Genomic DNA, 72,031 nt, shown 5'->3' with positions numbered 1-72,031 from the left:
TGCAGAATCAGGTAAAAGGTACAACATTCACATTGGAGACTGACCATAATGTTGCATTAACAGAAAACCCAGGGCAAAACCAAGCATGCACAGATAAACATTTATATCCTGTCCTTGTAACAAAGCCGAGACGTCTTTCAAACACAGTATATATAGGTCAAGTAATATAGCAAAGGGCAGACAACCCACTGAAAAATTCAAATTTTGACAAATCACCACACTGGTCACCACTTTAGATTACTGGGCACATCTCAAGTTTAAATTCAATGACACAAAGCAATATTTTCTTATTTCATCACTCAAAAACTTTAAAATAGAGTATTTAAAAAGCTATTGCTTCATGCACCCTTAACAGTGGGTGAGATGACAAAACAAGAAGCAAATGGAACAAAGGGATAAAGTACTCGACCCTACCAGGTGTAACAGCTTTGTTAAAACAAGGTGAAACATGTGGAAAACACAGTAATAGTAACATGCCAATCAAGTCAACCAGTACTTTTAGCTGTACTGGAACATCACCTGAGTTTTCAGTCATTTACCATGAAAACCAGAAGTTCTGATCATGAAATCTAATGTCTTAGTTTCATAAGAACCCATTTCATCAAAATATGAACCACTAAAACTGGAATCCATGTCTAAAAGGGCACAAATTCCTTAGTGTTCACATTGTTCAGAAAGGTCCAGAGTCAGATCAGAAATGTGAATGAAACAGCCCCAGTCCAAACAACAACCTACTAATAATCATATATGAACCTTGTATAATAATGTATGAACCTGCATATTGTCAAAACTGGTTGTGCATACAGAAAAACTTCAGCATAATATGGGATAAAAAGTTACCTCATTTGGGATTTTCAAACATCTCCTACAAAAATATCCATTGTTATGTTGAGGTTAAATATAACTTAGATCTTGTAGCACGGCTACCAAAGCGCTCTCCTGTATGAATGCAAAACTTCAGCTCAACACATAATTAATTAAAGTACTGAAGTCATGAATTATGGTAATTTATGGTAATTAATATGCACACAGAGCTTTTCAGCAATGGGACATCCTCCTTGTGTTGTGCTTTATATGCATGTAATACTTCAGGTCAATACACGCTGTACTTTTTTAGACACCTCGCCCAACACTTTGTTTAACACAGCTTTCCCTGTTAAAGGCTGTTGTTGGACACCGATACCTATGCATGGCGTATCATGAGGTAAAAAAAGCTATACAAATGTACAGTACTGCTTTTTTTCACACGGTGAACATAACCTATGACATTCTTACTTCAGTCTGCACCATGTAAACTCTGTAGTTACGCAGTTTCAGGATCAATCCAAAGATATCCACGGTATCATGGTCCTCCATGCGCTGTAACAAGGTATCAACGGCGATGTACGTCCCAGAACGACCCACTCCAGCACTGCAAACACCAGACATTGTTTATTCATGTATATGATAATACACAGTGGTAATTATATGTACATTATGTGTAGTACAAATCAACATCATAAACAAATGCCGCAAGGGCTTAACAATACAGAATACAACTGTAATTCCAAGACAAATTTAACCGTTCAAATTAGTGAAAATCAATATCTGATGGTCTGAATAGGAGTGAAAATTGCAATAATAAGGGCTATAAGGCTGACAAATTACACGATTATGCGGCTGCACAGCTTGGGGGGGGGGGGGGGTTGTTGAGAAGGGGTAACACTGTATTTATGTAAGCACTGATCATACAAATCACTAGTCCCTTAAATACTACAGGATGATATATAGTGAATGAGAGGTGATTGTTAATATGGAACCCAGTTATTGCAGGCATGGCTGTATGGCTGTATAGTTTCACCATTCACCAGGTCTGTATGGAGGTACCTAAGTAGTTTCTCTTTCTCCAGGGATCTCCTAAAGCAATATAATCTGACAAGTGACACATAGATGAATTATTCTCAAATGCACCATAAAATACTGATATATATCTACACTGATCCATGTGTTATGTAATAAACCATGGCTTAACCCTGCTTGTGTAAATAGCAAGTCATTTATTTATTTAAATGGGATTTTAAACCCGATACTATAAAAATATTCACTTTAATATGACAGGGGTCAGGCAAGTAAGAGGAAGTAATCCCCTACTCTATGTTAGTATATGTACACGTTACAGTACCTAACCAACCTACAGGACACAAATTCTAAGCTGAACCAGCCAGAGCTAATTCGGGATAGTGACATGATTACATAATTCTGCTATGCTGAGACCACTGCTTTAGGGGAATGAGACAGGGAGTGCTAATACACTGATTACATAATTCTGCTATGCTGAGACCACTGCTTTAGGGGAATGAGACAGGGAGTGCTAATACACTGATTACATAATTCTGCTATGCTGAGACCACTGCTTTAGGGGAATGAGACAGGGAGTGCTAATACACTGATTACATAATTCTGCTATGCTGAGACCACTGCTTTAGGGGAATGAGACAGGGAGTGCTAATACACTGATTACATAATTCTGCTATGCTGAGACCACTGCTTTAGGGGAATGAGACAGGGAGTGCTAATACACTGATTACATAATTCTGCTATGCTGAGACCACTGCTTTAGGGGAATGAGACAGGGAGTGCTAATACACTGATTACATAATAATGTCTCACTGCATCACGTGACACACGTGTAGTGTGCTGTGGTACAAAGTAGGTAGAAACTGATTGCAACATGCCAGAAGGCCTGGTATTGCACACAGATGAATTCACAGAGGATGCACACAGCCCTAATTAGGAGGGAAACAAGTCGCCAGTTACGTGTACTTGGAGCCTTATACTTAAACATATTGCATGACAACTGTCATAGCCAAACCGCTGTCAGCAGGAGCTAGATTCAAGGATGTGACATTACTGGTTCCAGGCTTGATTGATTTAATACTGCTAGCCCAATGCTATAGAGGAAAGGAGACAGACAGAATGAATAAATAAATGAATGAAAGAAACCTTCATTTAACAAGGGTAAGTCTTAAATGGTACTTTATGGTCTTCCCAGAAGCTGAGTAATAGACGAACAAACAGAAACAATATATAACAGAGCTATGTGTGAGAAGCTATATAAGGAGGATGAGGATGTGGATGTGGATGAGAAGGATGTGGATGAGAAGGATGTGGATGAGAAGGATGTGGAGGATGAGGATGTGGATGATGTGGATGTGAATGTGAATGTGGAGGATGTGGAGGATGTGGATGATGTGAATGTGGATGATGTGGATTTGGAGGATGAGGATGTGGAGGATGATGATGTGGAGGAAGATGATGTGGAGGATGAAAATGTGGATGCGGAGGGTGGTGATGTGGATGCGGAGGATGAGGATGTGGATGCAGAGGATGAGGATGTGGAGGATGAGGATATGGAGGATGTGGATGCAGGGGATGAGGATGTGGAGGATGAGGATGTGGAGGATGAGGATGTGGAGGATGAGGATGTGGATGCAGAGGATGTGGAGGATGTGGATGCGGAGGATGTGGAGGATGTGGATGCAGAGGATGAGGATGTGGAGGATGAGGATGTGGAGGTGGATGTGGAGGATGAGGATGTCGATGTGGAGAATGAAGATGTGGATGATGTGAATGTGGAGGATGAGGATGTAGGCCTACCTGCAGTGAACCACGACAGGACCATCCTCAAACTGCATCATGGTGTCTCGGATGGCCTCCCTGTACTCCAGCAATCCTTCAGGGTCCTCAGGGTTCTGCTTGTCAGGCCAGCGCAGGTACTGGAAGTGGTACACAATACGCGTTTCCACACCCTGAAAACATACACAAAGTAATACACTGATTTACTTCTTTATTTGAGTTGTGCCTCTTGTGTCAAAAGTGCTTGTGTCAACAACTTAAGCCAGGCTTCATAAACCTTAAATATTAGCCTCATTCTAATACAAAGGTCACTCTCCCATTAAAAAGGTGCGTTTTCGGGAGCAAGTTGTGGTTAGGTAGAACTGCAGAGAATGGCAAGTTTCGGTGTCAAAGCAGTATAAGCTAGTTAAAGAGCAAACTCTTAAGCTACATAACATTTACTTCACTTCAGATCTGTTGACATTTCTGCAACTCTCGAAGGCTGATATGTTTTGTCACATTCTGTTGCTTAGAAAATTTTTCTCACTGTCGTCTCATAACTTACATACAGCATGCTTTAATAGATGAGGTCCCACTTCTCGTAGTAAAACGTTACAGTCCTGGTGCATCAAGGGAGGTAATTCAGACCAGGCCTATTAGGCAGAGCCTATGGAATACCATTGTACCTCACCTAATACCTGACAAATCTCCTAATATAAAGCTGTAACTAAGAGAGCACCAGAGATTTGAATATGTGACATCATTGCTCAAGTGTTTGTCTTCTTCCAAAAGAGCACAATAAATAACTTGCCCAGCAAAGGCCAAACAAGGAGAAGTGAAACTTTGATTAGTATCATTACTGCAGTCACCACAATCATAAACAGTGGTAAAGGATATAGACTGCGTGGACAAGGTTGTAAATTTAACTGCTACAACCTCAAACTACTGATGAGCCAGTAAATGGACAGATGAAGAAACCCCCAAAAATTGATGGTTTTGGCCCGCTTGCACAAAGGGTCGTAACTACAATTGACTGTAGACCCTACAATTGAATTTACACTGACTGTAGAAATAAGTTACGCTGCTGGCATAAAGGAATTGTAAGGTGATTGTAAATTTTTAAGTTACAATCATAAAGGTAGCCTGTGTAAATGGACAATGCACCGGTCAATAACTTTTCTTGCCTTTATTTTCAAAAGAGTTCTACATCGATTATAATGATTCAGCAGTTAACAACAACAACAACATATGAAAACATGCTCTTAACCTCCTTTTGAGACAAAAATTACATTGCACATCTTTGCACACTGAGTCGAAAAGTACTAATGAACAGCATACCTAAGGCAAGTATTTGTACTTAACGTTAAATTTGGGGCAATTGTAAACATTTACAACTACGTCGACCCGATCGTAATTTCTGATTGTAAATTATAACTATACCAGCTTAGAATCCTTTCTTGCAGGGGGGAAGACAATTTGTTACCTAGAACTATTTTTGTGATCCTAGTGATTTACAATCAACTTAGGCTTATGATCCCTTTGAGCAAATGGCCACTTGTCATTAGTAACAAAATAGTAATGGATGATTCTCATGGATGATACCAATCATGGAGCATCAGGACAAAGTTGGTGAAGGTCGTCCTATGTATAGTACTGAGATATTGTGAAGGCAAGGTCACCATGGACAATGGACACCATGCAGAAATAACACATATCTCTCAACATAGTTGGGGAGAGGGCATTATTGAATAATACATTTAGTTACATTGTTGTTTTTGAATATGTAGTTACTGAGTGAATGTGTAACAAACTTATTTAACTGAGAATCATACTTAGTTCAAAATTCCTGTAGAACACTCTCTTTATTTTGATATCTGGCCAGCAGTGAAGAAGGTTTTGATGAAAAATAATCTACTACATGCCTTATAAACTCTTGTAATACAGTACACAGTAATATAATCAATACGTGGCTGATTTCAACCAATCTAAACAAAATCATTTTGCTTGAAGTGGGACAAAATAATGTACGTGTTTACATTTACTCTTTCGGGCCTTGAGGGCCAATTTAATTTTTCCATAGCTATGGGAAATCAACAAACATCTCTGATAACTATCATACTTTTAGCAATATGTGTATGTTGCCTGGAATAAAACACATCAACTTTCAGAATGGCTCAAAGACTCACATTTCGGACATCCAGTTTGCGCATCTTGAAGTTATCCCGGCAGTACTTCTCTGATGACAGGAGACCCACAGTAATACTGCCATATTGTACGGGGACAGAGTCCTTGTCTGGCCAGTACTGGTGACACTTCTCCTATAATAGTACAGAGAATGCGTGACCATCAGCTTTTTAGGCTTCTTCGGCACAATAGTGATGACAAGCCAACTTCAGAATGTGAAGTTTATATTTGTGGAAATACCTGTATTGCTTGTGAATACCATGAAACCTAAATACTCACAGATCAAAAGTAAGCATTTTTCGATGACAAAATAAAATATCAGGTACTGCATAGGCCTACATTAAGTCTCCACAGGGAAGTCGTCTTAATGCTCAACACAAAATTAGTGATTTACCATCAGCCTCTGATATAGTTAACATTAAAATCTTTACAGAACATTAGTGCTTATGGTGTTCAAACCAATTTTACTTCAAATGGATAGCCATACATTAAGATTTTAAATTCAGGGAAAATGGACATATTTGTTAACAGTTAAAAATAAAGCAATGAAAAGCACAGACAATACAAAAACTGTGTTAAAATTACAGCTTGTATTGTCAAGGAGATATCATCAGCGCCTGACCTACCCTTTTAATGAACTCTCCCTCTTGGCATTTGGTTACCATGATGATGACTCTGACATTCTGTTCCCAGATCATTCTCCAATGGTCGTTGACAGAATCTTCCGTGGGACCCTGACAGGTAATGTACTCCTTAGCGAAGCGATAACCCTGTTCTCACAGACAGACCTCAAGCATTTAAGCCTTGTTCATCTATAAATCTCCATAAATACATTGATGGTATTCATTCTAAACATGGCATTAAACAACAATTAAATAAATAGACAAATAAATAAACAGACATATAGATAAATAGATGAATAAACAGACAAATAAATAAATTACACTTACAATAATTGCATCATGTAAAGTGTTAACATGGATCTAAATATCAAAAGTTGAATAATTAGACGGTCAGGCTGCACTTAATACGTTGGCAAGGTTACATTATCTTGTAATATCAGGAAACATATTAACACCATACCGGCACATAGCTGGCATTAATGTAGTCCGAGAATTCATCATCCTCTAGCTTGTTCAGATGCACACGGTTATGGTCAACTGAAAGTTAAGTGTTAAAAATGGTAAAACTTTTGATGATTAATACAACTCAGTTTGCAAACCTACAAATCTTGTTTGATTATAATAACAAAGTTTCCTACTTAATACACCTGCATGTATGACCGTTCAGCACGTCATCTGTTGTCGTCTGATGATGAGCCTTTCAGCTCATCCGACAGGTTATTAACAGTGTCTTTACTCTTAATACATCGGTTAAAATCAGTAGGCTTAAAATATGCACACAATGGCATCGACTTGTATCAACAGAACTGGAGGCCGTGTTCCAAAAAACAAACGTACATTAGCAATTAAATGGAATTAAAACATATTACCAGTGCAAGACTTTATGCAAAGCTTAACACAGGCTAAATCTGAGATCAATCCAAAAACGTAAAGGCCAGGGAACAGGCAAAAAATACATGTACCCCACAGATGAACAGTCTAGCAAATTTAGGCCAAACATATACCACCTAAAGCAATGCCATCATACCTTTAATCTCACATCAATCCAAAAAGTTTGAGTCACTATATCATGGAGACGCTGAATTCTTGACAGCTGGACAGCCGAGCAGAAAACAGTGTATCCTCCTTCACTAAGTGTATTTGGATGGGGTGGGATGGGGTTTTATTGGGTGGGATGGGGTGAGATGTGGTGGTATGGGGTTTTATTGGGTGGTATGGAGTGGTATGGGGTGGTATTGGATGGGATAGGGTGAGATGTGTGGTATGGGGTGGTATTGGATGGGATAGGGTGAGATGGGTGGTATGGGGTGGGATGGGTGCTATGGGGTGGTATGGGGTTTTACGGGGTGGTATTGGATGGGATAGGGTGGTATGGGTGGTATGGGGGTATTGGATGGGATAGGGTGAGATGGGTGGTATGGAGTGGGATGGGTGTTATGGGGTGAGATGGGGTGGAATGGGGTGGTATGGGGTTTTACTGGGTGGTATGGAATGGGATGGGGTGGTATTGGATGGGATAGGGTGGGATGGGTGGTATGAGGTGGGATTGGGTTTTATTGGGTGGGATGAGGTTTTATTGGGTGAGATGGGGTGGGATGCGGTGTTGTGGGTCTTATTGGGTGGTATGGAGTGGTATTGGATGGGATAGGGTGGGATGGGTGGTTCGGGTGGTATGGGTGGTATTGGGTGGGATGGGGTGAGTTGGGGTGGAATGGGATGGTATGTGGTTTTATATGGTGGTATGGAGTTGGATGGGGTGACATAGGGTGGCATTGGGGAGCGGTATAATAATTATATTCTTACAGGGTGATATATCTGTGTATCTGTTTTTGAAATGGTTTTTCCGGGTGTTGAGCAGCAGTTTGTGGGTGCCGAGGACTCAGTCTGGTCAGCATCTGCAAACAATGAATGGTTACTGCAGAAATGTCGTAAGATATCTGTGGAGAGAGATGTCGTAAGACTGCACGAGATCAGATAACAGACTGAAGGAAGGTATATCACAGTGAATTTAGATGGATGACAGTGGTCCATGTACTTCTTGATTATTATAGTCACTCTGCTGATTACATACTGATGTATCCCAACATAAAACAGATAACTGAGTACAGACACATAAAGATCAGAGCTGGTCAATAACAGAATAAACTGAAAAGGTCTTCCCACAGTCTGTTTGCTATCCATTGCTCGTGCAGCCCTGTGGCTCTCGAGAGATTTCTGTGGAACAATGAACCATTCCAATGCATTTTCTTGTGACAATGAAGCTCATATATCATAAAGAAAATCTGAGCGCTGTAAAATTCCGTTAACACATAAATCTTATAAAACTTTTTCATTTTTATTGCAGCATGGCATATTACAGTTTACTGAAATGTATTTATTATTCTTTTACTTAATAATGCCATGTTCTGGACAAATATTAGTTTCCATCAGCAACTGTGAAAAAAAGTAATAAAATGTTGCCATAAATTTGAAGTTTACTTATCTCCTAACTCCAATGCACATGACAACTATAGTACATGACTTAAAATTTCGCCCAACAATATGCTGCACATCTAGGAGTTTTATTGATTTTTAATATAGAAACGCATGTTCCTGGAAAACATCAAGGGAAATATTTTATGAAATCTATTTCCTCTCAAAATGTACTCTTTTTGGTAAACTTTTAGGTCATTTTGTATGCTTTCTGTACGCTTCATTCCTATCATTTGTACCATATCTGGTAAATATGCTTACCATGTACTGATGTCTGAATGGCAGACCAGAGTTGGAGGATAATTCAATGTACTTGTCAGGTAGCTCATTCAACTTTATTGGACTGAAAATGGAAACACAGCCTTTGTCAAAATTAACAATTTTTCCCATTAGATTATACCATTAGCACAATTTTGCAAACAATTTTACTGCCATCAAAGAAAACTCCTAATAGCTATTTCAAAGGAGCTTAAACTAGAAATTCAGCACCAAACATAATTTATTTAAATTCACAAAATTTTTTTAAAAATTCTTTGACTACCCGTTTAATTCTTCTAAAATTTGGGACAGACATTAGTAGTCTTGAAAGTAGAATAATACATTTCTTTACCATCCTTTTGAAAAAGTAAAGATATGAGTATGTTGTTCAACAGATGGTCTAATCACGTGAGAACAAAGAAACTCAATATTCCTGCTAGAGTTACATGTACATTGGCTAACACGAGCAGACCAGGTGTCCCAAATTTTAGAAGAAATAGGGTATTAAAATTATTTGTCTGAGCACTGTTGACGTTGATTGAAACGTAATGTTGAGGTTGATGTATTGATACAGACTGCCAGCACAGCTGAGTACTTGCAGAGATACAAGGATAGCTGGCAATATCATCCTGTACAGGACAGACTGCTGAGGTTGATCAGGTTTCTCTTCATGTTATGTACTGACACAGGCTGAGACTACAGCTCAGTACTTGCAGAGAACAAGGATAGCTGGCAATATCATCCTGTACAGGATGGGACTGCTGAGGCTGGTGAGGTTTCTCTTCATGTTATGTGCTGACACAGGCTGAGACTACAGCTCAGTACTTACAGAGAACGAGGATAGCTTGCAATATCATCCTGTACAGGATGGGACTGCTGAGGCTGGTGAGGTTTCTCTTCATGTTATGTACTGACACAGGCTGAGACTACAGCTCAGTACTTACAGAGAACGAGGATAGCTTGCAATATCATCCTGTACAGGATGGGACTGCTGAGGCTGGTGAGGTTTCTCTTCATGTTATGTACTGACACAGGCTGAGACTACAGCTCAGTACTTGCAGAGAACAAGGATAGCTGGCAATATCTTCCTGTACAGGCTGGGACTGCTGAGGTTGATGAGGTTTCTCTTCATGTTATGTGCTGACACAGGCTGACTACAGCTCAGTACTTGCAGAGAACAAGGATAGCTGGCCATATCATCCTGTACAGGATGGGACTGCTGAGGTTGATGAGGTTTCTCTTCATGTTATGTGCTGACACAGGCTGACTACAGCTCAGTACTTGCAGAGATACAAGGATAGCTGGCAATATCATCCTGTACAGGATGGGACTGCTGAGGCTGGTGAGGTTTCTCTTCATGTTATGTGCTGACACACGCTGACAACAGCTAAGTACTTACAGAGAACGAGGATAGCTTGCAATATCATCCTGTACAGGATGGGACTGCTGAGCCTGGTGAGGTTTCTCTTCGTGTTATGTACTGACACAGGCTGAGAATACAGCTAAGTACTTACAAAGAACGAGGATAGTTGGTAATATCTTCCTGTACAGGCTGGGGCTGCTGAGGTTGATGAGGTTTCTTTTGAGGCTGATATTCGGGCCTATCTCCAAAGACACATATCTTTTTGAAAGATCTGGAAGGAAGCACATGCTTTATACAATTGCTCCATATATTACAATAATCTATTCTCAGCATCTGCCTTATATTACATTGCATAACATGAGAGTAATAATAACAAAGACCTGTTAATGTTATTTTCATTTAAATTTGATCTTAAATTTGAATATTTTACTTACATGACAGGGTACAGTTTTATTGGTGGAAAAAACCAGACAGGTTATAAAATTAACTATCAGCCTTTTGTACAAAACTGACAAACTTCTCCACAACAAGTTTTCACCCACAGTGTGACCTCAATATCAACGTCATTTTGGCCGATTGTAAACGATTTTCAACAAACATCATTTAGGACCATCCCAAGAGCAATATAGATGCTGAGGGCCACATGGTCGGAGATCATCATAAATTTAGCCGTCTCATTTCCAGTTTTTCTCCTATTTTCTGTATCCCTACCATGTTAATTGCATCAGAAATGGGTGTCTTAAAGACACAGAGACACACCCTGGCTAAATCTATCAGTGAGATCGTGCCTGAGGCTGGGGTTGAACCACCACCTCATGTGTTCTTGAGGCTGAAAGACAAACATCTCAACCAATTGGCCTCTGACATTATTCGAAAATATGTGGTATCTAAATTTTTCCCACACTTTTCTGCTTCTGCTTAACTAGACTAAGTGGTATAAAAGATATCAGAGAGATAAGCTATGTTAACACTTAGTAATGTTGCTACTAGTACTCAAATGTAATCATCATCACACAAAAGCTTCTTAGCGTTTAATGCCCATCTCTTCTACTCTCGATAAATATATAAACTTTTCTTATCAATGTTAACCCTGTCATTTTTCACTAACGGGAATGAAATTAACAGATTTATACATGTATGTCACAAATGCCATAATGTGTTCACTTGAAGAAACATATTACCAAAATGTTCTCCTAGAGGAGATTAAGTTGTCCTAGCTCACATTTTGTGACCATACTTAATGATTTAAGTACTGTGTTAATTGTTATTTATTGGATTGGGTTTTTACTCCCAATCATACTCAAGAATATGTCATTTATTCAGCAGCGGCCAGCATTCCGGCAAGCAGAAACCAAGCTGAGCCCGGGGGAAATCCATGACCACCCTGTGTTAATTACAACCCAAGTCTATAGATATACAATGTAGTATGTGTACAAAACTATAAACCTCAATTATCCTTACTCTGTCATACACAATTAACACATCACAATTAAATGCTGTGTTTCTCTGTGATATAAAGCCATTTTTCTTTTCACATTTTGACCAGCAAGACAGTTTGCACATTGCCTGGGATTAGGCTTACCCAGTTATCCAGTAACGCACCGAGACAAAGCAAAGGAATGCAATAATCAGGGTGGCAGCTATGAGAAGTCCAACAATAAGGCCAATTTCTTTATCAGTTGGACCGCCAGTAGTTGTACTGGGTCCTGAAGTAGTTGAACTGGATCCTGAAGTAGTTGTACTGGATTCTGAAGTAGTTGCACTGGATCCTGAAGTAGTTGCTGAACAAGACAAAACCATCTGATGATAATCCAAGTCAAATATTTATTTTTTTCAAATTCACTTGATTGGTGTTTAAGGCCATGCTCATTAATTTGTCATTAAATTGACGGCTCTCACCTGTCATGTAAACCCAGAATGCCCAAAGTATGCCACTAATGTTTACTAGATACATGTACTTCTAGCTGACAATTCTATAACCCTCCACCATTTCTGTATTACATATAAGAAAGGCGATCAAAGACTATAAATGTCATGTTTTATTCGGAAGAGAAGAGAACTGACAAGTCAATTATAAAATAAGATTTTGTTTCTCTGACAAAAATGAACGGAGAGAAATACCACATGCCAGGTGTAACAGAACAACTTCTCGAGGCCTTGTTAATTTCATTCTATCCTCAACGAAAGATATCGCAAAAGGGTTAAATATATGCAATCAGTTTATAAGGGATGATTTGCGACTTTGTATTTCATTCCTGGTGATTTGATTTTATCTATTGGTGTTTTATGCCTTACTCAAGAATACTCCACTTATACAACTGCGGCCAGCATTATGGTTGGAGGAAACTGGGCAGAGCCTGAGGGAAACCCACAACAATCCACAGGTTGCTGGCAGGCCTTCCCATGTATGGCCAGAGAGGAAGCCAGCACAAGCTGCACTTGAACTTAAAGCGATCATATTCGTGGGAGGTTCCTGGGTCATTGCGCTGTACTGGCATGCTATCCGCCTATTCCCGGTGACAACAATTATGTCATAGAAAGATAAATCACCGTTCACAACACTTGACCGCATTTCCCATCAGTTTGATACTCATTCGAGCAGAAATCAGTAGCTATGTAGACTAGTACCCCTTTTGTCTAGAATCAATGGTTTTGCCTGGTGTTCATGACGTTGCAGGTTGCGCACTATTTAGAATAAATTTGCTGGAATCTTCCAACACCACCTCGTATGGGTGTGAAAGTGTTTATATGACTGAAGTTTTTCATATTTCATTAAAAGATTACCCGCATTAAATGTTTTGCGGAGGGTTACAGAACTGACATAATGTTCCTGCTATGGATGTCTAGTGGCAGTTTTATAGTCAATAATGTGGGCGAAGTTAAAACCTTTTAAAAATAATAACCTCGTCCACCTTACTGATTATAAAACTGCTCCGGAACACACATAGCAGGAACATTATTTCTTAAATCTTGGCTTAGAGCTGCAGTCAAAACAGCCAGGGCTCAGTTCAAGCATCCTCAATGTTCAACAGCCTGATAGTTGCACTCAGGCAGCACTTCAACCATCAGTCAGCAAGGCTCCTCAAAGTCAAATTAAGATAAACACATATATATACATGAATATTTATGTACATAAGTTAGAAAGAATTCTGACTGATGAAAAATACAGGGAAGTTAAAGTTAAATTCAAACTGAGAGAGAAATTAAAACTGAGAAAAAAATAAGAAAAAGAGAAATTCTATCAAACACCTGAAAGATGTTAGACTGGGACCCTCTTTTGCAGAGTCAGATGGGTTACCCGCAACAAAGATACTTTTAATGATAGTCTAAAAATAATGCTCATGAAATTCCTTTTGCAGATCTCACTACTTGGATTTTTTTCCTTGTTTGCAAACGTATTTATTGACCTACATACAGTCAGAACAAAAATGTTCTGACACCCCAATAAGAAAACTTTATATTATGACAACTATTTCTTGCTAGGTGGATAATGGGCTGTAGTCATGAACGTTCTTAAAATGCGATCAGCAACAACTTATTTATAACTATTATTATAATACACTCAACTTTCTTATTTATTTGTTTATTTATTTGATTGGTGTTTTACGCCGTGCTCAAGAATATTTCACCTATACCACGGCGGTCAGCATTATGGTGGGTGGGAACCAGGCACAGCCCGGGGGAAACCCACGACCATCCACAGGTTGCTGACAGACCTTCCCACATACAGCCAGAGAGGAAGCCAGCATGAGCTGGACTTGAACTCACAGCGACCGCATTGCTGAGACTCCTGGGTCAATACACTGCGCTAGTGCACTGAACAACTGAGCCACAGAGGCCCCCCATTTAACTTATATAAAAACCTTTAGGTCATCCATAAAAATTCTGTACCGACCCTATCGGTAAAAATAGTGTAAGTCGCGGTTTGGGAAAGTTAGTCTTTTTTTATTCTGGCCTTGCAATGAAAAAGATAGAGATAAAGAATAAAAAGAAACTAATACTGGAAGAGAGAGAGAAAAAAATTCTTGTAAAAACTACAGAGTAGTGCCCTTTTTCAGACTGTTGTTCGAGTTACATCCAAAAGACAAAATTTGAACAATTAGATTTAACGATTATATGGAGCTAGAGGTGAAGGCCTGCTACAAGATCAGAAATGACAGCATTACCTGTTGTGGTCACTTCTGTTGTAAGGTTTGTCACGGTAGTGTTTGTGGGAGTGGTGGTGGTGGTTGTGGTGGTGGTTGTGGGAGTGGTGATGGTGGTTGTGGTGGTGGTTGTGGGAGTGGTGATGGTGGTGGTGGTTGTGGAAGTGGTGTTGGTGGTTGTGGGAGAGGTGGATGTGGAAGTCATATTGGTGGGAGTGGTGTCGTTGGTGGTGTCGGTTGTGGGAGTCATGGTGTTGGTGTCGTCGGTTGTTGGAGCGGTGCTGTTGGTGGTGTTGGTTGTGGGAGTCGTGGTGTTCACTGTGGAATTTTCTTCGGTGGTGACAGTACTGGTGCTGGTTAGACGCTGAAATCAAAGAAAAAATATATTTACATACAGCCTACATGTGTATGCTGACATGTCTCCTTATGAAACTAGGCCAAATATATATAAACTAGGGAAATGGTTCTGGAATTAGAACATATGTCTTCTAGATCTTTAATTTCCAAGAGTTGGCCAATCATAGGCTTCAAACAAAGAATGATTACAGTCTGTCCAACATGTATGGGGATATTAAATGAATAAGGTTATTGTCTACTTAATGTTCAAATACCATTACTGACAAATGGACCGACAATTTGTTAGTTTATTTATTTCATTCTTGTTTAATGCTATACTCAGGGATTTTTCACTTACATATCTATGATGGCAGTCAGTTTTATACGTGGAGGCAACCAGAGTGCCTGAGGTAGAGCACACACCATTGGCTAGTTACTGACAAATGTTTCTACGTGTGACATAGATATATGCACACTGTATTAGCGGATTAGACAAGTGGTCTTCACTGATGTTAGACTTCACAATCAGCCACTTAAGTGACGTCAACCAATTATTGTTACCCGGAGAATCTACAAATTCTGTCCTGTCCAAGGCTGGATCTGAACCCATACCTCATCTGTTCTAATGACTGATTGGCCAGCACCTAGATCACTAGATCACTGCCAGCATCCCATGCAAACCAAGCATACAGGCAATTACACCAAAAGTTAACCAGTTCTTAAAGAAGAAGTACAGGCCCTGTGTGTAGGCCAGGGTTTTAACGTCCTACTTCACAATTTTTAGGTCAAATGACAATGAGGAGTCATTTGGTGCCCGTAGAAATACTGTGTCTTCTTGTGGCAGAGCGAATTCATGCAGCCATAGTGCTGCCATCACTGAAATATCATGCCTAAGACACCAGACATGATACCCCACCCAGTCACATTACACTGACACCTGGCTTGAACCAGTCATGTTTCCTTGCTGCAGCGTCTCAGAGCTGAATGCCAAGTGAGGCAGCAACAAGTACCATTTTTTTAAAGTGTCATATAAAGTAAGAAGTGGTCTAACTACTATATTTCATACAGCTACATGTACATACAAGTGTATGGGAGTGACACATTTCAGACCAATACAGGACTACATATATAACTTATAGAAGGGAACACACACACACTGGTTCGCAACAGATAAATATACATACAATATGTAGGCTACAGTTAGCTGAATGCTCCCATTTATTTAGAGCATACATATAATATATCTTCTGCTGCTCCTTTTATGTACAGGTAGTACAAGGAAGTACATTTAGGTTGTTTAACACTGGATTACATACATTTCACTTCTAGAGGATAAATGTACCTCTACATACATCACCATATAATTACAATATGTAAGTAAAGTATATTTGATATCCACTGAGAACAGGAAGTATATATCTATTGTAGTAACAAAGTTGCCTCCTTACAAAGTTGCTTAAAGCTCAGCTACATACATAGGCTTGCATCTGTATTCTGTAACAGGTTCTGCATATTCCTCTACTGGTATAGAGATACATTGCAGATATTCATGTACCAGTATTGTACATAATCTGTAGCTTATAGGTCTCAAAAACCGTTTAATGCAAGTAGTCAAAAAGCTAAAGGAATTTAAGTCTAGCTCATGCTGGCTTCCTCTCTGACTGAACGTGGGAAGGTCTGCCTGCAACTTGTGGATGGTCGTTGGTTCCCCTCCGACTCTGCCCGGTTTCCACCCACCATAATGCTGGGCGCTGTTGTATAAGTGAAATATTCTTGAGTATGGTGTAAAACACCAATCAAGTAAATAAATAAATAAATAAATCTAAAGGCCAAAGAGCCATGTCAAAGCCTTACATTTTATTTTTAACCTAAAGCAACATGACAAATCGAATATGTGTAAACAGGGTACTGGAGTATCATGTAGCCATTACTGAATTCAAGAAAAACAAAATACTGAAAATTTCCTTATAGATATGATACTTTAATAGGCAATTCAATATTCAATGATTCTGTATAACTGTGTGCCAGTAACAAGCATAATGTAATGATGTATGTCATGGCAAATGAAGAAGACCGATGACCTAACAACAAGGCGGATAAGTCTGGCAAATGTTATACTAGTATACCCACATGCTTCTGTACATGGTGATCCATCAACCAATTACACTTCCACTCTAATAATTACCTGATAATTGACTATGTTACATGCTATGAACATCCTACCCATTTAGCGTTTATGACAGCCGGGCCTGAACTTTGGTATGATATGATTAAATCCATGCATCTAATACTCGTGTTATCCGACAGGGATACATACACATGTGCAGGTGTACAGTCAAGTACTTATAATCTAGACAATAGGTCAAACATTATCAACATATTGGATAATTCCACATGAACAGTGGTTCACGTTCACAGATCTACAGCCCAACACATGCAGACATACACATTGTACGTAATGCGTGTGTATGTAAAGACAAAATAATTGTGCATAGAAATATTTTCCTATTTAAGGACACAACTCATGTTTTTAAGAATCAAAAAGAAATGTCTGTGCTGTTCAATTAATTAGTAAGTAAAAGAAAGTATAAGTTGACTCCATGTTGAAACAGTGTACAATGCATAAGGCACAAGTATCTGTAGATGTACAACATGTCAACTAGTTACTTGAGGATATTCACAATAGCAACTTAATTGCTGTTTTTTTTTTATTATTCTTACAAAAATATGAAGGCTTCCCAACATATACTTGTATATGGACACATAACCCACATCAGTGTTATTTTGCCATACCAACTTAACTTAATAAACAATGACAATTGATTTAGTCAGTGTTTTGTCTTAGAGCATGGTGTTATGATAATATGCATCAGTGTGTAGCCAAACAGCTGTAGTACATCACTCATGACTGCTGACATAGCAGTGCTGTCATTTGCATAAGGAGGAGAAGTGGCTACGGAATTCACAGCACGCACAAATCCAACTTGGAATGAGTGAGTGAGTGAGTGCTTGAGATTTAACATCGTACTCAACAATTTTTCAGTCATGTGACAATGAAGGAATCCTTGGGGTGCAAATCCTTGTCGCAGGACGGATTTCCACTGCTCTTTTATCTAGCGCTGCTTCACTGAAACGACATACTGAACGCAAGTAAGCCGCCCCGCCGCCTGCCAGTTGTTGCACTATCCCCTTCATGCTAAACGCCAAGCGAGGAAGTTACAACTTCAACTCAACCCAGAATTGATCCTGGATCTATCGCTCCCGAAGCAGACGCTATGCCAACTGTGCCATCCGGCCGGTCAACTTGGAATGAAAACAATCACATGTACCTGTACATTTTATCTTCAGACTTATCTTCAGTACTTATTTTAACTGTTTATCCATTCTTCACCTTCAATCCCAGTATTAAAATGATCCATTTTAAAGCTGGTAATAGGCATATGGTGCTCATGTACTGGAAGTTTTAGCCACTCTACATCCTCAATTGGACATGCTGTGTACAAAGGAAATTGTCTGACCACACCACCATAACATGCAATTCCCTTGTGTTATAGGCCCCCAATAAGAATTAAAACCAACAAGTAAAACAGGGTAATGCTTGGACACAAAAAAACATTTTCACTTAAAAAAAGAAGGTAACAGACATGACACCTCAGGATTCGTGAGACATGTTTTAACTTACAACATACACGTAATGTTAAATGTTAAATGATAATACTGTATTTCACCTAAAATTTAGAATTTTTCAAGTTGCTTGATTAAGATGTGAAGTCTGAGGGATCACTTATATCACAAAAACTTAAGTGTTGGCATCAAAAGCCGAAGTTTACGGCCTATTTGAAACCTTATTTTCTCACAAACTTCTTACTTCCCTCTTTCAGAAGTGCTTAAAAGTAGGAACAATTTGGGCAAAGAGGCTTATTTTATATTTTTTTTTCATGAAAGCCAACTTAATAATCATTTATATCTTTTATCTCTCTGCATTTTACAAGAATTTCTGTAAAAATTGTGCACGTGTAGTTCATGACATATTTGAGAATGAAGTTAAACTCAAGTAATTAACACTTGTAATGGCTAGATGTGTCAGCGACAAACGCAGGGATAAGGCAGCTATTATGTCTGCTGCTCGAAGCTCAATTCAATGGAGTGGCAAGGTCATAGGGGTCATGTTTTACAGATGCAGGACTATACAGCAGCATTTGTTCCACAAGTATTCTACACCCTTCTACAGGACATCCTGGTCTGCTAGTATTAGATATATCATTATTACAGGTTTAATGCCCACTCTACAGCTGTATGTCAAGTCGCTACACTGAACACGAACTTAGATTTAGTACACTTATCTTCATGATTCATCCCGGTGCATGAAATCTGAAGAACACCCAGTACTGAAGGAATTTTGTGGGAAGACAACATACAACATCATGTCTCTTTCAAACAGACAGATGTAATTCCCCAACAATCTTTAAAACACCAACACAAAAATCTGTACTCGAGGCAAAAGCTAGCCATCTTTAACTTGTGACTTATCTGATATACTGTTTGGATACTAGTTCATTGAACTGTTGCTTTCCCGCATCACTGAAAAGTGTTGACGGCTTATTTGACAAGATTCTTTCTTAACTTTTTACTTTATACATATCATCTTAGTTCTTTGCTGGTTTGTGTTAAACTTTGTTTTGAATTTGATCTTAATTATTGACTTGGAATTGCCCTTATGGTTGACAACTGGTATACAGAAGTAGGTTATGAGGGGATTGACAGTACTGTAATCAAACCAAGTTAATGGCGAGACTGCGACTGTTATGAGGTACATGTACTTTGACCCCGACAGCCAGACCTGCTTGACACAACCGAATCAACCGGAGCTGGATTTGAAACTGCAGCCTCTTAATTTAGTCAAGGGCTAGTGGACTTCCGACAGAAGCCATTAGTCTGTTTAGCCCGCTAGTGGCCTTGTACAAGCACTCATTAAAATGCTCGTACAATACGCTGTCTACACTTGCCCTTCACTACACCAGACTCTCTACATATACTGCATGCATTTGGATCACTTGTAGTGCACTTAAATCATGTATACACAATGAATCATATAGGCTATATTAGGAAGTCTAATATGGTTTTCTTCTCATCTGCAGTTATCCCTGCCAATGTGTAAATTTCTCAGAAAAAAGCTTAACACCCAACACATGAAAACACCCTGTATGAACATGAACTGCGAGAGCCTAAAGTGCAAAAATTGACTATTTATAGGCCATACCAATTTAGGTTTTTGATTTACGAGAAAAATGAACCATTTTTTTAATGTTAGACGAGGGTAAAAAAAATGAAAATAGAGCTGAAAAATCATCTAATTTGTGGTAAAAGTAGACTGTTGTAGCATTTGTTTGCATTAAAGACATTTAAATGTTTTCTGAAAGTAGCTATGAAAAACAGATACAGCTAAATCGTAAAAAAAATTCCATTAAGATCAGACAAAAGAAAATGTCGGATTTCAATTTTAAATTTATTCTATTTCTTGAATTTTTTAGTAAAGGCTGGCTTGTAAAAAAAAAAATTGGTGTCGCCTAAGTACGAGGTTTTTATCTCCATGAAATAAAACAAATTTTAAAATGATTAAAATTTTGGTGCTCATAGCAAGATATTTGGTGCTCATAGCAAGACATGTGGTGCTATTAGCAAGACATTTGATGCTAATAGCAAGACATTTGGTGCTCATATCAAGACATTTGATGCACATAGCAAGACATTTGATGCACATAGCAAGACATCTGAGACTTATAGCAAGGCATTTGTTGCTCATAGCAAGACAGTCGGTGATCATAGCAAGACATTTGGTATACTGGTATGAGAATATTAAAGTAATAGCTAACTTTTGGTTTAACTTGCCATCCATAAACCTGGCCGCCAACACAGATGACATACTGGAATGTTGTTTAATTTATTTATTTAACTGGTGTTTTATGCTGTACTTAAGAATATTTCACTTATACAACGGCAGCCAGCATCATGGAGGGAGGAAAACGGGCATAGTTGGGGGGGGGGGGAACCAATGACCAACCCAGACCTTCGCACCTATGGCCGGACTGTTGTTTAACATTTTTTGTCAAAATTGATGGCAGCTCAACCACTACCACATGATAACCTCACACAATCAGTATATGTTTAAATTTATTTATTTATTTGATTGGTGAACAGCTATACAAGGGCATTATCTGGAATGTGATATTTCACCAACCAAACTGAATTCACCTCTAAGACTTGAAACACACTTAAGAAGATACCAGCCACCGTCTTCTTCCATTAGATTATTAATACAGTGTTATTTATTTATTTATTTGATTTGTGTTTTACGCCATACTCAAGAATATTTCACTTATACGATGGCGGCCAGCATTATGATGGGTGGAAACCGGGCAGCGCCTGGAGGGGAAACCCACGACCATCCACAGGTTGCTGACAAACCTTCCCACATCCGGAGTGGAAGCCAGCATGAGCTGGACTTGAACTCACCGCAAGCGCATTGGTGACGGGGCTCCTGGATCATTACGCTGCGCTAGCGCACTATAAATGATTAAACATTATTATATCACAGCTGACAGACGCAATAATTACATTGCTGACTAATCTGAGAATTTAGAAACAGTCCACTGTGTGCAAACAAATACTGGCTTTATTTCACCCCTGGACAAAACAGCCTATCCTTAACTTTGTACTTGCGTCTACAAGCTAATATTTACAACAAACACTAATTGAGCCTGCAGTCAGCAAACAGCAGACTGATCAAATCTAATAGAAGATATACCTTATTTCGCAGGTATTAAACTATTCCAATGACATTCTCCATGACACTTAATTCTGTATGACAATTAATAAATCATATTTTGAATAATCAACCATAATTCCCATTACAAGAATAGGTTTTAAGCGAAAATGAGTATACATTTGTATGTAACTGCATGGGAATAAATTCTATTCTGGAGGCAGAAAGTATTGATCAACAGCATTCAACACCACAGTTTATTACTTTTATATTAATGTTTAATGAGTGTATCAGTAAATTCACAGTAGTCATGAGGACTACAGGATGACAAAGCTCAGGACAGAGAAAGGGTACAGGAATCAACTTATCTCAATATCGCTTGCATGGCTAGTATTTATTAAGCCACTTAAAACCTAAGTCATACATTGCAAGTGCTTGAAAAGCCAAATTGAGAGAAGTTGTGCTTTGTTTATTCTTGAGTTTGAGTAAAGAACTAGTGTAGTGTTTAACTCAGACCCTAAAGACCCTAATTGATACGGTGTTTGAATTTTTGACTTAAATGAAAAGATATTTGATACATATAGGTTGTGTGCCTTATCCAACAAGTGCTTCTTCACTTGAACAAATGACATCACTGATACAGGAACAGTCTCTAATGTAGTAGTGCAGGCCACTTGAAGTGTAAAGTGGCACTAAAATACTGGATTCTGACCACAATGCCCATGCTAAATAAAGACACGTTTCTACTAGAGTTGTAGTGGCACTGTAAGTTAATTTACTTCTTCATTAAATAATACTGACTGAAATAAAAATAGAAATTGGTATATAACACAAGTAAATGCATTATATATATATATATATATATATATATATATATATATATATATATACACCAGACATAGATGTTATGTATATATGTATAACAGCAAATTCATTTTGACTGAAGACAATGATGAATACGTTCAGTATAGTTTAAATGGATCCTAGTAACTACTTTGTTTTTAATTTTATTCTTCAAAAATGTTGTCTAATAATGACACTCCACATAGCACAATTCCTCAAAAAACCATCTAAATTCTGACTTTGTCAAAATTTGAAACATGATTTTAGAAGTTATCTTTATGCTCTAGAAAGTAAAAATTTGCCAAGGTTCCTCACAATTGTTAATCTACCTTTAAAAGGCAATTCAAACCTTTATAAAAAGTTTATAAAAACAGATAAGCAAGGTAATGCATTTTGATTTTAGAATAACAAGATCAACATTGAAGTATTCTACAACCAAGTGATTTTCATAATCATTGACAAATGGATACAACATGGGTTAATCAATCTGTAATATGATCAGCAATATTACATACAAGTGACAGGAATGAAGTGACACATCAATGGATATACGGTTTTAACTAGATAAGTCTTACATTCTGTTAAATAGCCAATGACTTTTATGGGGCAACTGCACTACCCTCTGCTATGGAGTGGTTAATGCTAAATCACTATAGTTGTTAAGAGTTCAAACCAGGCTGAGACAGGATGGCTGTGACCTTAGACAGTGCAAGAACATGTATTTATTTATTAATTTGATTGTGGTACCATAATCAAGATCTTTTCACTTACTGCAAATCTTCAACCTTTTCAACCACTAAAACACTTTGTGGAATTTATACATACAATTATTATGAAAATGATTTGATAGTGTCATTAAAGATGCAAGCTTAAGAAAACTCGCCAGATTATTTCTCTGCACCCCATGGTTCTGTCAGAATGTTTCAAATTATTGATTGCAGAGGTGGTTGAAAAAGTTGAAGAATTTGAGTACATCAATGCAGCCAGTCTCATGGGTGGATGGAACTGGCATGTCTGGAGTATTAACCAGTGACCTTTGGCAAATTCAGTTACTGCAAACTCTCCCAGATCTCATACATGCCATATCATATCAAACTGGTGGAAGGAAAATGTTTTTCAGTGACCTTCATGGAACACCACACCAAAAACCTATATGGTTGACCACACATCGCCACCAATGCCTCCAGACAAATGGAAGGAAGGTATGCTTGAGAATTTCCAGTATGACAATAAGTTCGAATCCATGTCTTGTGTGAAGTAGAGATTGAAAGGCAAGAAACTTGATTGGTTGGCTGTGGCCTACTCCTCTCAAACACTTGTTATGTATGTTAAAGTGTTGTTTGACCAAGGTATACCCATCAATACATTGGATACACATGTTTAAGCCATGTGTGTTTATTTATTTATTTGATTGATGTTTTACGCCATAACTCAAGAATACTTTATTTACATCCTGCCGGCAAGCATTATGGTGGGCGGGAACTGGGCAAACCCACGACCATCCGCAGGTTGCACAGAGTAGTTGGACAGAGTGAAGGAATGAATATGTAACAATGGCCTAAATGGTCAACGTATGACATGGAGTGTCCAGTTTTCTTCATCCGGAAAGTAGCTCTCACTGACAATTGTTGGTTCAAAAGTGAACTCATTTTTATAAGGGTATTTAGTTTAAAATATCAACAATTAATCAACTGCTCCATGCAGCCACCACACTTTCCACCAAAGAGTTTGCAATAATTATGCAAAACCTGATCAGTTAAGGTGAAGAAAGAAGCTTCAAGTGCAGATAATATTGTGAACTAACCCACCCTACACAATCTATCATGATCAGGCTTCCCTCTTAGTATTGGTAATCTGTAAGACATTCATCAGATTGGCTATAGAATAAATTATAAAAATTTTAGTCACACTGATGATTCAGTAGCTATCCTGGAGGTAAATTATACAACAGAACTACATGTATTCATGGATGGGGAAACTAAACCTTGTGGGCAGCCATACTTCAAATTTGTCATGGTAAAGCCATGTACCAAGTTTCATTACATAATGAACAAATGACCTGAAAGTCAACTTGACTAGTAAGCTGCCATGGTTAGCCATGCATCTGCATGTACAACATTCCAATTTAGTATGATGAATCTTTCTGGAAAAAAAAGGTCTTGAAAAATCTTTCGTAACAGACTGATTGATGGACGGATTACTGGACTGTCTGACAGACATATGTACAGTTAACAAGTATCAGTGAGGAGTTGAGGTGGGAGGGGCTAATAATAAGATTGACACTTTCACGGGAACTGTAACATTTCATTTCTTTTCTCCTTTTCACAAAGAAGACAAGCTGATGTCATGTCTAACACACACTCCCTAATTTCATATCTGCATCGCGTGACGCTGCACATGATTCCTCAGGTCCAGCCATAGAATTTATACAGATTTTTATTATGGATTAAAATTCATCCCATACTTCCTTCTCCCCTCCACACCGTAACTGTTTACACTTATTCTACAGCATGCTTGGAATGCTAACCTAGCTTACTGACAGGTGATCCACATAGTTTTACATCTTGATTTAGAATAAAACATTAGTGTTCATCATAAACAGGCATTTTTAAAAATACCAAGTAAGTACAATATGTTTATTTTCTTTTGCTAATCTGAACAAAAAAATCGAATCAAGCACAGAACAAGGATTCACTTCTGAGTTATCTCACCTAATTCATCTTAATACAGTTCTCAAGAGCTGAACCTACACTAAATTTCTGGACGTAAATCAATGCACTGTAACATAAAATGCTTTCTTATTATGCATACAGACCATGTCCCTTTCTTCATAAATAATACCATTGTATCCAAGTCTCAAGTTTTAACTTTTGCTGTCATTCAAAAATAGCTTTGTTGAATAAGATCCAGGTATTATCCAGTATTTTGTTTTTCACAAAACATTCAAAAATATATCTTTACTTGCAGTCAATATGGTCGTCACAGTATGCAGCAGAAATTAGACAGTCGCTTATCTACATGCAGTTTATGTAATGAGATAAATCTTTCTGTATTGTCTGTGTTATCACATCCAACAAAAAAGTACTGAACAATAATAATGAACAAAAGCTACAATACTTAAATATCAGTAATAATAATAATAATAATAATAATAATAATAATGCAGAAGGTATGTTTGAAAAAAATATTTATATCTGTGACAACAAGCAGAAATGATACACTGCATATCAATGATGTACATGTATAAGGCTTCTTTTATGTTGACCGGCCCGGATAGCACAGTTGGTAGAGCGTCCGCTTCGGGACCGGTAGATCCAGGATCAATCCTTGGTCGAGTCACACCTAAGACTTTAAAAGAGGAAGTTGTAACTTCCTCGCTTGGCGTTCAGCATGAAGGGGATAGTGCAATGACTGGTTGACCCGTATCAGTATAATGGCTCGGGCGGGGCGGCTTACTTGCCTTCGGTAAGTTGTCTCAGTGATGCAGCACTAAATAAAAGAGCGGTGGAAATCCGTCCTGCAACAAGGAGGCACATTACACGTGCATGCACCCTAATGATTCCTTCGTCGTCATATGACTGAAAAATTGTTGAGTACGATGTTAAACCCCAAGCACTCACTCTTTTATGTTGAACAGCATTTACTTTGAATGACAAAGTATGTTATAGTATGTTTACTTTGTATAACAAAGTACAAGTATGTTTAATTTCTATAAAAAAAAGCAACTTCAATAGTTCTTCAAATGTAGCCTACCAGTATTGTATGTGTAAGAAATGGAAGCTATGTGTACAAATATCAGTCTCCAAAAAATAATAATAAATAAATACTTTACCAGCACTAGAAGTGGCAAGAAAATCCAGAAAATCACCGCTTGCTGTGATCTCCCCATGTTTGCTATCGGGTGACAACAAACTCAAGATTGGACCAGTCCAGTACTCTTACACTAAATGGAATGTCAACTTTCAGGACTACTATCTGCCTGCTGTGTCGGCCTACAAAGTCAGTCTACATCCCAACATGCTCATGCCGAATGTTCAGCTCACAACCGCGAATATTAGTCGTTAAATGGACGCTAAAAATTTACTCAGTTCAGGTATCTCTCACTTCCTCGTTCCCGGCTAACGCAGGCTCTTCTGTAGTACAAATTTAACTATAAATGTCGGTGCAATACAAACCGAAACATTCAAGATGTCAATGACACATTCAATAGGCCCCACTACAACCTTCACTCTCCTTCCTCGCACACGGTAACAACAAAATGTACTGTTTATATATTACTATATAGCATCCAAACTTATAGCACAGAGTATCACACAATGAAGTACTGGGATCGGGTACAAATTGTCGACCTCTCGCACGAGGATATCTCTAGAGCTGTCAAAGCCTGTGCCCACATAACTTCCCGGTATGACGAGGGAATACTGGCAATGCTGACTGTCCATCACATTGTTCCAGGCCTCCAACACAAGCTTTGCCCAACTCCCTTCACGAAAAGTTCGTTTTGATGACAGTTCCTCTGCAAATTGCCCTTTTTGACATCTGTCATGTACTATATACTGATACAGCTAGCTTTAGATGACATCTGGTATAGTAGCTTCACTAACGCTGGACTCTGTCGCCGTATTTAACTAGCGCTTCCTAAGCTTAGCATGTAATACCACTACAGTTTGGAGTGAACAGCTACCGCCGTGGCCTACTAAACTAGATTGCCCAGCTACTTAGTGCTCTACGTCTGTTAAGACAGCCGACCCATTCCAGTCTACAGGAGGAGAACATAAACTGATCTCCAGTAACTTGGTCTATACAAGCAAACAGTCCTTTCAAAGCGTCGCGAGTATATGTGTACATTATCTACGTGCTGTAAACTCCTAGCCTAAGTTTTTTTCAAAGAAATAAACGATCCGTAAAACTTCCGGGTAAAAGCGTCTCAGTAAACAAGGGATATAACCCATCCCGGAATATGAGACATCGGTTCGAGAAGAGTTGTGGGGAATGTTGCTTTCAGCGAAAGACGCAGTGTAATCAAGTACACCGTTTTGCTGTAAATTCGTACAGTCAGTTAAACTAACAGCAAAAGACTACAGTGAAGTTTGACCCTCCCTTGGATATATGTTTGCATATGTGTACACAATTTAAAACATAATTCAGTCACTCCCACCTTGAATACAAATATTTTTATGCATGGCTGAGATCCGAATACAGATTGATAATGGTGTTATCAGATAAGATTGGAGATACGTAGATGACACATTCAGTAGTTACCATACATTTCATGAGGTTTTCCCCTACATAAAATATATTTATTCCATGAACAGCTATACAAGGACATTACCTGGAACGATATGTTTCACCAACCAAACTGAATTCACCTCTTAGACTTGAAACACACTTCAGAAGATACCGGCCACCATCTTCTTGCATTAGATCATTAATACAGTGTTATTTATTTATTTATTTATTTGATTGGTGTTTTACGCCGTACTCAAGAATATTTTCACTTCTACGACGGCGGCCAGCATTATGGTGGAAATGCCGGGAGAAACCCACGACCATCCGCAGGCTGCTGGAAGGCCTTCCCGCGTACGAATACAGTGTTACAGTGTTACTGTTTATATGTATGTATGTGTGTATGTATGTATGTATGTATGTATGTATGTATGTATGTATGTATGTGTGTGTGTGTGTGTGTGTGTAGGTGTGTATGTATGCTTGGGGTTTTACGTCGAACGGTACTTTTCAGTCATATTCCGACGAGGAGTCAGTTTGTGTGTGTACATATGTACTTTGTCTTCCTGTGGCCGGCGGATCAATGTCGCCAAAGTGCCACGGAATCAGTCTTCCTCCCAGTCACTTTATACTGACTCTATTTCGAGGCAGCAACAAGTACAATTTTGAAAGTCACTGATATGACCCGATCCGGGTATGATCCCTGGTCTTCCGTCTTCGAGGCAGATGCCCAAGATCACCGAAGCGATCTAATATACAGTGAGCCAAGAATATCGATAAATGTTCCTGTTACGCCTCGCATACTGGATATTAAGATCTCAAAAATACCAATTGTTGCAGCTTGGAAATGTCTCCCTCCTTGGGTAACAATAATAATAGAGGATAACAATATCTTGACTATAAATTAGCCTTGCATTATTGACGACAAAAAGGGAAGAGATAACCGCTCCACTATTAAGAAAACCAGAGCCCAGAGATATAAAATCCCTATTAAACACAACAGTATATGGTATCATATATATGTACCACTATAGATTCCGCATAATCTAAGTGTCAGGCATGCGTGTACCACTCGCAAACCATGAGACACTCCTCCAGGAAAAATATATAACATCAGTTCATAAAAAAGGAATAATGTAAGATATATTTATATAAATATTAAAATAAAACTGGTAGTGTGTAAGGGAGACGTAATTTCCAGTTAAATACAAATATATAGGTGGTACATCAATTGTGGTCAAGGTGGGTAGAGTGCCAGCACGGCGCAATGACCCAGGAGCCTCCCACTCATGCGGTCACTATGAGTTCAAGTTCAGCTCATGCTGGCTTCCTCTCCGGCCCTACTTGTTAAGGCCTACTTGGTATGGGTTTCCCCCGGCCTCGGGCGGGTTTCCTCCCACCATAACGCTGGCCATTGTCGTGTAAGTTAAATATTCTACGGCGTAAAACACCAACCAGGTAAATAAATAAATAAATTGATGGCAACTGTTCATAAAGGCAGCATGCTGATGTAATAAAATGGATGCTTATGTCCCCTATATCCCTTAGCTAAGTCTTAATTTTACAGAGGTAACTGAGATAGGCTTGTATGGAAATACTCAGAGGTGCGAACAAATCAACAGTATTTGTCAGTCCTACGTGACTTCATACTCTCTGCTTGCTGATGCATGTAGACACAGGCATATAGTCCAAAAGGAATTTAACCGGCTCCGATAGCACAGTTGGTAGAGTGTCCGCTTCGGGGGCGGTAGATTCAGGGTCAGTCCTTGGTCCATTCACATTTAAGACCTTAATAGAGGAAACTGTATCTTCCTCGCTTGGCGTTCAGCATAAAGAGGATAGCGCTACGACTGGTTGACCCGTATCAGTATAATGGCTCAGGCAGGGCGGTTTACTTGCCTTCGGTAGGTCGTCTCAGTGAAGCAGCACTAGATAAAAGAGCGGTGGAAATCCGTCCTGCAACAAAGAGGCACATAGCACGCACTCTGAGAAATCCTTTGTCGTCATATGACTGAAAAATTATTAAGTGCGACGTTGAACCCCAAGCACTCCCTCCAAAAGGAATTTATTGTTCTCTAGAATACGAAAATGATGGCCTAATTGTGCTGATCAGAACAACTGTCATATGACAAGCTAATCTTTAGCGCTACGAAGCCAGGTCAGTAATGCACGATCACGCATTGCTTGTGTAGACTATACAGATAATATTGCAGTTTTGATAAGCCATTACATGACACGTGAAGTACTGCTGTAAACTAAACATTCTAAACATTGTTGTTTCAACTTTGACACCATTTCCTTATCGCCTCCATGGGACTATTATTTACATGTATCATAGATGTATACCCGAAGATATCAGCATATATGGATACAGTATTTTGTGTACTCAACCGCAAGGCAAATATCAACTTACTTTCTGTAGCCAAGTTATGTGCCGGTATCTGCCGATGTGCTTGCTGTACTCATAGCTCATGGGATAACATTTGATGTCATCTGTAAGGCCGTATACCGGATCATGAATTTAATAAAACTTGTGAATAATATATAGGATGTGCAAACGAAGCGAACCGTTAACACTGTTCAGTGAAGTTTGGTATGATAGGTGCATGTTGGTGAAGGGAACCTGTGTTATTATATCGGAGCCCTCATTCGTGAGATGTAGGCCTATCCGTTTACCCCGTGTTGCAGCAGTAGTTATGACGTACTATATAGATGAGTGTACGTTATGAGAAGATCATTACGTATAGCTCAGATTTCTCGATAAACATTTTTACTATTTTGATTTCAACATTCATCGATTTCCCTGGAAAGTGAGGGAGGTACAGGTATATAGCCAGCGTCTCTCGATTTCGGACCAACTTCAAGTAAGTTAAGGTTGTTTTCTGCCTGTAATTAAGCGTGCTATAATATGGAACACACACACTGGAAATTTCGTATCGATAACTATCTTTCATCTATTCAATAATTACATCGTTTACTGCATTTTGGTGTGCACATATATGTGTTTAGTCTAATCTGGGATACACTATTGTATATAAGGTCTAAAACACGGAAAAAATGCTGACACAAGCATATAGCACGGCGGTATATATATACTTATATATTGAACAAAATGAACTACAATTTCGTCCCTGACTAAGGTGCTCGTTTTGTCTGATTCAGAGAGGTCTATTAATGTTCGAAAGGTGTTTTCAGTTTTGGTGAGAATTAAGACAGGATGATATCCTAATATGGAAATTTTTTACAACCAAATGTAAAATTTTATGGTAATTATATTGGCCTCTTAAAATGCATTTTTAGAAAAAAATTAAGGTAACTTACCATACATGTATTTAAAAAGTTACCAAAAAAAAAAAACAGTATGCGTATTTTACACTTCACGGTATTTCACAGCATTATGACAGTTGTGCCATTTAATATGTATTTTTACAAACACTGCGTGGTCGAAACTCCTTGGCTTTGAACTGACTGCTTAACAACAAATTATACAGACGTTGTCACGTATATCTGACAGGGTTAATGTCTGAGAGGCTTTTGCATATGTGTCAAGCAATGGGGAATCACCCGACCATGCAGAATCACCAGGCCATGGAGAATCACCAGGCCATGGGGAATCACCAGGCCATGGAGAATTACCAGGCCATGGAGAATCACCAAGCAATGGGGAATCACCCGACCATGGAGAATCACCAGGCCGTGGGGAATCACCAGGCCATGGAGAATCACCCGATCATGGAGAATCACCAGGCCGCGGGGAATCACCAGGCCATGGAGAATCACCAGGCCATGGGGAATCACCAGGCCATGGGGAATCACCAGGCCATAGGGAATCACCAGGCCATGGAGAATCACCAGGCCATGGGGAATCACCAGGCCATGGGGAATCACCAGGCCATAGGGAATCACCAGGCCATGGAGAATCACCAGGCCATGGAGAATCACCAAATTCAGCAAATGTCCATGTTTGTAGCTCTGTGTGCATGTAACGCTTTTAGACATAAAAGCCTGTGCCATTTTCTATAAATTAACCCTATGTCAGGACACAAAATAGGTTTTCTGACCATAAATCTATATACAGCACGAAGAGCTTCCTCAGTGTGGTGCCTTTGGGTTTACAGCTACGAGCAACTTTCATTTTTCCGGTTTCTTCGCCGGACAGAATGCGCTAACACGATTTGGTACTCACGGCCATCTTTCCATTTCCCACGTTACCATGGCAACCAAGTAGATCTCGCACTTGACGAATTCAATCAAGCATTTGGCACACAGGAGGTAGAATGGCTGCGACCCACTCATCATGGCGTGGTGCATCTGCCTTCACTCGGGTTTGTTCGTGGAATGGGGCTTGCAGAAATTTGAAGTGCAACATTTGGTAAGATTTTTCTTGAATTGGTTGATACTTCCTACGGAATTCCTATTCTTGGTTTTTACTCAGTCACGTATAATCGAACCAGAGTAAGCCATATTGCAATTCCGACGTCGCACGCGCACATGTACTGTACGTAAAGCTGCATTCGCGACGAATATTCTAACTATAAATAACTATAACTATTGAATTACTAACTATGCAAGGTCTGCTTTGCAAAGAGTAAGCTGTGTACTAGTATCGATAAACTACCAAGACCGACATAAACATGTGTCTCAACTCACAGGTAAGCACGTCTCAACTCACAGGGAGCCATGCATAACCACGTGACTCAGTTCACAGGGAGCGATATATGAACAAGTGACTGAACTCACAGGGAGCGATATATGAACACGTGACTGAACTCAGAGAGCCATATATGAGTGAGTGAGTGAATGGTAGGGGTAACGTCGTACTTAACAATTTTTCAGTAATATGACGACGAAGGAAACCTTAGAGTGCATGTAACGCGCCTCCTTGTTGTAGGACGGATTACCACCGCTGTTTTATCTAGTGGTGCTTCACTGAGACGTCTTACAGTAAGCCGCGCCGCGCGAGCCATTATACTGATACGGGTCAACCAGTCGTTGCACTATCCCCTTCATGCTGAACGCCAAGCCGGGACGTTACAACTTCCTCTATTAAGGTCTTAGTTGTGACTCGACCCAGGATTGACCCTTGATCTACAGCTCCCGAAGCGGACACTCTACCATTTGTGCTATCGGGGCCGGTGAGCCACGGGGATATCTATGCACAGAGCTCGTGTCAGCCACATATAAAGACTTTGTGTAAGCTTTCCTGTAAGCTCATCTCTTTATGTGTGTAGCCCACATATATTGGTGTGTATAAGCTCATTGAGGGCCTTGTGTACAGATTTGTCTAAACGCTCAAGGAAGCCACACCATTGTGTGTATTAAAAGGGTATAGGTACCTTTATATACGGACTTCACACTAAGGTGATCGGGAGCCAAATTCTTGGAGAGTCACTTAAAATTGTGCGTATAAGCTTACTGGATGCCATATATAGACACTTGCCTGTAACCTCTTGAAGAGTCACTTAAATCGTGTGTATAAGCTCACTGGGAGCCATATATAGAGACTCCACTGTAACCGCTCGGAGAATCACTTAAAATCATGTGCATATAGCTTACTGGGAGCCATACAAGGATACTTGCCTGTAACCTTTCCGTCAGGTATAATAGTGTGTATGTCAGTCCGCTGAGAGTCTGGGAGACATATATATAGACCTGTAACCTTTCAGAGAGTCACTTAAAATCGTGCGCGAGTTCACTGGGACACGTGTCAGCTCACTGGGAGCCACGTACATACAAGTATGAGCTCACTGAGAGCCACGAACAGACACGTATAAGCTCACTGGGAGCCAGGTGCGTGACAGCTCAATGGGAGCCATGTACAGATTTTTTTTTTTTTTTTGATTGGTGTTTTACGCCGTACTCAAGAATATTTCACTTATACGACGGCGGCCAGCATTATGGTGGGTGGAAACCGGGCAGAGCCCGGCGGAAACCCACGACCATCCGCAGGTTGCTGGCAGACCTTCCCACGTACGGCCGTAGAGGAAGCCAGCATGAGCTGGTCTTGAACTCACAGCGACCGCATTGGTGAGAGGCTTCTGGGTCACTACGCTGCGCTAGCGGCCATGTACAGACACGTGTCACTTACTTTAGTCATATATAAGGATATGTTTGTCATCAAAGGCCCTGTTGTTCGAAAGTGAATCAGCTAATACTGGTATTAAGTCACATTTTATACTTAAAAGTTTAGCCAAACTCAGCAGTAAATGCTGTTCTCCAAAGTAAAAGTATAACAGCAGCAGTTTTAGTTTCAGTTTAATATGCCGGTACACTAATCTTTTTTTTTAGTCAAAGTAAACAACCGAAGTCTTGGCTTAAAGTTAAATCTGGTATATGGAAACCAACGGAGAGCAAAACATACAGAAACTCATATCTGTAAACAATGTCATTTATTTATGCCATAAAACGGAAAACATCATAGACAGATTTTAGCCAGTCACACATTCATCTCAACACTAGTTAGCATAGGCTAAACAGTCATCCCTTACAATCGTTGTATGAAGCAGATTATGTGTATCGTTAGTGTATTATTATCATAGTCGTCGGGAAGGTACCCTGCTACCTGCAGTATACACATACACGTGTGGTACACACATATCACCGAAGATTTATCAATTCTTCCGAACAAAAACACAAAACTTGAAAGAAGGAAAACGAAGTTTTAACCTCAACAAACAAACAAACAAACAAACAAACAATTAAACAAACAATAATAGAAGATGGGATTACATGTACAATAAATGTTAGTATGATAACACCAAACATAAAGGCTCTATAAGGAGAGTATATATAGTCAACAGCTGATTTCTAACGGCGAAGTTCACGACGTAGGCTGAGGTGCGGTTTACCTGGGTTATACGTACATATTACATGTACATACAGAAGTTTACTTATAACCACATATCAAATCGCCGCTGGGTAATTACAGTTTATATGTATATAGCACAATAGTCCACGACCACATACAGCTGCCCCATTACGTATATATACATGGCAAGTCCCTTCTTGGTCTTTGGCCCAAAATTGAGTGTATAAACAGATGTTGTTAATACTCAAATGGACAACGAATCTCTGGTAGCTGTACCACTGACATCTGAATGAGTTCTCAGTGGATTCCGAACGTCCAAGCACCACAATACACGTCCAAATCTTTTTTGAAAATTTGGGACCCTGCACCGTCATCTTAAAAGTTTAGAGTACATATATCCCATTCGGCGAGCTAAGGGCTGTGCTTTTCTGTTAGTGTCGTTAATGTTCGTGTCCAAAATGCAGTGCTCTGAAAGGAGACTAAATACTAAGATCGTCCTCCACCACATTTTTGATGCAACATAATATACACGACTGTGTCCACACATAGTTCCCAAAGCACAACAGATCGTCCGATCCTGCTGATGTTCCAAGGAGAGACATGCCAGCAATGAGCAACATTTGAGCTTGCTTCTAGTTCGATTTTTCCACATACACGTTACAGGTGAACAACAGGATCATGGCCCCACGTGAACCTTGATTTGACACACGGGTATCTCTTATCACGTGCCGCAAACATGGTACGTGACCGGAATCACGATTCTGGCCGCTGAAGTTACGTCTACCAACTCTCGTATCCCCAAGAAAACGTGTAACCGCATTTCCATCGTATTTTTTTTTTTTTGAGCTTAAATTATAATAATTAATTGCTCCCCTGTAAACATTCAACAAGACAATTTCATATTAAGGCCACAGTGTTATAAGCACGTCGTCTGCTTTTCGGTCTCCTCCCTGAATCGGTTGTCGATCACCAGCGAATCGCCATTAGGATTGTTCTCAGAGTTTGGTGGAGCGGATTCCCCCTCTAGGTCCCTATTCCTTAGGAAAGCTTTGATGGCAGCAGTTTTGCCTGGCGATGCGTGCCTCTCAACACCTCCCTGAAACATTCCTCCCAGTTCTTTGGCTAAAGCTCTTTCTGGGTCCCCTAGGGTGTTTCCGGAGAAAGGTTTGGACTTTGGCGTTTCGATCACAGGCCTGGGAACCGGATCGGAAAGAGGACGCGGCCATTCCTCTATTTTGACCGGACTTGGCATCCCGTCCGAGTTCCTGCACTGTGAATCGTCCGTCCCCATGTCCGGCTGTACGTTGGTCTTGGTCTTCCTAAGGAAGCTTTGCACGGCTGAGGACTGCTGTGTGGGGACGCCACTTTTGTCTCCGCCGTGAACCAGTCCGCCTAGCTCCCCGACCACAGCTCGCTGACCCATAACCATGTTCTCGTAAGGATAAGAGCCGTCTGAAGAAATACACAGAAGATACTGTTTTATCACCGCTTAACCATGGCGTGACAGTTTACTCTTTTTGATTCAAGAGTCCAGAAAATCAAATATTTGACGGAGAAAGAGCCACTAAGGCAGAAGTTATGTCATCTATCACTTACCTATACCCGCCTTCTTTTGCCCTTCGTCAACCTCAGCTTTCTTCATCTTATCTAGTTTTATAAGTAGACTCGTGTGGACAAACTTGTATTGGTTCTGTGAAAGACGACAATTCCGTACAGTAACACACAAGAGTAACCTTTATATAAGTAATATCTTTGGTTGATTTATTTATTTGATTGGTGTTTTACGCCGTACTCAAGAATATTTCACTTATACGACGGCGGCCAGCATTATGGTGAGAGGAAACCGGGAACAGCCAGGGGGAAACCCACGACCATCCGCAGGTTGCTGCAGACCTTCCCAATTATGGCCGGAGAGGAAGCCAGCATGAGCTGGACTTGAACTCACAGCGACCGCATTGGTGAGAGGCTTCTGGGTCATTACGCTGCGCTAGCCGACTATCTTTGGTTGAACCCACTCCAAATCGTCTCCAAAAATTTCTCTTTCTTTAATATGTAACTTTCTTGAATTCTGTCTCAGCCCTCTGGGAGAAGCTTTATTGAAGCCAGTCTTATTCCCAAGATTCTACCGTTATGCATAAATGTCTGTCACAAAGAAGTCAACGTATTTCATGGACATTCATACAATTTTGACAATTTTCAAATCATCGCCATGCATTTTCCTTTCTTCAATACCTAACCTTTTTGAGTACTGTCTTATCCTCCTAGGATTTAACAACTTTTACTGATCAGTTTTTATGATAAAGGCCTTCCCGAGGCATTTTAATGCCCGTCACCAGAATCCAATGCATTTGATGAATTTCTGTTACCTCTGATGACGTATGTAATTACTGATTTTTAACAGGTATATACATAGAGCTTTCTTACCGCATTCTGGACGAGCAGTACCCTGTATTTCCTGAGACGCAGAACAAGACCATACACATCTATAGATTCCCTCTCCTCCATATGTTGTAACAGGGTGTCTATGGCTATGAAAGTGCCTGTCCGGCCCACACCCGCGCTATAGGAAATGCAAACGTAATATATAGATAACATTTACTTTCATTTCCAATACAATGTATGGATTTTAATGGAGATCTGACAGGTCACGGCTGGTAACATTGCAGTCTGTCCGTTCGAGGAGATACAAGAAAAGAAGCGGGTAAGCTTTGATTTGGATTTATCCTCACATACATGAGGCATCTAGTTTAATAATGTGTAAGAAATATAAAAACAACCCGTACATCAAACAATTGGCACAGTAATTGTGCGAATCCTGCCAAGAATAATTTAATGGTGTAAGCTCTGATTTTGGTAGGGACAGTCTATCCTCTCATACATGAGGCGTCTAGTTTAATAATGTGTAATAAATATAAAAACAACCCGTGCATCAAAGAATTGGCACAGCAATTGTGCGATTCCTGCCAAGAATGATTTAATGGTGGAGGTCACCACTGGCCAATATCACAGCCATGTCGTGGCCATAATATACCAGGAAGAACACTGAATAATTAACATGGTACCTGCAGTGGACAAGCAGGGGGCTCTGTTCATCGAATGTGTCCATTTCCCTCCTAACATGATCACGGTATTCTAGAAAAGCCTCCGGGTCCTCCGGGTTTTTCCGATCTGGCCATTTGATATACTGAAACAGCTGTACTTTCCTAGGTTCAGAATCTTTTCCCTGTTGTTAAATATAACAACAACAAAAAAACAAAGATACTTTCCGTTTTTATCTAACAATAATTAAATAAGATATAGACTGTTTTCAGCAATACATACGAGAAATAACATGAAAATTTTTATTTACACCTGATAATTCACATAGTGTGTGGAGAAGTTACTGTGGGGGATATAATGTGCGAGTGGAAGGAAGAGCACCAACAGTATCGGCATTAAGTAAACACACAAATATACGAAAAAAAAGTCCGCTCTTCGAAAATGGGCAATGTCCAGACGGCAAGACTTTAGGATATAATAGAGTGTGTGAGTGAGTGCTTGGGGTTTAACGTCGTACTTAACAATTTTCATTCATATGACGAAGGAATCCTTAAAGTGCATGTAATGTGCCTCTTTGTTGCAGGACGGACTTCCACCGCTCTTTTATCTAGTGCTGCTTCACTGAGACGCCTTACCGAAGGCAAGTAAGACGCCCCACCCAAGCCACAATACTGATAGTCGTTGCACTATCCCCTTCATGCTGAACGTCAAGCGAGGAAACTACAACTTCTTCTATTAAGGTCTTAGCTGTGACTTGTATACACGTGAGAATCACCGAAAGCTAACAATCCTCGTAATTCACTACTTGCAAATTACGTAAACATTCAATAACTTAATTCATAATCATAGAATATTTGCACAAACAATTCCGACAGACAAATAAACAAACAAGATGACAGTATACGATAATGACACCTGGGACCAGTTGTTCGAAAGTGTATTAGCTAATACTGGTATTAAGTCATTTTAAATTCAAAATTTTAGCCAAACTCAGCAGCTAATGCAGTTGTCCAAAGTATAAGAGCAGCAGATTTACTTCATATTTAATATACTGTTATGCAATTATTTTTTAGGCTCAGTACAAAATTGAAGACTTGGCTTGAAGTTAAATCTGGTTTAAAGTCTGAAAACAGTTTTGAACAACCAGGCCCTGGGGGCATTGTTCAGAGAACGACTATACAACTGGGCTTACTTTACGGATGTGAAGGACCTTCAGCTTGTAGTTATCTCGACACAACCGAGTCGTGGAGACCAGAGTGACGTAAATACCGCCATAATTCACCGACTCATTCTCTTTGTTAGGCCAATATTGACAGCACTTTGCCTGTTCAAATAGATAGATAAAAATTTCTGAGGGACAATCAAAATTAATGCTAATGTGACTATGACTATGTAAAGCAAAACCAATAAACTATACGCCGTAAGGCTAATAGGCTATATCACGCTAAATATATGTGGTTAATGTGTTTCAGATGGCTGGATGGCATTGTTCATGGTGTGATGCAATAAACAATTCGTAAAATCAGCAAACTTACCTTGAATATTAAGTCGCCCTCCTCGCATGTTGTAAGCATAGCTATTATTCGTATATTCAGCTCCCAAATCATCCGCCAGTGGTCGGCAGCAGTCCGTTCCAGTGGACCCTGGGACGCCACATATTCTCTCTCTGACTTCACTCCCTTCAATTCAACGGTAATTTCAACTCGTCACAACTATTATTTATTTATTGGATTACGCTATATTCATTAAGAGTTGTCACTTGTGTGACTCCCAGTCGGGTTTATAAGATAACGAAACTAGGGGTCAATTTCATGAAGCCTACTTAGTGTAAATTAGCCCTTTGCTACGTGCACTTCATATCTCTACAAAGTATGTTGTCGCGGTAGTTGAGGCTTTGGCCCCGAGATCACGAAGCGATCTTAGACTGAAGTTCAAATTTCAAATCTACTTGAAATTGTTATCTCTTACGTAACAAGGTCAAAATATTGGTTGAAAACGTAAATTCTGGGTAGGTTAACTCATGAAAAACAAATTTCAGCTATAATAACGCACGGAAAGGAACACACTCAGTTTGATGACTGAAAGTTTTACTTAAATCTAAGATCGTTTTTTGATCTCGGGGTCAGAGTGCCCCGAATAAACCACTGCCCTTCAGCAAAACAGTAATGAATTACACCAGAGAACATACTAAATGTGAAAGCAAACAGAAACAATACCGGATAAGTCGTATGATATCTTACCTGCAGCTCTAACTGAGGATATATAAAGGAGAATATAGGAGGAAATGATAGTGGCGTTTGATTAATGGAATTTTATTTTTTAACTCTAAAAATATTTATAATATACATGTCAAAGTGGAAACTTCTAACGGATTTCATTTCTCACTTGCACGATTTATTACCCTAATGGTAGCTTACTCACGGGGACATAACTGGCGTTGATATAATCCGACTGATCCCCTTCTTCCGCCAGCTTCACCCGATTGTGATCAACTGAAACCGAAGACAATCAGACCAAACAAAAAGTAGTGCTGGGGGCTGATTTACGCGAATCTTTGGTTAGCTGAGCCGATTCGTATTTTGGCACAACACCGCGATACTCTGCTAATCCATAAGTTTATGGCACAATATCTGAATGCTGGGGGTCACAAGTATAAAGGTTACTGTCCATGTGCCAAGATTCCCATTTACAATGAAACGAAATATAAAAAAATGGATATTAACGTCCGGGATTTGGCAAAAATTAATTACAGCAGTCGTCTGATAAATATTAATTCTGGGTATCTCATGGAGAAGTAAAAAATCCTTGTTTAAAACAACAAGATAGCTCAAATGATCCAGAGAAAACTTCAGAGAAAAAATATATTCAGCACAAAAAATGTAATATTTTTGATTTTGATGAAATGCATAGTCTTACAAGCGTCACAAATTCACACGTTGGGTAGAGTTCCACTTCTGCTGATAAATTTAAAATCTTTTTTAATATGGAAAAAATATCGAAACAAACAAATTTCGATGATCTTTCTACCTCGTATATCTTTATATACCTGAATAGTCCTGTTAATTATTAGTTTCTACATACATGTACATGCGAATGCTTTTCCTATACATCGTCCAAAAGCAGCTATGCCGAAAGCTGCAAGTAAGGCAGTTACTGGTTCATCTTAGAGTGTTCGCTTTGAAGTGCCTTTCCATGAATGTGTTGATAATACCTATACTGAAGGGTACGGCGTATTACCAGCCTAAGACCAAGCGCCTAGCGTTCCTTGAGTTTTGTAGAGGTTTTCCATGAAACCGTTTACAATACACCCAAACAAATCACGGCATGGTGACTTTTTATTGTGACCAAAAGTTACATTAGCTGAGTGCTCATTGCTTTCTCCAACATTTAACAGTGCTGCCACAGTATCGCATTTCCTCTGGTTTGTGTTCCAATCTGTCAGATGTCAAACAATGGTAATCGTCAAGTCATCTGACAGGCACAACAGTCTGAAGAGGCATAAGCTTTAATTTTTTTTACTGTTAACCCGTGTTTAATGTCAATCTTTCTACACGGGCTTGGCAACGGGGCTTGGCAACGGGGCTTGGCAACGGGGCTTGGCAACAAACCTCGGGATCACGAAGCAATCTTAGACTTAAGTCAAAAATTTCAAATCACTTTAAAATTGTTACTTCCGATGTAATAAGGTCAAATTATTGCTTGACAAGGAAATTCTGGGTAAGTTTTTGTAGAACAAATTTCAGCTAAAATAAAGGAAAGGAACATACCAAATTTAATGATTAAAATTTCGACTTAAGTCTAAGATCGCTTCGTGATCAATGGGTCAGAGTTAAACCCTTACAGCAAACATCTATAATTCTCCTGGAAGACTGGTGTAGCGATTTTGTTTTTATGTATATATCTTCTTAACGATACAGATAGCCCAGTTCCAAATCACACCATTTACTACAGGGGAAAGCACAATATTGGTAGCGTGAATCACCCAGTGTCGAACTCTGGAACAATATCTGTATACTGCTGGAGACGTTCGCTACTATGGATTCTTTTGAATGTCAGCTCGGTCAGTCCGTGTCATTCAGTAGTATGTTTGGGAAAACCACTAGTTAGCTCTGAACTTCGAATAACCAAGAAAAGTCCGATTTTTAAAGTTCAACAAACAGCAGCAACAGTTTTATTAAAATAGAGTGACAGGAGTATGTTGATATATATATAGGTAAAAGTGCCAGTACTGTGTACAAGCACAACATCTGTACTTCAGATGGTTCAGATAACTGTGTTAGGGATATCTCAGGGAGGTATTAAACCTAGTACTGCTGTGATAGTGGTATGTCCTACTGGTGTCATATAGACAATATGTCAGCCATGTGTGGGGACATTATCGGTAAATAATACTTTCAGGTCTTCTCTGGGAGTAACAGTTCCAGAATTGGTCCAGTAATAACTTGGGAAAACGAGTTTCAAATTCTGGGACTCGGTGTCTCACTGTGCTGAAACTGGGAATCCCAGTCCCACGATTGCTCAGGGGCACTTATGCACAAATTCTCCCAGTATAAATGTTTCAGCTCATACTTGGGAATTATAAAATTTTTGGTCCAGAAAAATCCCAGTGACAAACTATTGAGATATACTGTCTCAATCATGGTTGGGAATATCAGTCTCACAGCCTGGGAAAGTCAGTCCCACAGCCTGGGAAAGTCAGTCCCACAGCCTGGGAACACTTGTGTCACAATTTGGAACTAGCAGTCCCACTGTCTCTAGGTATGCTCTGAAGCTGAAATCCCACTTCAGTGCTGACAACTTATCTAGCTACCACTTCACACTGCTTATATACATGTAAAATACCTGCCTTAGAAAGCTAACTAGGTGGAAATTTAGATGTTAACACGACGGTGGTCCGAGATCATCTGGGACTAAAAGTGGGAATTTGCCCGGTATTTATAGTCTACGCTCATAAATATTCATGAGTACCAAGGATGGTACTCAGAGCACTGATTGGCTAATACCAAAGTAACAACATCTGTGTATAGAAATACTATACATGTACATGCGTATCTAATGTCATGGCACATTTTTCTTTCTTTTTCTTAATAATGGAAAGATGAACAATAACTTGTAGGTAGAAAGGAGATGAGCCTGTGGAGTGAAACTATTTACTTTCGCAAATACAAGTTAATGCCCCTTTTGAAACTCTTCAATATGAGTTAACACTAAAGGATGTCGTAAAGTAGACAACCTCGTCTAGCGGCAGTTCACCGTGAACGACGATCGTGCGCGGCGAAACAACAACAACAACCACAAAAATGATTTAGTGTCTTAAACTTGGTATAAAGGATGTTTTATGCCAAAATCATGCCACAGTCAGTGAGTACTAATGTTTTTTTTTAACTGGAAAGATGCTGTACGTGGTTTGTTACAGCAAGAATATGTCCAAAAGTAATGGAAACTCTACTCGAATTTGTCACTTCAAAATATTAACAATGGCGGATGTTTCGCCAAACTTAAGGTCGCTAAAAAAAAATGTTGTTAGCAACCTAGCCAAACAATATCCGATCACCAAGCTTGGAGAGAAACTCCTTCAACATGTCAGTGTATTATACCTGAAATATGGTGTTCTAATTAAGTCATCAAGTGTTAAAATTCTTACGTTGGAAGGGACAGGGGTGCACGGAAACTGTGTCCTTCAAAAGTTATATTAAGGCGCCAAAAACAACTTGCTCTCATGAGTCCACAAAATATCCTGTCTCTATATGTTACAAAAAAAAAAAAAATATATATTTCAAAATATTCCACAAAAATTCTAATTTAATTTGAGGATATGTCTAACCCATAAAAATTTACATTCTACTGGTAAAACCTGTGTCTACGTTATGGACAAGGCAGAAAATTAACCCCTAACCTCCCATGCAATTATATGAAATAATATACTGTCTCTAGCAAAATCGCCACATCACCCCCTCCTACAAATAATGCTCGTCCCGAGCACTGCAGTACTAGAGACAAAATACATCATGGAAAGGACATCGCACATGGTAACAGGTGAGTTATTATCACCTGTCAAAAATACTGTATCAGTATCATAATCATAAACCATATGTATATAATTGTGGAACAAGATACATTAGTACTGAAACTCACAATTATCAGTTCTAGATAAACTGTATCTCAACAGTCCTTGGTAACCTGAAATGTTCAAATAATGTTCATAGTTCATGTATCTGTCCTGACTAGACCCTTGTCTCTATATACAACCATGGGTATGGATTATGTAACTACAATTCTAAACTTTAATATGAATAGGGTAAGAACTAATAATGAAATTTCGATTTTGTGTCCGAAAATGTTCACTCTTCAAGGATTCTTCTGTTCCCACACAGCACACAGCAGAATGCCACCGGCGACTTGATAATCTCCTCCTTGACCGTGGTCACCTTACCTCCCTCATAGGTGGTGGTTTTCAGATGGTGTACATGCGCGTAATGCGGTTCTCCCCCCTCCCTTGGGGTGGTGATCGTTGATATTGGTGTTCCTGCGGGCTCATTTGTGAGGTCACACTTAATCTGTCTCAACAGTCCACGGTTTATAAGTGGTTCCCTCATACAGTTTCAGTCGATCATAGTGGACTAGTTTCTTCTTAGCTTTGGGATGTTGTTGGACCCGGTATACTGTATCATCAAGTTTACCAATAACCTGATATGGTCCAGTCCAACGACATGCCAACTTTGGAGATAGCTTTTTGTGACGTGCACTATCGTACAGCCAAACAGCATCGCCTATTTTAAATGTCTTCCCTTTATTGCCGATGTTATAATTCCGCTTCTGACGCTCAACACTTCTCCGTTGAACCTGTCGAGCCCTTTCATGTGCGATTTCCATGCGCTCACGCAGTTCAACAGCATAGTTTGTTCCCTCTATTGCTGGCATCTGTGTTGGTCTGCCTGTGATCAAATCTAGAGGTAAGTTTATTTCTCGTCCTAACATCATCATAGTTGGAGATTGTTGTGTTACATCATGAAGTGATGATCTGTAAGACATCAGTGCAAAAGGCAGTTGCTCGTCCCAGTTACGTTGGTCCTTGTCTATCATCATAGCCAGTCGATCTTCTAAGGTTCGATTAAAACGTTCAACCATTCCGTTGGATTGAGGATGGTATGGTGTAGTACTGGTCTTCTGTATTCCAAGTAGATGACATACCTCTGGAATTATACTGGATTGAAAATTTGTCCCTAAGTCTGTATGTATTTGTTCAGGTACACCAAATCTACAAATAAATTCCTTCACTAGTTTATCTGCAATAGTTTCAGCTTCCTGGTTTCTAATTGCATAGGCCTCTACCCATTTGGTGAAGTAATCCTGTATGACTAGTATATACTGATTTCCCTTCTTGGTCTTTGGTAATGGACCCAGTACATCCATTGCTACTCGCTCCATTGGAACTCCAACTATATACTGTCTCAAGTTTGTCTTTGATTTCCCTCCTGAAGATTTCCTCGAATTACATTTGTCGCATTGTTTGCACCACAGTCAAATATCTTTACTCCAGCCATACCAGTGATATCGTTGTCTTACTTTAGGGATAGTTTTTCCACAGCCTAAATGACCTGCTGTTTTAGAAGCATGTAATTCATGGAAAACTTCTTTTCTCAGTTCTGCTGGAAGAACTATCTGGTAGTGCCAGTTTAGTCCATCTTCTGTTTCCCACCTGCGATGTAGAACTCCACTGATTAGTACTAGCCTGTCCCATTGTGCCCAATAATACTTGGTTGTTCTACTTTGATCAGAGACTGTTGTCCAATTAGGTTGTTCTTGATTTTCTTCTTTCGCTTTTATTATCCATTTCAGATTACTGTCGCTTCGCTGCAGAATAGCAAGACTTTCATTTGACCACCTGTTCTCTGCAGATGTCCGATTCGTTGTCTGCAAAGATGTGGGTAATTCTACCTCGTTGGGTTCTCTGTTGGATTTCAGTTTACTTTGTTTTCGTGTTATTACTGCTGTTACATGGGTGCGCTTTGGACGGGTCTTATACCGCCTTTGTTTCTGCTGCTTGTACGTCCAATTCTTTGGAATCCATTTAATCTTTGTTACCACAGTTCCAACTGCCCCGGAATGCTCTGTTTGAACTTCAACATCTACTGGAGTAGCTGCTGACCCTGAAACTTGTTCAACAACATTCACAGATGCAACTGGGTATCCATGCTTATCACACCAGTTACATGGAATTCTGGATAAAGCATCAGCATTACCATGACGGTTACCAGGACGATGAATGATTTCAAAGTCATAGGTGCTGAGTAACCCCAACCATCTAGCCAACTGTCCTTCTGGTTCCTTGAAATTCATCATCCAACGTAATGCACTGTGATCTGTTCTGACTGTAAAATGACGACCATACAAGTAGTGTTGGAAATATTTCACAAAAGTAACAACAGCTAATAATTCTCGACGGGTGACACAATAATTCCTCTCTGACTTGCTTAGCGCTCTGCTGGCATATGCAATAACTTTTTCTTGGTCATCTTGTATTTGGGATATCACTGCACCTATCCCAAAATTACTAGCGTCTGTATCAAGTATAAAGTCTCCGTGAGAACTGGGAAATGCGAGTATGGGTGCACTGCACAACTTTTGTTGTAAAACCCGAAATGAAGTTTCACAGCCTTCAGACCAAATAAATTCTTTATTATTTTCTGTCAATTTGTGGAGTGGTTTGGAAATGGTCGCAAAATTTTGGATGAAACGTCTGTAGTAGGAGGCTAGACCCAAGAAACTCCTGACTTCAGTAACTGTAGTTGGTGTGGGCCAATCCTTAATTGCTTGAACTTTCTGTGGTTCTGTGGAAACACCCTTAGCAGAAATGATATGACCCAAATAATTTACTTCATCTTGAAACAGGTGACACTTCTTTGGTTTAAGTTTGAGTCCCGCCTCTTTGAGACGTTGGAATACCTTCCGTAGATTGGTGATAGCTTCATCAAAAGTTTTACCAAATACAATGATGTCATCAATATAGATCAGACATATTTCCCATTGATACCCTGCCAGTACCAGTTCCATCAGACGTTCGAATGTGGATGGTCCATTGCATAAACCAAACGGCATAACTTTAAACTGCCATAACCCACTTCTAGTTATAAATGCTGTTTTCAGTTTAGCCTCATCGTCTAACTCAACCTGCCAGTATCCACTTGCAAGATCAAGCGTAGAGAAACATGTGGCTCCGTGTAATGAATCTAATGAATCATCAATTCTGGGTAAAGGATAAGCATCCTTCACTGTTACTTGGTTGAGGCGTCGAAAGTCAATACAGAAACGCAAAGTCCCATCTTTCTTGGTGACAAGGACAATTGGTGATGCCCAAGGACTGGAGGATCTTTCAATTATTCCTCTTTCCAGCATGTCCTGTATCTGTTTATCTGCTTCATCTTGTTTCTGCATTGGCAGTCTACGAGCTGGTTGACGTAAAGGTAATGCCTCTCCTGTATTAATACTGTGTTTGATTCCCTTTGCTCTACCCAAATCTGCATCAGACTTAGCAAAGATGTCTGCATAGGCCAGGAGTAGTGACTTCACTTTCATCTTGTCTTCAAGCTTCATATGTTTTGTACTTTCCTCGAACAAGTTTGTCACATGTTCAGGAATGTCTTCAGTGCTATTATCGTTTACATGTATGGTGTGTACAGTATGTATTTCTTCATCACTCAAGTTCTCTTGAGTTAATACCTGGTTAATGTTTATCACTGGACTCAGTTCGGCTATTGTTGTACCTTTGTATATAGTTTCCATTTCCACGCCCAAATTTATAATTGACACTGGAATTTTCTCTGTCTCAGTGTCCACTAATGTCCTCCCAACTAATAAATTTGTTTTCTTGGAAATTTTCTGTAGCGGTTCACATATTGCCCATTTTCCCACTAACTTCTGATCCTTGAATGGTTTTGTGGAAATGACAATCTGTTGACCAGGAGAAACAGTAACAGTTTTATCAATAACCAGCCAACAACAACTAGTTACATCTGACAACCTAGAGCATAAAAGCTGCTGTCCTTCACAGGTAATGCACCTCCTTCTCGGGTGAATTTCACAATCAAATTTAGTCAAGAAGTTCATCCCTATTATTCCCTCACACATGACATCAGCAATGATAACATCTATGTATGTGGGACTGGATAAAATCCTAATATCTAGTTGACACATCCCGAGCACCTTCAGTGGCTTATGATCTGCACCTTGTAATCTCAGGTCAGTGGGTACCAATTTCGGTCGTTCTATCTCCGGAATACTGCTATAGACTTGACTCGAAATTATTGTGACACAAGAACCGGTGTCCACAAGAAATGAAACCATGTTACTCCCTATAGATCCAGTAACAAACATCCCACTACCTAGATTCTCCATCCCTATCTCAAGTACCAGTTCTGAACTTGAAGACTTCGGATGATCCACAGATTTCATAGTGATGTTCAACCCTGATGACTTCTCTCTGCAAGTACTAAAATTTGTATTGTTTAACTTCTGTGAAGTTGATATCTGTTGTTGGGGCAGCCTGGAATTTACAACCGGTCCTCGCCCCTCTGGGTCGGTTGTCCCCCTTTTCCCGAGAAGTGTTGACGTTTCCCTTTGTTCAGAGGACATTCACGTCGGTAATGTCCATAACGGTGACACTGGAAGCATTCAACATCTCTCTTTGGCGATGACGGTTTTTCCCAAGACCGGTCATTATTGACAGACTTCTGTTTACATGACATCTCCTTGATTAATTTCTCCAAGGCTGAAATTCTCTTTCCCAAATTGGTATTATCTGCACTTGGTACCGCGGTAATTTCTCTCACATGTCGTCTACGTGGAATCTCGTCTCTGCGCTGAGCTTCTATCTTCCAGTATCCTTCAATCTCCAGAGCCAAAGTAATCGCTTGCTGTAAGGTACTGGGCTTTCCTTGCTGTACTAGCATCCTCATTTCGTAATCTTCAATGGCATCAATAAAGTGGATCTTGGCAAGCCTTTCCTGGTGACAAGACGACATCCCTGGGTAAGCTAATGTTGACAGCTTCAAAATGGCTTGACCTAATTCTCGAAGGCCCTCTTTGTCTCTGCGACGTCTGCCCCTCAGTTCAGCCAGATACAGTTCAGCTTGATCTCGTCGACCAAAACGGTTTCCCAGAACTTCTACAAGATAATCAAAGTTCATTTGTTCATCATCAGTAAGTGTGCAGGCCAGTTGTCGAGCAGACCCTTTTAAATGTGTGAAGAGATAATCTGCTTGTTCTCTCTTCGTCCAACAGTTGACTCGGGAAATGGTATTAAATATTTTCAGGTACTCTTCCCAAGACGTTTCCCCGTTGTAAATTTCTGGTCTTAGTTGACGACGACTTGTATTTCTAGGCACATAAGCAGCGTCGCCAGATGCATACTCATGTGGAGATGATCTCGGAGCCTCATCATGGTCTCTCTCTGTGGTACTCGAAACGAAACTTCTTCATCGCTCCCGTCTGTTTCAACTGTCCTCTCTTCCTCCATTGTGAATAAGTTGCAGGTCCCTGACAACTGAACTTCAAATGAATCCCACCGCTGCCACCAAGTTGTAGCGATTTTGTTTTTATGTATATATCTTCTTAACGATACAGATAGCCCAGTTCCAAATCACACCATTTACTACAGGGGAAAGCACAATATTGGTAGCGTGAATCACCCAGTGTCGAACTCTGGAACAATATCTGTATACTGCTGGAGACGTTCGCTACTATGGATTCTTTTGAATGTCAGCTCGGTCAGTCCGTGTCATTCAGTAGTATGTTTGGGAAAACCACTAGTTAGCTCTGAACTTCGAATAACCAAGAAAAGTCCGATTTTTAAAGTTCAACAAACAGCAGCAACAGTTTTATTAAAATAGAGTGACAGGAGTATGTTGATATATATATAGGTAAAAGTGCCAGTACTGTGTACAAGCACAACATCTGTACTTCAGATGGTTCAGATAACTGTGTTAGGGATATCTCAGGGAGGTATTAAACCTAGTACTGCTGTGATAGTGGTATGTCCTACTGGTGTCATATAGACAATATGTCAGCCATGTGTGGGGACATTATCGGTAAATAATACTTTCAGGTCTTCTCTGGGAGTAACAGTTCCAGAATTGGTCCAGTAATAACTTGGGAAAACGAGTTTCAAATTCTGGGACTCGGTGTCTCACTGTGCTGAAACTGGGAATCCCAGTCCCACGATTGCTCAGGGGCACTTATGCACAAATTCTCCCAGTATAAATGTTTCAGCTCATACTTGGGAATTATAAAATTTTTGGTCCAGAAAAATCCCAGTGACAAACTATTGAGATATACTGTCTCAATCATGGTTGGGAATATCAGTCTCACAGCCTGGGAAAGTCAGTCCCACAGCCTGGGAAAGTCAGTCCCACAGCCTGGGAACACTTGTGTCACAATTTGGAACTAGCAGTCCCACTGTCTCTAGGTATGCTCTGAAGCTGAAATCCCACTTCAGTGCTGACAACTTATCTAGCTACCACTTCACACTGCTTATATACATGTAAAATACCTGCCTTAGAAAGCTAACTAGGTGGAAATTTAGATGTTAACACGACGGTGGTCCGAGATCATCTGGGACTAAAAGTGGGAATTTGCCCGGTATTTATAGTCTACGCTCATAAATATTCATGAGTACCAAGGATGGTACTCAGAGCACTGATTGGCTAATACCAAAGTAACAACATCTGTGTATAGAAATACTATACATGTACATGCGTATCTAATGTCATGGCACATTTTTCTTTCTTTTTCTTAATAATGGAAAGATGAACAATAACTTGTAGGTAGAAAGGAGATGAGCCTGTGGAGTGAAACTATTTACTTTCGCAAATACAAGTTAATGCCCCTTTTGAAACTCTTCAATATGAGTTAACACTAAAGGATGTCGTAAAGTAGACAACCTCGTCTAGCGGCAGTTCACCGTGAACGACGATCGTGCGCGGCGAAACAACAACAACAACCACAAAAATGATTTAGTGTCTTAAACTTGGTATAAAGGATGTTTTATGCCAAAATCATGCCACAGTCAGTGAGTACTAATGTTTTTTTTTAACTGGAAAGATGCTGTACGTGGTTTGTTACAGCAAGAATATGTCCAAAAGTAATGGAAACTCTACTCGAATTTGTCACTTCAAAATATTAACAATGGCGGATGTTTCGCCAAACTTAAGGTCGCTAAAAAAAAATGTTGTTAGCAACCTAGCCAAACAATATCCGATCACCAAGCTTGGAGAGAAACTCCTTCAACATGTCAGTGTATTATACCTGAAATATGGTGTTCTAATTAAGTCATCAAGTGTTAAAATTCTTACGTTGGAAGGGACAGGGGTGCACGGAAACTGTGTCCTTCAAAAGTTATATTAAGGCGCCAAAAACAACTTGCTCTCATGAGTCCACAAAATATCCTGTCTCTATATGTTACAAAAAAAAAAAATATATATATTTCAAAATATTCCACAAAAATTCTAATTTAATTTGAGGATATGTCTAACCCATAAAAATTTACATTCTACTGGTAAAACCTGTGTCTACGTTATGGACAAGGCAGAAAATTAACCCCTAACCTCCCATGCAATTATATGAAATAATATACTGTCTCTAGCAAAATCGCCACACTGGTATAATGTGCATGTACCACATTTTATGAAACCAACCATTTCAGTTTCAAATAGGAAAGGAATTTGGAACTACTAAGTGAGAATTGCCCGTCGCCAATTTTTCATGCATATCGACAACAAGACTTGGTATCCTATAAAGTAATCATATTACTATATGCCTGATATAAAAAAAAATCAGGGAAGATTTATGTAAAGACTAAAGACAGTGGTAAGTTCCAGCATCTCTGGGGAATGTAAAATTTTGGTAACAAAGAGGTAAAATCGGGTATTAAGACTTTATTTCTATCACCTGGTATATTACCTTGAAGTATACAGCTGTACTGGATCAAAATCTTCTGGTTTGGGTCAACACTTCCAGCTGTTTACATTCACCCTTATACAGCCTGTCAGCAACCTGTGGATAGTAGTGAGTTTCCCAAGGACTCTACCCGGTTTCCTCCCACCATAATGTTGGCTGCCGTCATATAAGTGAAATATTCTTGAGTACGGCACAGAACACCAATCAAATAAACAAATAAATCACCATTATTCACCACTGCTACAGATTTCTTCTAAAATACTCTGACACGTAACGAATGGTTTGTTTTCGAATGTTTACCATGACAACCATACCTTGGGGGAAGAAACTGTTTAGTATACGTAAAGTACTGAACTCACAGTTAAAAGGTACATACGGTTAACATGGCTTCCAGAGATTACTGGGTAAAAGTTTGATACCAAGTCCAGTTCCTGGTCAGTCATACAGCAACTATATGCCCACGGTCACCGGGCCACGTCATCCAGCTCTCATACCATTTCCATATCCACCAGCCATACAACAGTCATATGATCACCGTCAATAGGCCACGTGAGCCAGCCCTCAGACCATTCCCATATCCACCAGCCATGCAATAGCCATATGCCCACCGTCAATAGGTCACATGGGTTAAGTGCTCTTTACACTTGTAACAAGGTGAACACAATGTTGACTTATCATCACTACAGTAACGAAATGCTCACCAACAATGGATCAAGTGCTTGCAACAAACCATATTCACTTACCAGTCATATAATGACGAAGTAGTTGTCGTCTATAATGCATTTTACCCATCTATACCTGGTATATCTAGAGTATAACAGATCTATGTGTACGTTCATACTTACATGGCAAGATGTCCCTGTAACGGTTTTTATGGGTGTTCGTGTCGGTGGTAGCCACTTGACGTGGGGAGTTTGGGCTCAATTTGTCCAACATCTGATCGGAGGTAAATTAATAATAATAATAATAATATTAATAATAAAAATAAAGAGTCCCGTTAGCATCTATGAGGAAAGTATGCCACAGTTTTACAAATACTACGGATGATTTACAGCAAAACAAAACAAAAAAAACAAAACAAAAGAAACAAAACAAAAAAACTCCGCATATTTATTTGATTAAAATCTGAAAATGCCTCACAAACATAGTTAAAATTGTCTGTATTCTTTGCATGAAGAAATACAAAACTAATGGTCTCTTCTTCCTATTTTCACCTCGCCACACCAAAAATAATTGAAATATATTTGTAATTGTTGTTAAGACTATGAAATATGTTTTCATCGCGGAAAAGTTTCGACAAACACAACTGGCATACACAGGGCATTATGGTGAATGCCAGTACGTCTTAAACAGAAAGTGGCTGTTTTTTGAAAATAAACTCAGCAAAAGAATCTTAAGAGTCCTGAGGGATTTGTCTGTATGGTGCTGCGGTCATTTATTTTTTGTTATCTGTATTGGTATATAGCCTACCATATATAACATATTGACCACAGGTAATCGTATGTGTCCCTACGGATGGACGAGTGAGTTAAGGGAGGGACTGGTATATGATGTCCATACCATGAACTGTAGACGGAAACCCGTATCTTCATCCTTGGAAAGTCGGACTACCTCATCCGGCAAGGCGCTAATAAGCATTGGACTGAAACCACAAGGCGGTAAATATATCATCACCGTTTTGTTTATGAACGAATTGATGCAATAACAAAGAATATGAAATTAATTAGCAAATCGACCAAGCAACGTCACCTGCCTCTTGTTGGCACTGTGTCAGGAACATGCTGGAAAAGCTGGCAAGACGCCAGGCTATCTCCAGTGCTTCTCCACGACATGAGCAGAAATAGAGGTCTAGTAAAGCAATAATGTATACATATAAGGTCTAATCCTTGCTATTAGAGCCCAACTGTCTGAGTTGCGTGAAAGATTAGATCGATATGTTACACCGTGCTGAGTATTAATCTCTTCCAATTCCAAACAGTTGCTGTTTTTACCATCAGAGTCCCTCTTTATAAGCTATGCCAAATGCCTATCAGTTGCCCTTTATACGGCTTCTCTAACCGTAAACCTACCAGCCAGAGCACAATCATGATTTTGAAAAGCCAACGGGGCCTTTCACAGCCTGAACAGAAGATATATACCCGTAGTTGAGTGTGGAAAGCCTTCTAGAAAAGCCACAAACCACCATAAATAAACACAAACGTTTATGGCCCGCCAATAAAACGGTGGCTGCAGAACTGTTTTTGATGTTACCAGCAATGGTTCTTCTGGGATGCCAGCATAGACGACGCTCTTGGACATTTGATATATACAAATGGCAAAAGTGTTTATGATGCCAGAAATATGGCAAAGTAGAATGGCTCAGCATCAATGCAGTTTAAAGAGGGTAGCCAGAAGAAAATAAAATATGTAATTCTAAACAGCAAGTCTCGGAAAGGCGGCCAAAGAAAAATTCGAGGGTGCTGGTTTCAGTGTTTGTCAGGGTCAATGCCACTGTAAAACAAATACCCCGTATGTCATTTGCCCTCCTAGTCAACAAGCGTATTCTACTTGTTGCGTAATTTTCCAGGAAAAAGTCGATCGGATCACATGAGAATCTCCTGCTGAGAAGAAAATAACCTCATCTTATTGCGAAGTATTTGAAATAAGGATAGCTGATGAAAGTCAGGAATGGATGTCAAAGTATCTGGCAAATCAACAAACTTCCACTAGGCAATTCCATTATGTTAGGACACAAGGCCCAAAATTTAATTTCCGCTTCAGACGTAAAAATTTCCGGCTCGTGCATTGCTGAAGGATGACACACCTGCACACCGCTGGCTAAGCCGAAATTACCGGATGAGAGCAAGCACTTCCGCAAAACGAAGTGAAACCTGTAACATGTATTTTTTGGCAGACCTATTTTTGGCATGGAATCAGAGTGAAACTAGATCTAAGTTATTTTCACAAAATGCTACCTGTACTAAAATATTGCCGTATATATTTATCTGAAACACTTTCACAAAATGGAAGGGTTGCTTGCAAGTCCACGTGCACTAAGCTCCAGCATGAAATTTAAAAAATTAAACCCAAGCCTTACTCTGTAGAATTAAATACGCTAATGGATGTCAAGAAACCTTGAGATGGTACAAGAATATAAGGTGGATTAAAAATAAGGCACTGGATATCGTCTTTACTTGTTCTTTGTGACGTGTGTTTCAGAACCCAGGACTAACCGACTTATGACCAAACCTCCTAAGAATGCAATGTAACTTACAGACTTCTGGGACAGGACGATGAGGTGGGCTCAGGAGCCTTGGGGACTTCCCATCGACCATGGTATATGGGGTTGTCATATATAGAATCATCCTTAAACGTCAGCCTCTTCCGAATAGATCGACTAAAGAGAATGAGGAAGATATAGCCATGTGAAGTCTAATCAGACACCTGTATTAAGTCGTATCAGTTTTCCGAGATACGATCAAAACATTTTTTCCAGGCTTAATAAAAAATGACAGCCTTCATTACACTGTAACATCTTCATTACACTGGGATCCCTTGTTTCACACACTGAGAACCTCTGCCATTCGTTACACAGTTGTGGGTAAGATAAATCGAACCTTTGCTGATGTTTTCCCGTGCAAACGTCCAGCGAACACAAATTTAAGACGGTGATATCAGCCTATTAGTATATTATAATAAAATGTCGCGCTAACATCTATATATATAAAAGATAGACATCATTGTACATTTGAGCCTCATTTCTAGACGCCAAAAAAACTGCACTATTGAAGATTAGCTTAGCTAAAACTTACAAAGGTTATCGCAACTTACGATCATCTTAACCAGAACCACTACATTTACTGATGATATGAGCCATAATCCATGACGTTTGGCGCTATTTATAATCGTCTACAGGTCTTTCAGCAACCTGCGGATGGTCGTGGGTTTTCCCCGGGCTCTGCCCGGTTTCCTCCCACCATAATGCTGGCCGCCGTCGTATAAGTGAAATATTCTTGAGTACGGCGTAAAACACCAAACAAACAAATAAATAAACAATCGTCTACACAACAAACAAGACAAACAAGTGCTATTTAATATAACTTTAGCCGAAACCAGTGCGTTATTTATGGTCATCCAAGCTCAACCTACGACACTTTGCACTAGACTGACCAATACGCTTGGAATTATTTATGAATATTACATTTCAGGTAAATATGTTCAATGCCTAGCCAAGATGACATTAACAATAAAAAAGTTTTTAAGACCAGTAATTGTAAGGACTATTTATAATTATTAATTCTCAATCAGGACGAAAATCAGAGAAAAGAGTCAGCCAGTCTGGGCCCTATTCGACAAAACAATCGTAGGCTTTAAGTTGATAAAAACTACCGTGGCGACAAATGCAAACGACGCATGTTAACATGCCTGTTATGATCACCTTTACCTACGAGTGTTTTGTAGATAAAAGCCAACCTGTCATTCAGGGTGCTGGTCATTAGCATTCAAAAACAACATCTTCAAACACTTCAAGGTGTGTGTGAAAAATAATATAAATCTATGCGTCGACGAACAGACACTCCGAAACATAATTCCTGAAAGAACTGAGAAAGTGTACAAGGTAAGAATTTAGGACTGATTCATCTCAAAAGCAGTCTCCAGAAAATACGCCAAGGATGTTGCAAATATTGTCACATGCTAGTATATAAATTTAATATTTTTTAAAAATAAAAATAAAGTCACGTAACAAATGCCATAACAAAAGGAGTCTTAACGCATCTTGTTCATTGATATAAATACTCATAGTTGGGGGCAGCAACCAGCCTTTTGTAAGCACAGTCGTGCCTCTGTAAGACTATGATGATGATGCACAGAATATGCAGACTCAGAGTATACGCACCTTTTCTTCCTGAACTTGACGTAAGTAAAAACACACAGGGCTAGTAATAAAGCCAGAAGGGAAGCACACAAAACGAGTAAGATGGTGGTTAGAGATCCCTGGTCCACGGGCGTCTGATCGCCTTCAGCTTGGAAAAAGGAATAAATGTTTATCAAAATAATTGTGTATCGAAAGTTAATCAAGAGAAAAACCAACATGAAAATATCTCTACTAAACCAAAACTGAAAATCTCTGACAAGACGATAAAAATATCTGAAAGGTATTAGAAAGTGTATGTAGTTAATGAATCGGGCGACACGAGAAATTTATAAGACATTGCTACTGAAAATATAATTAACGGATTAACTTCTAAAACAAAAGGGGACATCCGTGGCTCAGCTGGTTAGCGCGCTGGCGCTGGTAATGACCCAGGAGCCTCTCGCCAATGCGATCGCTGTGATCACGTCCAGCTCATGATGGCTTCCTCTCCGGCCGTACGTGGGAAGGTCTGGCAGCAACCTGTGGATGGTCGTGGGTTTCCCCAGGGCTCTGCCCGGTTTCCTATCACCATAATGCTGGTGGCCGTCGTATATAAGAAATATTCTTGCGTACGACGTAAAACGCCAATCCAATAAATAAATAAATCTAAAACAAAAAAGCCTGACAATTTCCACAGACAATAATCCATACCTCCTTTACCAGACGGCTCTGTGTCGCTTGGAGGAGCTTTTGTTTGAGTATTTATGACAGCAATTGTTGTATTAGCCGTTTTTGTTGTGGTAGAGCTAGCAGCAGTGCTAACAGCAGTATCTGTTGACGTAGCCAATGTTGTAGATGATTCGTCTTTAAAAGTGGATGTTATATCAATAGAGGAATTCGTGACAGCAGTGATGTTTCTCTTAATAGAGGTATAGAGGGCAGTGGTGTTGAACGCAGCCGTTTGAGGGAGCGTCGTATTGACCAGGGCATTTCCTTTATACGTAGTGACACCCATGTAAGCAGAAATGTCATCCCCTGAGGATGATTCCACACCAGTCATCGAATCCGAGCTTGTATTTGCGAGCGATCCACTGGCACCTGCTGCAACAAGAGAGGTTGGAGAAGATGTGGTGTTTGTAACAATCTTTGGCGGGGAAGTATAATTTTGGGGGTCAATGACCTCGAAAGTAATTCCGTCGACAACAGGACCAGTTGTTATCTTTTTAGATCCAGAGTCAAATGACTGATTTGTTGTTGATGTTGCACTGTTTGTTTCCATTGCTTGTCGCGAGTTCACAGTTGTTGGATCATTATCTATCTGTACTGTCCGAGTCTCTGGTGTTGCGGTACTGCCTCGACTAGCTATGGTATTTCCTGTGGCTTGGTCTTGGGAAGTGACCAGTTGCGGATTAACAATGTTTGTTGTTGCTGTTGTTATTATTGGTGTTGTTGCGGTGACAGCTTTTGTTGTTCGCGCGGACGTTAGTCCAGAATTCATCTCCTCTTTAAAGCTGGTAGACGCTATGCCAACTTGAATGGTGGTTGGCACCGAAAGTCTGTCTGTGATTATGGTGGATGAAGCAGTAGTGACTCCAACTCGAGGTGACGTGCTGGCAGCAGCAGTAGTTTTCCGCCTCGAAGATGAGGTTTTGCCTGAAACTGTTGAAGATATCCGACTAGCTGCACTCGACGACGTGGGAAGCATAGTCCTTGCTGTTGTTGTTTTAGATAAAATAGATTCATTTTCAGTGGTAGTTGTACTGAGGGATTTTATAGCAGAAAATACAGCACCTGGAGTATATTTAATATCTGTTGAATACGGTTTGGAACTTAGTTCATATTTGGCATTAGTTGTTAAATGAATGGCGGAAACTGACGCACTTTTAGGCGTGGTCGACGTTGATTGGACATTAGCCGCATCACTGACGTCCACGGCGTTGGATTGGCCTGGTGTTGATGATGTTATACTCTGATTCGAATTGATATATTCGTTACCATCCCCTGTGGACACAGCTACGTTCAGTGGTGCAGCCAGAGCAATCTGCAAGAATGAAATAAAAACTGTCAGATTGTAAAAATTATTATACTCATTTTTTTTAATGCTGTAATCTGACTTCGCTAAGTCAACTCAAAGTAGAAAAAAAATATTTCTTACGATTTGTAACTTTCGGCAAAAATCGACAGTAAAGAAGCAAAACCCCCTATGTTCATATTTATACTTCCATGATTATCCAGTTGGACTAAAGAAATGCTATTCGGTGCGCGACTGTTTTTAAGTGATGCCAATCAATTTTATCTGTGAAATAAATATGAATAATGAATAAAACAATCAATAAATGATTTGGGCTTTACAATATTTCACTACATTGCTGTGAAAACCTGTTCAAACTTGAAGACAGTAGATTTCGACGTGATATTAAGAACATTCATAGTCAAAGCAAATGAGACGAACATTTTTAAAACCATCTAAAATAAGACAAATGTCAGGTGAACATCGAAACCCAATTCATATCTAAACAAATACAATCTAGAAACTGTATTTAGATACATAATCTACGAAAATGTATAAATAAATAAATTTTAGGATATGGGCCAATATATTTAAACAGTGAATGACAGCACTGCCATGAACGCTGTCAAAGCCCGATAACTGAATTTTCAATTTGAACAAAACGGCAATTCAAAGTAAGTAAAACCTTTGCCGAACATGGCCAAAGTCTACACAATTCTGTTTTGAATGACTTTTATGTTAAACACGGATAACAGCTCTCTGCTGTTTACAAAAAGTGAATCACGAGTTGTGTTCAGTAAGTAGAAATCACGAAAGCTGTGCAGTAAGTAGCAATCACGAAAGCTGTGCAGTAAGTAGCAATCACGAAAGCTGTGTTATAAGGAGGAATCAGGAAAGATGTGTGATAAGTAGCAATCACGAGTTCTATGTATTAAGAATGAATCACGAGTTCTGTGTATTAAGTATGAATCACGCGTTCTGCGTAATAAATGGGAATAGTGATAATATGCTAACAAATAATGTCCTGTATTGTTTTGTATACACAAAGGGTTTCTTGTTATATCATGATATTTCTTGACAGCACTTGGTTTGCAGGATCCGTCAACGGTAGTGGGTTTCCCGGTATTTGGTGTATCTTTTTGACAGGTCATAGCGACTCCCAGGATGTCAGCCAGTCAAATATGTGGAACAGCTACATCTGTTGATAGATGCATTTCCGGAAATATTGCAAAACATGCTTTAAATGCTGAACTAGCGCGATGTTTCACTCTAGTCTGCTTCCCCTCGTGTCATTCCACGTTATACCAAAAAAAAAAAGCTCTAACTTCAGGGACTTGTCTGGATGAAGAAATTTTCTACAAAGTAAGACGTCTGCAATAGTTCGTTCAGTGCATTTAGATGTCATTCCAAAGAGCTGTAACAGTGGGAAAAATGTTACATTTTCAAGTTGAAGATGATTAATCAGCGGGTTTATCTGAACAAATGTTCTGGGCGAGAACAAACCCGGATTATCCTTACTCCACCGAAACTCCCTACCAGCCAAGATGAGGGATGCTGTTGCCATGGGAACCACTATCGCGAGACTCATTGCAGACGTGTTTTTTTCCTAAGCCCAGCTCGAATGTCAATCCGAGTGGATTGCATCACAGAAATAAACTGCTAAAACCGTGCGTAAAACCCACCAACACACCCACTCACGGCCATGTTACTTCCTTAACGATGCAGAATGGATTGGGGGAATGTATGGCTATCGCACTGAACAGGCAAAACAGAATTCGCAAGGTTTTGACTTTCTTCGATCAGCGGTGAAAATTAAGGACTCAGAACTTAGTGAAAAACGCATTAGCAGCATTTAAATATGGTGACACATTTCAGTACCACAGCGTAACCAAGCAGTGTGACGAAGTCGTAGAAAGTCATCGTGCCAAGAATGATTTCCTTTCCTTAAAATATCTGCTCACCTGATGCTCCAGGATAGGCATTCATCAGATTAAATAAATGTGCTACATACCCTGTGGAACATATATAAACCATGCCAAATTCTCGGTAGAGCACATAGATGTGTCAAATACTCTGTAGAACGTACATAAATAAGTAAATTACCCCGAAGAACATCTGTGTTCCAGAGAACGGATTTTTGAACAAGAGCATAGAAAAAAAGTGCACGGATAACGTCAGTAAAGTGAACTCTTCAGAATTATTTATTTATTTATTTATTTGATGGGTGTTTTACGCCGTACTAAAGAATATTTCACTTATACGAAGGCAGCCAGCATTATGGTGGGAGGAAACCGAGAAAAGTCCGGGGGAAACCCTGGACCATCCACAGGTTGTGTCAGGCCTTCCCACGTACGGCCGGAGAGGAAGCCAGCATAAGCCGGACTTGAACTCACAGCGACCGCATCTGTGGGAGGCGCCTCGCTATGTTCTGGTCAAACCTCCCGACATAAACCATCACCCGATCGACCCACGCCTGGATTCGAATTGGACAACTTGTCTGAACAGGAAAAGACAAGACCGCTCGAACAAAAAAGTACCAACATCCTTTAACATCAGGGTAAAGACGTATTCAAAATACAATAACGTAATGCCTTAAATTTACGCTTCAAAATCAACTATCAGTGTTGTATGGATATGTTCTATAGAAAAGAACATACAGGAGATAATATTGGTACACATCCGAGTATGATGGCGATCCTATGTTATGTGTTTCACCGGCTGACATTTCACAGATTTTACTCCCGGCTAATGGGTGGGAAGGGCACACTGACAAATACTACTGGCATGGTTAGACACTCTTGTCCTCGGGTACCTAGGAGGCTGTACATAATTATCACTCAGACAAGCCGCCCATGCTATCTCCAGAGATTGTCTAGTCAGGATCTGTTGCTGTTGTAAAACATCTCGTGCTAAAATATCAGGTCTGAGTTTTGGTGCCACCTCTATCGTGTAATAGCGGATATGTAGAACAGCCATCGAGTCTTGCTTATACATTTATCATCACTGGTTATCTACAAGTCGGAAGTGTACATCTTGGGCTGCCAGCTAAACAACCGTTTGCCAAAGGCTGACCAAAAAAGAGATAGGCTGCGAGAACAAAAAGGCTTTTGAATCAAAAAGGAGAAGTAACACTGCCAGAAAATGTTTGGGGAAAACGAGGAGAAAAAGATCACACTAGCCTACATACCTTCGTTCACGCCACTTATTTTCTCGTTATTACCACGGATGACTGGATCAACACTACCCGTCAAAGCGTCTTGTGACATATCTGCTTTTATATCATTTGGCTACAGAGTTACACTCTGGACACTTCTGTCACTCAAAGCCCCGTGGCACATGAGTATATCTGCTTTTATATCATTTGGCTACAGAGTTACACTCTGGACACTTCTGTCACTCAAAGCCCCGTGACACATGAGTATATCTGCTTTTATATCATTTGGCTACAGACTTACACTCTGGACACTTCTGTCACTCAAAGCCCCGTGACACATGAGTATATCTGCTTTTATATCATTTGGCTACAGACTTACACTCTGGACACTTCTGTCACTCAAAGCCCCGTGACACATGAGTATATCTGCTTTTATATCATTTGGCTATAGAGTAAATCCATTCTGGGCATCTTAAATAGCGACAAAGACTCAAAAAAGGTATGTGTTGTATGTTGGTAGCCGACAAGAAAAAAAGTAAACCAGTTGTCTTAACGGACCACATTTTCCTGAGTTTCGAATCACGGGAATAATTAAGCTCTTAAAATCACATATAAAGATTATAACCAATAAAATGTCGGATTTCTTAATCTTAACCCACCCTTTCCAAATGCACTAGGAACAAAAGGAAGGGCAACACTTTATACAGTGTCAAGTAATTTTTTTTTCATTTATTTCATTCATTTGTGTTTTCATGTAAATAAACTCAAAATTTAACTGATGGCAGTTTAGATTTGTATGCATTGATTAGACATTATTAATTACACGCATCTACTTGATTACACGTCTGTGGCTTTTATCAGTTACATGTAATCTATGTGCTTTTTGAACCTATTGCTCTGATGTCCGATTTGTGTTTCATATTACTGAAGAGTATGATGATGTAAATTTAATTATATAGATTTTGCTGCACGGTTACCATACAGCTTACCTGTAGATAACTCATGAATGCAAAACTTCAGCTTAGTATATACAGTATTAAAACACCAAAACCTCATAACACCGATTCAAATACACACGATAGATGAAGCCGGTAAAGGTCGTGAATTTTGTAATATATGGTAATTAACACAAACACTGGCATCAACGATGGAACATCTCTTTCGTGTTATTGTGCTTTACGTGTATTCAGAACCGGAGCACAGTACATGCAGTATATTTGAATATAACACCCTAAACATTTACCTTAACGTTTATTCCAGTACACAATTAAAAAGTAAAGTTGTTTAGTGATGACGATAATTTATGAACACACAGGGCATCTACAAGGACGTCGCATCCCCTCCTGTTACTGTGCACAATAAATGAAGTATTTTTTAAATATACCACCTGCTTTTACTGTCATGGAAACCGATGCCATTGCCATACAGGTTTCTCGATACACCCTAACCACGAAGGAGTATGAATCCGTGACAATACAGCATCATGTGATTCAGTATAGCTTCAGTCCATTACCCAAGTATCCGGTTTACAGGGAACAGTGTACATCCCTTGTGTGTCGACAGTTCCCAGCCCCTGTCCCCGTTAGTTCGGTATTAGAAGGAAACGAACCATTAATAAAGTCGCATTGGCGAAGTTACCTTGTATCCCACGGTGTTATTGGCCAGACATGATATATTGGTGAACAGCAGGCAATAACGTATAACCTGTTACCGATGTATATACAGTTGTTGTCAGAGCGACCTACATCACTCAGCGCCTAAAACAATTCATCTCGACACAGGAGGGAATTATGGCCTTTCTCTTTGTGGTAAATTGTCCCCGTTTCTGGAACCATGCAGGCAGGAATCTCCGCATGATATGGACATTGTATTTCAGGTGTTTTGGGAATGGATCATATACTGGAATGGTAGATGAGAGATGGGCAAAGACTGTCGAAACGAGCCATTCGTTTGTGACGAGCGGTGGCTTTTGGACTATACTAGGGTGAAGATCAGCATTAAGTTAGACTAGACCAATACAGGTGCTATACAACTGAAATGGGTCACCATGAATGTGAACGGCGCGAAGAGGTAAAAGAAAAGAAAACCCAAACGTTGTATCATGGTGGCTATTAAACCTTTGGAATGTCGGGCAGACCTGGCATTGGCGATCAACATGTATATAGTGTATGGTAGAAGCAATATTTCAGACACAGACAACGATTAAGATTTCACACGCTGATGCCCCTATGGTACGTGTACTCTTCCCAGTATATAAATCACTAACTGTACCATCAGCGCCTCAGTACATCTGGCCCCAATACATACTCTTTCACATTTCAAGCGTTAGCTCATTTGTACTCCAATCACATTCTTTCAAGGCTGTCAAGAACTATTCTTTCTGCATGCCTCGACGGAGGAAGGTATAGGAGAATGTAATCAATTCTCGTCGTTTTTATTGGGAGACTAGAACGGAGGATCCCTGGTAGCCTGATTGAAAAATAACCTCGATAAATTCCGCTTTACTGCGCTGACGATGGATAGATTTGAATGTAGATGCGACAAAAATTCAAGCATTTTCATACCTGTTTGTTCTCTATATTTTGTCCTACAACCGTTATACAGTATCCCCATAAAAAAAGTGGACGACATGAAAGAATTTAGCTTGCCTACGAACATTTGCGTTACTTGAAGCATGTCTGATGGGATTCCGCAATCGTTAGAAAAGGGACTGGACTAAATGGGACTTGGCTAAAAGTCACTGCATGGACTAAATTTTGTCAAAATGAAGCCGCTATGAAGTCAATGGATAACTAAGCGAATCCTGCCATGTAAATGTATGCTCTTTTATTAGCGGTTTATACGTGACATGGGACCATCGGGTACAGCCTCACATCACGGACATGTGTCCTGGCGAAGCACATCTGTCGTGACGTAACATCGAATAACCACACCAATGGGGAGCCTGGAGGGCTGCGGTGATTTAGTAACGTAACCGGATACGATTAGAATTGTGCGATTTTCAGGGTACTCCGAACAGATGGGTAACTTTTGGTGATAGAGAGGATTAGCGAAATTAGCTGCGAATATATTCAATAACACAGCAAACTTGATAGTGTCTGATGTCATGTCTGATTGCACTAGATATTACTAAGGATATTTGCATTTGTGTCACCGTTACCATGGATACAGCAAATGTGATAGGTTCACCCAATACCAAAGAACAAAGGAGCTTCTGAATACGAAATATGAGCTTTGAGGAGACCTAATCGATACCTCATGTGATGAGGCTACACCCTGTTTCGAGCATGTACACTCAGATACTTCCAGATGCCCTGTTCAGTACAAATTTGAACAAATTTGTTCGTTGTTTTCCTCATGTAGAAGGCATATATATTAAAGTACCATTTGTATACAGACACTTCCCATTTGTTGGTTACGCAAACTTAAAAGCTTCCCACGGGATAAATTACACGTGCATTATATTTGTGTGAGTCTGTTTTAAAAAATGGAACGGTATAAATCTAGACATGTGATTACAACGCAGATTATTGTCACTCTGAAGACAGGAGAAAATATATACACGTGGTTATGGAAAAGACAACATGAATGAAAAATGAGATGGACAACCACACTATTGGGGTTATGGTGGTCCATAAAATGCAAGATGCAAAGAAGAATTATCATTTATTTATTTGATTTGTTTTACGCCGTGCTCAAGAATATTTCCCTTATACGATGGCGGCCAGCATTATGGTGGGAGATAACCGGGCACAGCCTGGGGGAAACCCTTGACGATGGGTTGCTGACAAATATTATCACGTACTGACGAAGAGGACTCTTGTTCTGGATGAGGACTTTTATCTTTTGGAAGCCCGCTTGAACATGTGCATCATGTTTCAAAGCATTTCGGGTTGAGGGAATACGACATAACCATGAGTTAAAGACACAGAATTTATAGTTAATAAATATTTGTACAGTTTCCACATTGCAATTTGTGCACAGTCAAAGGAGAATTCCAGATTCAAAAGTAAGCGTATTATATACATACATCTGGTTTTAAAACGTCACTACTCAAGAGAGAACGATACCGGAAGAGCCACCTGCGACCTGTTAATTAAGGTGACAATTCTACGGTAAACATTTCACAGCTGTTTCGTGAAACGTTCTTGTCCCTAGGATTACAACGTTGTGCATATTCGGACAAAAATCGCGTGCCGTTGTCAGACCGAATGGCCTGGAACCAGTTTGATTTTACAATGTTTCACGCACATTATACACAAGGTAATCCTTCAATCTGCTACACAAAACCTTTTATGAGGACTCCTCAATTTGGTCTGGACTTGAGCTGCCTTAACAGTCCCCTGACAAATAGCTTCCCAACTCAGAATTTGTAAAAGATTGAGTCCCTTAGGTCAATTTACAGCTTTAGATCGATCGAACAAACCACGAAGTTCATATAGGCACACCGCACGTATATGTAATGTGTGAAGAACGATAGTGTTGATCGACATACATCTAATATATTACATTCCAATTCCATTTCAAATTCAGTTTTTAGTATCGACTTTAACCTAAAAGCACGAAATTCTCGGTAAATATTCAACCGGGTATCCGTAGTTTAACCTCAGACTTACATGCCAGACAATTGCTTTGCATAGAAAGAAATTTAAGAAAAAAAACTTTTAAAAGACTAACGAGCTCTAAATGTTCTAAGGAATTAACAAAAAATATCTATTTCTTTTATTTTTTACTTCTCATATCGAAATATATAATGCTCCTGTTTTTGAATTTGTTCTCGCCACAATATGGCTAGGAAATTGCCAAAGTGACGTAAAGCCATAATCATTCATTCATTCATTGATTCTGATAATGACAACGACTTGTGGACTTTAAACAATTATTTGGGTCATTTACTACACTGAATGTCTTCACGATTAGTGAGTCTGACGAAATTTAGGTATGTAACGTCTCAGTTTTTTCTGTCCTTTTTTTAACATGACCGGACTAAATGTTTTTGGGGTTTTGTGTATGTTCACGTACGATATGTAATCTTCTATGTATGTCCCTGTAACATTCCTTGAGAGGCCAGCAATGTTAATTGTATTAAACCCAGAAGTGTACCAGAAATAATCAACGGCACTCGTGCATGCTGAATGTAGATAAATATATATCCGACGGCCTGGTAAAAACGTAAAACACCTGTTTTCTTGGCACGAACTTTGTTAACGCTATGTGAAATAAGACTATAACGGGCATCTGTAGATCCTGACCTGGCTCTATCATTAAATCTCCATGCATGCTTTTGGGATTTCAAGTTGGAAGCTTCATGGGTTGAAGAAGCCATGTGTCTGGGTTACATCACAGTCAAGTGTGTATACCTCAACACTGAAGCTCTGCGTCCTAATCAGAGAAAGTTAAACAGTCTTAGAAAGTTAACAAGGGGAGAAGTGGGGGATATCCTTTGTATGTTCAAACCAAAGGGAACATACAGGAGACAACTATGAAGTGCGATTCCGACCTTATTTTCAGTGTCAATCTTGTGTTATGCATTGACCAGTTTTGTTTGTAACTTCACCAATATACTTAATACATAAGGAGGAGTGTGGGTGCGGGTGTGTGTGTCTTTGTGTATTTTTTATAATCATGACTGCAAATTTTCGCTATTGTATCTCTATCAAGAATCCTGCGATCTTAACTTTATTTCGGCTGACTGTGTTATAGGTTTTAAGGTTTAACTTTTCCTTTCTGCATTAATTGAATAAAGTCATCACAATTGACGTCCCAATATTGGTGACTTTGTTTCGTCTTTTCCTACACAGAACATTACTAATCATTACTGTAAACATAGTTCAAACTCAGATATACGGAGCAATGTGACAATCAGCACATTAACACATACTGCGATAATGTAGGCTGTAACAGGTAGGCTGTAACAGGTAGGCCTATAACAAGGACATCTGCCTGCTCCGCTAATAATAATTACAGATCTCTTAATTAGCTTAATCACAGCTTCCTCATTAATAAGATCATGTCTGTCCTTTGATCAAAGTTTCCAAAAATGTTGTCCGTAGTATAAGGTCAATTTCATGCATACAACATGTACTTTCTAAATTTTCAGATTGTGTCATAACTTCGGCACGAATATAATATTCAATAATCACTAAAAAGGAGTATATATGTAAATAAATAAATGACCAGTGCTTAACAGCCACATTGGCAGTATGTCATCCGTATCATGGAAAGAACATATCTATCAGGAAGTAGTTGCTGGTGCTTTCTTATGTATGGAATTTCCATTTAGCCCTGGTAAGACAGAGATTAAAAGTCAGGGACCACCTTTGTTTTTCACAACTTCCTTTGTACATCACGTTGATTTATACGGTCCTATAAACTAGACAACGTAAATTTGTTTAATTTACGAGATAATTGATTGACGTTTTGCGAATGTGAAGCCAGAATCTTGAACACATGATTAAAAATCTCGACTATTTCCAATTGTCCAAACTGGTTTCCCATTTCTCTGGATAGAACAAATAATTATACCATACTGCCACCTGTGCAATATTACAGCCATATAATGGCCACCTCTGGATAGAACAAATAATTATACCATACTGCCACCTGTGCAATATTGCAGCCATATCATGGCCACCTCTGGATAAAACAAATAATTATACCATACTGCCACCTCGGCAATATTGCAGCCATATCATGGCCACCTCTGGATAAAACAAATAATTATACCATATTGCCACCTCGGCAATATTGCAGCCGTGTCATGGCCACCTCTGGATAGAATAAATAATTATACCATATTGCCACCTCGGCAATATTGCAGCCATATCATGACCACCTCTGGATAGAACCAATAATTATACCATATTGCCACCTGGGCAATGTTGCAGCCGTGTCATGGCCACATCTGGATAGAACAAATAATTATACCATATTGCCACCTGGGCAAAATTGCAGCCATATCATGGCCACCTCTGGATAGAACAACTATGTTACATAATGACCATGACTGGACAAGAACAGCGTGCTTTATTCATAACTATATCTTGACTTCAACGACAAGTGATAAAACGCTCTTTCCGTTTAGGTGCCATGTTAGAATTTTTACCAGTAATTTTCGCTACAACAATAATGATAGGGAAGGAGGGAAACGAATAATGCCAAAGTTTGAAATTCCACGCCCTTCTTCAGTGACCTTCAGTTACCTTGGTTGTAGATATAAGTGCTCCCTCCTGTTACAATATGGACTGCAAATGGGGCTTCACAATGAAGAGATGGGGTGTACTTACTGTGACGTCCCCGATTTGGGAGTCTGAGAATGAGCGGGGATAGAGGAGGAGAGGGGGAGAGAAGGGAGAACGAGAGACAGCTGTGTCGGCTTACACACCAATACCTTGTTTACATAGTCAAGCACACACAATAAAGAACGAGAGGTTTTGACAAAATTCTTGTCATACAAGTGTCAGTGACTGAGAGTCGGTCTGTCACGATAATGTGCATACTTGTGCACGTGTATATACATGCAATTGCACATTTGATTTTTTTAAAAATAAAACTTAGAAAGACCTTGAAGCTCAAAGCGATACAGTCAAATGATGTTTCCTGTGTATCACATGAAGTCATTTATGTATAGCTCTACAAAGTCGTATATCACTCAGAGTAATTATTTTTAACTATAAATGTTTAGTTAACTGCATGCTTTTCAAATATCTGACAAATGCCTCCTGGCAATTGTTGAATGTATGGTGCTGAAGTGGGAAGTTACAGAATTGTTGTGAAAACAGATTTAGGATAAACCTTCTGCCTTCATGTGCCATATGTGCTGATCATTTGCACCACAGGGTGTTGAAAATACGCCATACATCTAAAAATACCCGATCCTCTTTCAAATAATTTAATTATTAATGTACAAGTGTTTACTCTCACAATTCTTAGTCATATTGCAGGAAGGTTGTCGATGCTGTTCATATATAAGAGACATGGTTGTTCACGTCTTAGACCACGTCAGGATTCGATATTGTGAGGGCGTTTACTGAGGTTTTAATTCTCCGTCAAGCAGATACGTAATTATATACCAGATAAATGGGGTGTTAAGCAAAAAAGAAAAAAAAAAGAAAAAAAAGGGTCACATCATTGAGACTTTTGCGGATCGCATAAAATACAACCCAAGAGATCTCGTATTCTATTTTTGATTTCATCAGAAATATATAGATAGATAGACAACCGCCTGAGATAGATCGTCACATGTAACAACGCACTGGTCTGTGTATATATAGCTGTGGCACAGTTTCTAAAAGCATACACTACCTGCTGAAAATTCCAGTTGCTGGTGTCACACGTCAAAATTCAGTCCAGCGTAAAAAGCCATGTATGTTACACCTTTTTATCAGGCAAATCTAATTCTGATTAACATAAACACGATGTTTATCAGATCATCCTGCATGCAATTCGCTTGTTAGAAACAGAAATGTTGGGTTATCTATCCACGATCGGTCTGAACTGATCAGGCTCACTCTATATACCCCTTCCCTCCAAATGGACATGCTCACTGGCCCATGAACATTTGAGAATACAGCAGTCTTAGGTCAATGGCTTTCTTAGATAGCCTCCGATCATTCATGTCGAAATCTTGCAGTGAAGGAAACCCTAGGGAGCCTCAGAGAGAAGCAGATCAGTCGTGTACATCTAACAGACGAGACCCAGGCTAGAATCAATCGATGGTCATTTCTTCACTATTCCAGTTGCTACATGTTGACTTAACACAAGCGGTGCGAGGAAAATGAACAATGCCATTGCCTCATACAAGTTCGATTAACAACCCACAGCATTTTCAATTATTCAAAAGAATGAGGTTAAAATTCCAGAGTTGACCAGAGCCGAGAATGTAAGGCCTTCTGCGAGAACATCGCTCATAAATATCTGGAAATTTTACCATTCAAACTGTATTATTTCATATTTGAAAAGGTCAACTGACTGAGCTTTTGCTTGTCTGTACACTTCGATCCCCTCTCATTAGGCTAAGACTTTGACTATTAGACCGGAAAACGACATCCCTCATCGCGCGCCCCTTTTCGGTGTTGATGCGGAGATGCGTGGATGAAGCTGAAGGAAGCAGGCGACTCGAGGCAGCAGTGAGGGACGGGGTATGATATGTACGCGCTATGCTTGTACAACTTATCCTTCAGAATCTGACGACCGCGGCAGGGGTCGGGCAAGGGGATAAATATTAGGTTTCTGTTTCTTCGGCGGATCTTGGAATGCAGTTGGCTACAATTGGCCCGTGAAGGCATGTGTGTCTTCTAGAAGTCAGAACAGGACAAGCTTGCATATGTCCCCGTAAATGCTCTTCCGCAACCCTAACCCGACAATCTGTGCTCAGAGTTGCGGACATTTCCTTACGGAGGTTCCCCCCGAAACCGCCATACTGGCATAATTCCTCACCAAATTCTTAAGCCATGACAATCACTGATACAACTAAACAATGTTATATGTAAGCCTACCATGGTATTGTTTATTCCCACAAAAACTTCATAACTGTAAATTCCTTATATAGCTGGAAAGGCTAGCGGTTCTTCTTGTGTATGATACGGAATAGACCGGATGGTCATCAATGGCAGACATTGATACTAAGGCTAACATTGATGCACTAGCATTATCTACTTACCCAGGGCTGGTAGACACAAAGAACTGAACACAGCACCGTCAAAGTTAGCCCCATACTCCCGCCACAACCTTTCTCAGCATCTCTCTTCCTACACATTATGTTAATGGAACGTCATCAGACCACCAAAACACTAGGCTAGCAAGCAGCATTCGAATCTTCCAGTACGTTACATTTCCTCCGCCATGCTCCCTCGCTGCCCAGCAGATCTTAGTCTACTGCAAAAATTAATAAAACACATTTTAGCCCCAAAAATGCGGGCTGTGACAAGAGCACGTTACTGCATTCGGCACGTGCTGTGAAGGTTTGTGCCTGAAAACTGATACACCACAAAGCCGGCTTCGCAACGCATACCCGGATCCAGATGTCCACCCTGCCTATCTACCTCCGCCAGCCCGTCTGCCCTCGACTGCAGGGCGTGTCCCTCTGTCTTATAGCGTGGTCGAGAATCTGGTGGACAGCACCAAGCACCGACCGTCCGCAGTGGCGGCTAAGTATAATGAGCACGGTCCCAGGGAAAAGCAGGCGTGGTACACCGTGCTCTATGGCGGACGAATGACCAGCTAATCAACATGAAAGCGCAGTCATCCGACAACTGACCCGAAAAAGCAATTCCTCAGTTAATTGTGAAAAAAAAAAAGACAAATGCTGCTGAAAAACGAGACATACAGAAACAGTGATACAAAGTCGACAGTTTGTACAAGAATAGCATGTCTTCTGTAATTCACTGATTGGGCAACGCTGTACTATCCTTAGATATATTACGT

At 39.7% G+C, this 72,031-nt stretch overlaps 4 protein-coding genes across 5 annotated transcripts in view; 1 reads left to right on the top strand and 3 right to left on the bottom strand.

Annotated features, from left to right (window-relative positions):
* LOC135468220 (receptor-type tyrosine-protein phosphatase C-like) overlaps positions 1–14,691 on the bottom strand; it is a 23,136-nt gene extending 8,445 nt beyond the window's left edge. The window contains exons 1-10 of one of the 2 annotated variants that reach the window (XM_064746348.1): positions 14,661–14,691; positions 12,077–12,275; positions 10,646–10,765; positions 9,135–9,216; positions 8,205–8,296; positions 6,862–6,938; positions 6,405–6,548; positions 5,781–5,912; positions 3,637–3,788; positions 1,276–1,411 (exon numbers count right to left, since the gene is read on the bottom strand). In XM_064746348.1, coding sequence (XP_064602418.1) covers positions 1,276–1,411; positions 3,637–3,788; positions 5,781–5,912; positions 6,405–6,476 — 492 coding nt within the window. In that variant the 5' untranslated portion in view covers positions 6,477–6,548; positions 6,862–6,938; positions 8,205–8,296; ... (2 more) ...; positions 12,077–12,275; positions 14,661–14,691. Of the gene's footprint in view, positions 1–1,275; positions 1,412–3,636; positions 3,789–5,780; positions 5,913–6,404; positions 6,549–6,861; positions 6,939–8,204; positions 8,297–9,134; positions 9,217–10,645; positions 10,766–12,076; positions 13,307–14,660 lie in introns of those variants that run through there. The other variant, XM_064746357.1, reaches the window with a different exon arrangement.
* Positions 3,078–3,609, top strand: LOC135482240 (prostatic spermine-binding protein-like). Its single transcript, XM_064762119.1, has 2 exons — positions 3,078–3,554; positions 3,595–3,609. Exons 1-2 carry the CDS (start codon positions 3,078–3,080, stop codon positions 3,607–3,609), a joined length of 492 nt encoding a protein of 163 aa, XP_064618189.1.
* Positions 7,836–8,174, bottom strand: LOC135474955 (uncharacterized). The gene has a single exon (XM_064754699.1). The coding sequence runs from the start codon at positions 8,172–8,174 to the stop codon at positions 7,836–7,838; it is 339 nt and encodes a 112-aa protein (XP_064610769.1).
* A 19,490-nt stretch (positions 14,692–34,181) lies between the features above and the next one.
* LOC135470102 (tyrosine-protein phosphatase 99A-like) lies at positions 34,182–71,751 on the bottom strand. Its single transcript, XM_064748859.1, has 13 exons — positions 71,268–71,751; positions 57,153–58,482; positions 56,484–56,610; positions 54,861–54,983; positions 53,168–53,249; positions 52,453–52,543; positions 40,076–40,146; positions 39,190–39,333; positions 38,847–38,978; positions 37,678–37,838; positions 37,040–37,175; positions 36,212–36,305; positions 34,182–36,067 (listed from the first exon to the last, which is right to left on the bottom strand). The coding sequence occupies exons 1-13, from the start codon at positions 71,361–71,363 to the stop codon at positions 35,532–35,534; spliced, it is 3,123 nt and encodes a 1,040-aa protein (XP_064604929.1). The 5' UTR covers positions 71,364–71,751; the 3' UTR covers positions 34,182–35,531.
* Between the last annotated feature and the right edge of the window lie 280 nt (positions 71,752–72,031).

The sequence above is a fragment of the Liolophura sinensis genome, chromosome 1, assembly GCF_032854445.1.
Source record: "Liolophura sinensis isolate JHLJ2023 chromosome 1, CUHK_Ljap_v2, whole genome shotgun sequence".
Classification (NCBI taxonomy): domain Eukaryota; kingdom Metazoa; phylum Mollusca; class Polyplacophora; order Chitonida; family Chitonidae; genus Liolophura; species Liolophura sinensis.
The sequence above is the reverse complement of the archived record's forward strand: the minus strand, read 5'-3'. Positions and strand labels throughout refer to the sequence as shown.

Coding starts and splice junctions, on each gene's coding strand:
- LOC135470102 (XM_064748859.1), bottom strand. CDS start 71,363: ATGTGTAGGAAGAGAGATGCTGAGAAAGGTTGTGGCGGGAGTATGGGG. Junction 54,984..56,483: donor GTCAAGTTCAGGAAGAAAAG/GTGCGTATACTC, acceptor CATTCTCTTTAG/TCGATCTATTCGGAAGAGGC. Junction 39,334..40,075: donor TCAACGCCAGTTATGTCCCC/GTGAGTAAGCTA, acceptor GTTGAATTGAAG/GGAGTGAAGTCAGAGAGAGA.
- LOC135474955 (XM_064754699.1), bottom strand. CDS start 8,174: ATGCCACCCTATGTCACCCCATCCAACTCCATACCACCATATAAAACC.
- LOC135482240 (XM_064762119.1), top strand. CDS start 3,078: ATGTGTGAGAAGCTATATAAGGAGGATGAGGATGTGGATGTGGATGAG.